The sequence below is a fragment of the Elephas maximus genome, chromosome 1 (assembly GCF_024166365.1).
Source record: "Elephas maximus indicus isolate mEleMax1 chromosome 1, mEleMax1 primary haplotype, whole genome shotgun sequence".
Lineage (NCBI taxonomy): Eukaryota > Metazoa > Chordata > Mammalia > Proboscidea > Elephantidae > Elephas > Elephas maximus.
This window is the reverse complement of record NC_064819.1, coordinates 85,216,846-85,280,312: the sequence shown is the minus strand read 5'-3', so window position 1 is coordinate 85,280,312 and position 63,467 is coordinate 85,216,846. Positions and strand designations below refer to the sequence as shown.

Genomic DNA, 63,467 nt, shown 5'->3' with positions numbered 1-63,467 from the left:
AATTCTTTTTCCATCTTTCTTATTCCCTGTCCACCTTTCTCATGCATATGAGGTGACTGAAAACAGCATGGCTTGCTTCAGGTGCACTTTAGTCTTCAAAGTGAATCTTTGCTTCTCAACACTTTAATGAGGTCTTTTGTAGCAGATTTACCCAAGGCACTATGTCACTTGATTTCTCGATCGCTACTTCCATAACACTATTTTCATTACTTTTGGTGTTCTTGTATGTATGAAACAACTTCTGCTATGAACATTCTTGTACATGTCTTTCAAGGGCAATAAGCTTGCATTTTCTTGAGTCTATATGCAGGTGTGGAGTTTCTGGGTTGTAGTTTATATGTATATTTTGTTTTAGGCAGTATTTCCAAATAGTGTACCAGCGTGGAAGTACCAGCTGATAGTCTCATCAGCAATATATGAAAGTTTCAGTTGTTCTATATTGTCAGCCACGCTTGATATCCTCAGTTCTTTTAACTTAAGCAATTTTGATAAAGTGGAGTATTATTTCAATGTGTTTTTAATGTGCATTTTCCTTACACTTAATGATGTCCAAGTGTTGCCCCCCACCACACCAGCAGCAGGAGTGGCTCTGAGGGGCACAGGTCAGATTCTGAACAAAGGAGCTGTAAAAGCCATGTTGATCAGGCAAGTCATTAGTAATTCACTCACATACAGAGGTTGACACTAAGATTCTAATGATGGACAGCGAAGCAACCAATGTCACCCAAGTAGAGGTCCATGCAGGGCAGTGTGGGGTGTGAGCTTATATATCTTTTCCTTATGTGCAAGAATTTGTGCTGGGGGACCAGGAAAAAACATATCTTATCTGTAAAGGAAGGGCTTGTTCTTGTTTTAGTTAATGGGTTCAAGTTGATGTTACCTGAAGTCAGGTATTTGCTGTGATTTTTCCTGGTCCAGGCCATAGCCCAGTTAGGTACTACAGTTCTTCCCCAGAGCCCTTTACATGTAGGACCCGTCTTGTATTTTTTGTGGCCCTCATACACTACCATTTAAAATTGTTTATTGGGCAGTTGAGTATACTCTTTTTCAAAGTACATGTTTAATTTTTGCTCTTGCTCTGAAAAAATATGAAGTTTGGAGTGGACTGATGCAATGAAATGTCCTAGGAGCAGAAACAGTGGTATTTGGTCTGGGATTCCTGGTATAGCAATATAAGATAATATATGTTTAAAGGCTTAAGAAATAGTGAAATTTGATCCACAGACAAAAGAAAGTCAGTACGGGAGAGTAAGAGGAATAAAGATTATGTCAGCACCACAAAAAATAAAAATGTACTTCAAAATGACAGCAATAAACTCACACCTATCAGTAACCACACTGAGCATAAATGGCTTAAATGCACCCCTAAAGAGATAGACAGTGACAGAATGGATTAAAAAAGTAGGACTTATCAATACACTGTCTAAAAGAGAAACACCTTAGAAACAAAGACATAACTATATGAAGGAAACAGCAACCAAAAAAGAGAAGGAGTGTCAATAGTAATCTCAGATAAAACAGACTTTAAAACATAATCTAGCACAAAAGCGAAAGAAGGAGACTGTATAATGGCTAAAGGGGCAATGCACCATGAGGACATAATCATAATAAGTATGCACCCAATGACAGGGCTCCAAAATACTTAAAACAAACTCTGACAGTGCTGAAAAGAGAACCTGACAGTTCCACAATAATAGTAGGGGATTTCAACACAGCACTCTCAATAAAGAACAGAACATCTAGAAAGAAACCCAACAAAGATACAGAAGATTTAAGGCCACAATCAACCAACTTGACCTCATAGACATATATAGAACACTCCACCCAAGAGCAGCAATGTACACATTGTTTTCCAATGCACATGGAAGGTTCTGCAGAATAGATCACATCTTAGGCCACAAAGCAACCCTCAAAAAAATCCCAAACATTGAGACTGTACAAAGCATCTTCTGTGATCACAATGCCATAAAAATGGAATTTAATAACAGAAAGAGCAAGGAAAAAAATAAAACTAAATACTTGGAAACCAAATAGCACCTTGCTTACAAACCACAGGGCAATAGAAGAAATCAAAGATGGACTAAAAAAAATTACTAGAATCAAATGGGAATGAAAACACATTATACCGAAACCTTTGGGATACAGCGAAGGCAGAGCTCATAGTTCATTTTATAGCAATAGATGCACACCTCAAAAAAGAAGAAATGGACAAAATCAAAACATTAGCTACACAACTCGAGCAAATAGAAAGAAAACAGCAAAAGAGCCTGCAGCCACCAGAAGAAACAAAATAATGAAGATCAGAGCAGAAATAAATGAAGTACAGAATAGAAAAATAATAGAAAGAATCAAGGAAATCAAGAGTTGGTTCTTCGATAGGATCAACAAAGTTGACAAACCATTGGCCAAACTGACAAAAGAAAAATAAGAGAGGACTCAAATAACCCAAACAAAAAATGAAATGGGGGACATTACAACAGACCCAAATGAAATTCAAGGAATCCTAACAGTACTATGAAAAACCATACTGCAACAAATTTGAAAACCTGGAGAAGTAGCCAAATTTCTAGAAACACACTACTTAAACAAAACAAACTGAGGTTAAAAATCTGAACAGACCCATAGCAAGAGAAGAGGCTGAAAAGGTAATGAAAAAAAAGACTCCCAACAGGATGAGTCCTTGAAGGCGCTGGCCCCTTGGTGCCACAGAGGCAGTGTTGCTGCTGCTGACCTCTCTGCAGGTATACTGTTACTACTGAAAGTTGGCCCACTTGCAATGCCAGGGAAACTCAGCTATTAGTATGTCCAAGTATAAGCTTTCTGTGATCAGACATGGGAAGGGTGCTTAGAATAAGGAGAAGTGCTTTTGTAGCTGGGTGAACCAGGAACTTAAAAACACAAGAATGGAGGAAGCTCAGAAGTGTGGGAAGCAACTCAAGGGGGTAAACTTTGAGTTTAACTTTGTATTCATGTCAATCCTGAATCAGTCCATCCACACTACCTGGCTGATCCTAGAGGAACTGGGGCAGGAGTGAGTTCCTGTGGAAAGTTCCTGGCTTCAGTACTGAGCCTGGACTGGTCTCAATAGGGAGAAAATGGCTTTTAATCATGGAGAAGAACAGGTGAGGCTCTGGAGAAAATGCTACAGTGAGACTCTGCCTCCCTTTGAGTAGTCCCTTCTGTCCTACAAGGAGATCTAAAATGACGGGAAGTATAAAGTGTGCGACTTGCCTGTGGATCAGCTGCCACCATCTGAAAGCCTAAAGGATGTTCTGGGGACTTTTTCCTATTGGAATGAAAGGATTGCTCCAGAAGTATTAAGTGGCAAAACCATTCTGATATCTGCTCATGGAAATAACAGTAGGGCACTCATGAAGCATCTGGAAGGTATCTCGGAAGAAGACATTCTCAACATCACTCTCCCTACTGGTGTCCCAATTCTCCTGGAATTGGGTGAAAACCTGCATGCCATTGGACCTCACCAGTTCCTAGGCAACCAGGAGGTGATGTAAGCAGCCATTAAGTAGAGGATCAAGTAAAAGTTAAGCGAGCTGAAAGATAGTCTTTCCCAAGTGTGGCCTCCGAATAGGTGCATAAGCATTGGCATGTAGTGTGTTGTGGGTGCTGATCACTCTTCCCATCTCTGTCTCTGTCTCTCTGTCTCTCATGAATTTGCATTTTCCAGAGCTAGGCTGTGAGGTAGAGTTTGTACGGGTTACTTATCTTTGTCTAGATAACGGCTTTAGGATACCTAAGTGCTTTTGTCCTAAGATTTATAAATTAGCAGTCCTGCAAGCCCTGTTTGAATTAGTTACCAACCTAGTAACAAGCAGGGCTTAATCAAGGTCATAAGTTTCTGAGATGGGAGAGTAATAAGTGGAGGTGAAGTTCAAGGTGTCTGTCATTCAAGAAATCATCATTATTAAGTCACTATTGCCAGGCACTATTCCCAGTCTGAGGTTATGGCTGTAAAAAAAGATAAAAATCCTTAAAGTTTGTATTGCTGTCCATTTAGTTATCTTAAGTAGTTCATTTCATCTTTATGTTTACTAAGACTTTCTGCATTGTGTGGGATTTGAAAGAGTGGATTTTGGCTCCAGCAAACTGTGGAATCTTGGAAGACCTCTTACAAACATGGCTAATTTTCAAGGAGGATCTTCATGATGTCTCTGTCTTGATAGAGATGTAGCTCAATAGGAATTTGTCCTTTCCTTAAGAGGGTTCAAAACCATACACACTTCTTTAAAATTTCCAAAAATTCTGTATTTTTTCCTTTTTAAAACACATTTTGTGTACTCACATGGAAAAAAACACATTATTTGATGGATTGCCTTGAAATGTCTCCCTGTTTCTACCCTCTGTGTCTCTTCACCACCCAAGGCAGCTGTTTCAGCACAAGGACAACAAGCATAAAGCAAGAAAATAGAGAAAACAGAGTTTGCTTGCTCAGGATTTCTCAGTCAGAAGCAAAATCTTGCCCCAACATTAATGTGAACAATAATCTGTGACTCCTTTTCCATTGTCACTGAAGAGCAAGAGAGAAAAATAAGGACTGAAAGAAGATAGAAAAAACAGCCTTGATTATTTCATTTGGAATTCCCTTAGTTATCTAAGTAGTGTTTGGAGCATGGAGCTGCAGGAAATTACCAAGCAGAAAAGCTTTTTCCTGTTTTACCCATTCCTCCCACTTTTTGCCTTTCTCCTTGTGTACCCACCCATCCAGTGTCTCCAAAAACTGAATCCTATTCTCAGACATGAACAACAAGGAGAGCGTACAATTTTGGGTAAGGGAGTGGAAAATATTGGATAAGATAAGATTAGGTATTTAAATACACAAGGGTCTTGCAAACAAAAAGTTAAGTAATATTTTGAAAGAATGGCTAAATTACATTATTTGAATTAGTTGGGAGAGAGACAGATCTAGAGCTCCGTGTTTCATTCCTCGGTTTTGCCAGTTGTGTCTAGTTTTGCAGAATAGCTGTTATAGGCTTTCTTGTATAGTGGTTGCATCCAAGGGCTCTGGGATTTTAATAGAACTGAGTATAGTGCAATAAAACCTGAGATAGCGGGTACCTGTGTAAGGTGGAAATCTGTCAGAGAAGGAAAATTCAAATATTGTCCACTAATAGGAGTGATAATAAAGGGGTAAGACTGTATACTGTCAAGGGTGGAGCACTTTCAAGACCTGGAGAAACACGGCAGTTCTGTCAAATTGTGACTCTCACAGATTGCACTGTACAGCCATCCAAGGGAGAACTAGGTGAAAAAAGTTACATTAATATCTATATTATCACTCATAAGAGTATTTATTGAATTTTTTAACTCCAATCAAGCTGTGAACATGCATATTTTTATGATCCTCTCATTTACTTACATATTGCTGAGGTCTGCCAGGAAGTGTTAATTGATATTTTGCATGTTTTATTTTTTTATCCTTAAATAATCTTACTGATAAAAGTTTGTTTGAAATAATAATAGTAATGATATATTGGTTAATTATAGCTTAAGAATAAGTGAAATGTATGACAGCAATGTTACAAGCAATGGAAGAATTTGAATACTCTGTTATATCTGTACTACTCATGAAGTGATACAGTGCTATTTGGAAAGAAAGAAAGAAACAAAGAAGAAGGGCACTAAATAGAAAGTAGTTACCAATATGGTAGATACTGATTAAACTATATTGATAATCACTTGAAATGCAAACGGTCTAAATATATGTATCTTAACCTGGATTTTCTAAAGAAGCAAAATCAGTGAAACGTATACATAAATATATAGAGAGAGATTTACTTCAAGGAAATGACTCATCCAACTGTGGGATCTGGCAAGTCCCAAATACATGGATCTGGGGGAAGGATGAAAATCTCTGCTGGCTCATGGTGTTGCAGGGGCTGGTGATTTCAAGTTCTACAGGTCAGGTGGCATGCTGGGGAACCCTTTTTAAAATTTTCTTTTGAAGTCCTGTCTATTTACATTCTGTTTTACTCTTATAATTGACCTATCCCTCCATCCTGAAGCTATTGTTTCATTCATGCCTTATGAATTCCTCTTCTGGACCATATTGAGGGCCCTGAGTTACCTGGATGTCTAGGGTATGGAGAAAAAGACCCTTGAAATGAAACACTGAGTGCATGGCTCTGGGAATTTCTTCTGAGCGTGGCTTTCCTCCATTAAATGTGGCCTTTAACATTCTGATTGAGGTAACAGCAAATATAATGAAGAGTCTTTGAAATAGTAAGAATGAATTTTAATAATTTGGTGCCTCAGGTTAAAAGGTATCTAGAGGAAATCAAAAGAAGTGACAACGGGGGCTTGATTTTTTGCCACCTATAATGTAAGACAGAGACTTTTAACCAGTCAAGTTTTTTTTAAAAAGATATAATTACAATGTCCTGTGGCCATTTATCTGACACATGTTTCCAATCCTCTGCCTTCACTTTCAAGTCCTATAGCCTAAAGAATCAGTATTTCCCGTTCTTTCCTCAGTGCCTCCTGACCGAAGCAGCTGCTGATTCCCCTTAACAGTAAACAACGCCAGGGCCAGCTTCCGGGATGGAGCGGCTCAGGAAGTAGGACTTTTATTTAGATAAAGTTGACTATTATCCACCAGGGGGGTGTAGGTCAGTGGTAGGGTGCATACTTTGCATAGATGAGGACGTGGGTTCCATCCCTGGCATCTCCACCCTTTTTCTCTGATTGAACATTATCTAAATCCAATCCTGAAGGAATACAGATTTAGTTCTAATATTTTCCATACCATTCCTGTACACATAGAGAGTAAAAGCACAACCCGGTGGATTGCCTTGAATGCTCTTCCATTGGTAGGCTGTGAGCCTCTACATCCACTTAGATGACTGTAACAACAGAACTAAGACATTCGGAAAGGGGAGAAAAGAAGAACTGGATCCCAACTCAATTTGAAACATCAGAAACAAAAGCCTGCACATTAACTGGTGGTTTACCTTGGCTCCTATTTGTACTCTTATTAAAGAGATAGAAAGACAGAAAAAGGGGTGAGGAAGGGCATCGCGGACAGTTTTCTTTAGTGCCTTGTGTTTTCTGGGCCAAAGGACTGAGCAGAAGCAGAGGAGCCCATATTATGCCCACCGATTTCTCTACGCGTGTTCTGTCTAAAAATGAGAAATTGGAGGGCTGTAGGTTCCGAGTCCTTTTCGGTGAACGAGCGACTTGGACTCTGGACAAGAGAACGAAGACTGTAAGGGAATTAGAAGCCTTCCTAATACTCAAGGATAAGAAATAACTAGGATCAACATATTCCCAATTGATATCCCATAATATCAATTTCCCTATATTTCCTTACTCATTCCATTTTCCTTCGTATTTTAATCTTTAAATAAAACATTTACTAGAAACTTCAGCTAACATCAAAAGGAGGTACACCCATGTGAAGAAACAGGGAAAGGTTTTTTTGTCAAAATTGAAAATAGATACAAGGAGTTTCCAGTTTAGGTCCTATTCGAGTTACAATGAACTGTCTTATCTTTTTTTTTTTTTTTTGTACACCTTATCATTAGTAATATGTCCTATGTACAGTGTTACTTATATTATCATTCTCATGCCAACCCTGCAAAATAAAGATCAAATTTATAAAAGGGTTGATAATAAAGGGCAATAATAATGAAAACAAAACAAAAGGTATTTGACTAATGTAAGAATTGCTTTGGGATACCATCATTAGTCAGGGACTACTACAAATAAAAGGTGAATGGGTCACAGATATGCTGGATGCTCCCTACTAGAGAATAGCTGCTTCCTCTGTTCCTTCACGGTCAGTTTGATCAGGTGTGCTTTGTATGACCACTAAACTTCCAGGAATTTCTGGTCCACTGCTTGTAACTTTCTAATGCTTTATTTGTTTCAAAACTGTCTCTATCTCTGTATGCATTCCTGTCGAATCAAAGCATCTTTAGGAAGACACAGAATTTAATGTTCACTCCTAGCATTCCCATGTGGGATGTCATTTCTTCTCTGATGTAAATACCCATAGCAAGTAGTCAGGAGAGAGACTGCCTGGCTTCCAAGTCTGATTGACCACAGGTTGGTTCTGTTCCAGGGGTCAATTATTTATTTGTTTTTGGGTGCATTTTACCAACAGAGGTAACGTAATCATTTCATGTGTTAGCTCTTTTTCCTGCTATCCACTTGTTTTCTCCAGGCACTTTAAGAAAGCAGTAGGAAAAATTGAAAGGCGAGTGTGGGGAGAGTAATACTGGCTTCATAAAATGAGTTAGCAAGTGTTCCCTCCTCTTCTATTTTCTGGAAATGATAGTGCATAAAAAAAAAATAGTCTTAACTCTTTAAATCTTTGTTGCAATATTCTAATTAATCTTTCTAGACCTGGTGATTCTTTTTTGGGGTGGAGGAGTTTTAAAATTACTAAATCAAATATCCTTAATATAAAACCAAAAACCAAACCCACTGCCATCGAGTGGATTCTGACTTATAGTGACCCTATAGGACAGAGTAGAACTGCCCCATAGAGTTTCCAAGGAGTGCCTGGCAGATTTGAACTGCTGAGTTTTTGGTTAGCAGCCATAGCATTTAACCACTACCTACCTACCAGGGTTTCCAATCCTTAATATAGTGCTGTTCAAAATACATATTCATATTGGGTGAATAGTGGCAGTTTGAGTTTTTTTTTTTTTTTTGAGCAATTGGTCCATTAAAATTAAGTTGTCAAATTTATGTTTAGAATTGTTTATAGTATTTCCTTATTATTCTTTTGTTGTCTGTAGAGCCTATAGTGATATCCTGTGTCTCATTACTGATCCTGATACTTTTTGTTTTCCTTTGTTTTGGTTGGTTTGTTTTTGTCAGTCTTGCTAGAGGTATGTTAATTTTATTCATCTTTTCAAAGAACTTACTTACTGTTTCATTGATTTTCTCCATTTTGTTTACTTTGAATTTAATTTCTTTCTGCTCTTATTTTTACTATTTCTTTCCTTCTGCTTGATTTGAGTTTATTTTGCTCTTCTCTCTCTTTCTTTATTTTTTTCTCTTCAAGTGAGAGCTTAGATAATCGATATGAGGCTTTTTTTCTTTTCTTCTGAATGCATTTAGTGCTATAAAATTCTTTCTCAGTACTGCTTTAGTGAGTCCCGCAAACTTTGACATGTTGTATTTTCATTTTTATATCCTTGACACTTCCTTTTTGACCTATAGATTATATAAAAGTGTGTGGCTTAGTTTCCGACTTGGAAAATTTTTTTAATGTTTCCATGACTGATTTTTAGTTTGATTCCATTGTGGTTAGAGAACCCACTCTGTATGATTCAATTCTTTTAAAATGTGCTGAGGTTTGTTCATTTGCCTAGACTATATACTCTATCTTGATACATGCTCCATGGGGACTTGAAAAGAATGTGTATTCTACTCTTGTTTGGTGAAGTGTTATATAAATGTTGATTAGGTCTTTTGGCTGCTGCAGTTTTTAGCCCTTGTGTATCTTTGCTGATTTTTTCTTTAGTTGCTTTTCAATTATTTAGAGACAGGTGTTGAAGTCTCCAACTATAATTGTGTATTTGTCTACATCCCTTTTCAATTCAATCAGTTTTTTCTTCACACATTTGGCAGCTCTGTTGTTTGGTGCATTTATGTTTATTGCTGCTATTCAGGTATTCCCAACTTATCTCGTGTTAGTGTTACAATGAAACACACAACTGTTTTTTTTCTTATCATTAGTAATATGTAATACAGTGTATAATTTGTTACTGTCATCACATCTGTAAGTTTGCATGTAATTTTTTCAAACTCCAAAGACAAATAAAGCTTGGATTTATAAAGATACTGATAATAAAAGGCAATAATAATGAAAACTAAAAAGAAGAAATGAGATATTCAACTTACAGCAGAACCATCTTAAGAAGGAGTCATAGACTGACTTGATTTGTAAACTTTCACTTAAAGCACAATAAAAATTATTAAAAAAAAAAAAAAAGGAGTCGTTAGAATGGAACCAGGCTGTAAGTTGGTGACTTCCTGTTCCTTTTGGTGGATCGATCCTTTGATAATTAAGCAATGTCTATCTCTGTCCCTGCTAATTTTTTGTTCTGAAGTTTCCATTATTTGATATAAATATAGCCACTTGTGTTTTCTTTTGATAGTTTGCATGATATATCTTTTTAAAAATTCTCTTTTATTTCTACCTAACTATATAGTTACATATATGAAATGAGTTCCTTGTAGACAACATATACAGGCATTCCACGGGCTACAAACTTCTGACTTCAAGAGAACTCCTTTTTCCCTTTTATGTTAGGTAAATTTGCTCTCACTTTGAAATGATTGAGTCAACGCTACTCCAACAAATTCTTCACCACAATCACATTTACATGCTGCATGTACAGCTTTTAAATCAATGAAAATGCTTCTGCCCTTTTCTTGCACTAAAGGAAGGCTAAATAAGAACCATATGCACTTGTTTTGACTTATCTACAAATTTTTCAAAAATTTTTTTATTGTGCTTTAAGTTTACAAATCAAGTCAGTCTCTCATAGAAAAATTTATATACACCATGCTGTATACTCCTAGTTTTTCTCCCCCTAATGAGACAGCACACTCCTTCTCTCCACCCTGTATTTCCATGACCATTCAGCCAGCTTTTGTCCCCCTCTGCCTTCTCTTCTCCCCTCCAGACAGGAGCTGCCCTCATGGTCTTATGTGTCTACTTGATCCAAGAAGCTCACTCCTCAGCAATATCATCTTCTATCTTATACTCCAGTCCAATCCCTGCCTGAAGAGTTGTTTTTGAGAACAGTTCCTGTGTTGGGCTAACAGAGCATCTGGGGACCATGACCTCTGGGGTCCTTCTAGTCTCAGCCAGACCATTAAGTCTGGTCTTTTTACTACAATTTGAGGTCTGTATTCCACTTCTCTCTTTCTCCTTCAGGGATTCTCTGTCGTGTTCCCTGTTACGGCAGCTATTGGTTGTAGCTGGACACCTTCTAGTTCTTCTGGTCTCAGACTGATGTTTATCTACAGATTTGAATTAAAGACTTAAACACACAGCTAGGAATGGCTACCATTTCTTTTTATGTTCTGGTTTTCTTCAGATTCGTGTGGAGAAAAGAGCAGGAAGAGAGGAGAGAAAAAGCAGAACTTCTAACAGAGGTAACTAGGGTAAAATGAAGGTCTTCTACATAAGAAAAATAATTAAGAGTAGAATAAAGATTGCCTGAACAAGGACTTGAATCCTGGACTCTCAGATTAAAAGTCTGATGCTCTACCAACTAAGCTATGCAGGCCTGTGTATGTAGCTTTTCTGAGTACTTCTTTTACATTTTTATATGGCAGTTGCAATGCACTAGCTGCTCTTCGGTAATCCTGTGGGGGTCTTCTTCTCTGTCGTACAGATTCTCTGTGAGTCGAAATCGACTTGATGACAACAGGTTTGATTTTTGGTTATATGTGACCAATTGGTTTCATATTTCAGTACTCAGATAGTTTTCTTTGAATTCTCTTTGTTGGCAAGAATATTTTGTTTGAAAGAGGTGCTGTCATCCGTCAGATCATTGCTCTTTCTCCTGTCTTTGCCTTGTATCTCTTTAGATTTTAACAACCAAAGCAGCTACCCTTAAACAAATCACTGCCAGTTTCTGATCATACTGCTAGACCTGAAGGACGTCATTACTTGCCAAATGTTGTGATTTTATCTCTTTGTTTCTTATTTCCCCAACTGCACGTATTTTTCTGGAAACAACACAAATGCTACTCTTCTTCTTATCCCTCTGCATTGTCTTGTACATCTTTCTTGCAGCCATGGGAAACAGGAGAAAAGAGTTGGAGAGAATTTGAAGACCTACGAGAATGTACCAAAATGATGGTGATGCAAAGATGACTGGGTTTAATCTTCTGCATCTCTGTGCTTGCTTTCTTAATGATGCACCTCATCTACCAATGTGAGCCACTCCTTCTTCTCAGTTTCTTTCTCTTCTTCCTCTTCCTTCTTCATGTCTTTATTCACCATTTGTGGCCACATTCAAAGGAAAAGGGTAATTATCTTGATGAATTAATGTACATTAGGACATACTGTCCAGAGTATGATCCAAGATAGTTCATTAGTCTTGGCATAAACCTGGAGAAAAAAATGTACAGGGAATCTGGGAACAAATGGGGAAGTTTTGGTGTGAAGGAAAGACTATCTCCTCTGGGGAGGAAAGACAGGGTGTTTCCTCTGCGAAAAGAGTATTGTTTATTTCTTTAGAAAAACTTGGCACTTCCAAGAAACCAAGGCTATATGAAAACTGAATTTATAATTACTAATAATTTTTTTTTTTAATCTTCAGCTGTTTGTCAATTTCTTTTCTCTCCTACCCTGTGACTATATAAGGCATAGTTGGGGGTGGGTCACACAAAATCCCTTGGATTCATTTGTGGATCAATACCAAGAGAACTCAGGGATGACATTTAAGCAAAATACCTGAGGGGTTAGCATTTCAATGAGAGAAGGACCCCTCCAAACTATTTTGGCTCTCTTCTCCCACTTGAAGTAGCTTGGAAGTCACCAAATTGCACATCAGACATCTGCACCACTCACCAAGGGAGGTTTGGGACCCAGTACCTGGTTCCAGCTTGGTGTCAGGTGAGTCTTCTACTTGTTGATAGAGGATCAAGTTGTTAAAACCTATGTTAGGAATGGATTAAAATAAAATATTTTCCTGGCTTTAAAAACAGACATTTCAGACAGGGAAAGCTCTTGTTTGAGCTTCCAGACCATTCTCCTTGGAGCATTGCCATCTTATCTTTGAAACAGGAAAGGTCTGAACATACTAACCTTTGGAGCTCCCTTTCCTCATGCTGTTATCTGCACCCCTTTATTGAAGTGTTTATTTCTTGGCTGGTATTTCTCCACCCAAAGCGTCATTATTATCAGTGACTTCGAGAAGAGTGTCCTGGAAGAAATATGTCAGTTCTGATCATTGCAAAGTTTATTAATGCTGTGTAATTGTTTTCAGTGGTTTCAGCTGCTACTTGATTTCTTTTGGAATGTTGTTAAATTTTCTTCCAATGTAAAGTTAAGCATTTGTAAACAAAAACCGAATGCTCCCTAGCAACACTTCCCTTGCAGATTTGGAATACTTCTTTAATGTATTGGTCCTGTGGCCCGATGGTTGAGGCCTCTGATTCTGGGTCCGGAGATTGAAAGCTGGAGCCCCTTCTTGGTGCCTTATTTGTGGTTTAGCAAGAAGTAGAAGCTTCTTCAAATGGCTTCTAATGGAGAGTGTTTGTTATAGGAAACATAAGAAACTGAGATGCATCTATCTATTCTTACCCTTCTCTGCCCTCTCTCTCCTCAGCCGCCTACATAGTCCTTTGGCTGCATCTTCCTCAGAAATCTTTGATGTGATGTGAAATGAACACGTTATATGACTGTATTTAAAGTGTTAAAGACAAGAAACTGGTATTCTGTAGGCGAATATAAAAAATGTAGAAGGGAAGGATTTTTAATCGGGCACTTGCCAATACTCATGTCATTTTAATTCAGCTAGGTGTGTGTGCAGTGTGGGATATTTTCTACAACATGGTGTTTGAAAACCTCCACTGAAATTGTTTTACGATCAACCAGAATAACTGCTCTGCTAAAACCAGGAGTGGCACAAGAAACTTTTAAGACCTTAAGGCTAATTTCCTCCCAAAGTGAACTATTGTGGCCAATGATAATGTCGGTCACGCACATTTGGATTATAGTTTCAGTGTTCGTGTTGAGTATGTCCTCGTTTCTTGAGCGCTGTGGTTTGGGTTGTCCAATGTCCTCTAATCACTCATCTGCCATTGCCTGCTCTGTCAATGACAGCAATAGAGGGCCATTTTAACTGATTGTGATTGAGTCATTTACGACTCCTAAAGTCCATATAGGACAGAAAGGCTGCCCCATGGGGTTTCCAAGGAGAGGCTGGTGGACTCGAACTGTCCACCTTTTGGTTAACAGGTGAACTCTTAACCACTGTGCCAAGTGAGGGCAAGAAAATCAGCTGGAAACTTTCCTCTAGTCTGACTGAGCAGATATGACTGCTTAAATGATTAAAAGAATTAAAGGGTTTTTGTAGGGCCGTTTCCTTTTCTCCTTTCTTTGCATCCTTGTTTTTCTACCTTGATTATCCATGATATACTAACTAAAACAGAATATTAATGGATTAGTTGTTGTGGCAAAAGTCTTCTTGCTTTGGGGCAAGGGCTGGTTCCTTTTTTTTCTCTTCCTTCTTGTCTTCCTTCTGCTAACGTCCAGCCCTGGGAGGTTCTAAGTCCCAAAAGTAGAAATGGAAGAACCCTAAAAGCAGCTACTTGGACCTTCGGCTTCCTTTTCCTGCGAGCAGAACAAACATGATAAAAAAAAAAATGAGAGGATGAGAGTTGCTAAACCATGAAGTGGAGGTGCCAGGAATTGAACCAGGGACATCGTGCATGCGAAGCACGCGCTCTACCACTGAGCTACACCCCCTGAAGCCTGACTAGCTTGGTGAAGGTTTTTCTTTTGATAAAAGCATACTGATATTTTTCCTGTGGAGTTCCTCCTTCCCACCCTTCCTCCCCGCCAAAAAAAAAAACAAACAAAACCTGAAGAGTTGCCTAGAAAAAGACCACAGGGTTAAATTCCACACTGTCTGGAATTAGTAATGTAGATACTGTCTAGCCACGATACAAGGAGAAGATTAACTAGATTGTCGTCTGAATAACCGTTTCTAGTTCTAGGATCTTTCCACTCCTGTAGTCCTCACCATATACTCTCCCCAGCAGACTCTTTAAATGAAAGTTACTTGCCTCCACCGGGAAAGTTCCAAGAAAATCACATCTCTCTAACTTATATCATACTGTTAATGACTCCAAATGGGTTGCTCCTTAGTTCACTGGCAGCCACAAGCTTTAGTGGAACTGGTTAATTGAACTTCACTTCTACTTGGGTCAGTGCCCTGCCACCATCCTTTCCAGCTGACTCTCATTGCTCCTGTCACTTCACATCTTCTGAGCTTGTCCTTAGTTCTGCTTCCACACCTCCATCTCTATCTCTCTTTTGGGGATCATGTCCACAAATGATTTTAAAGGTGGGGGAAACTTCAAAACTCCATCAGCTTTACATGAAGTGACTCTTTTTTCCAGACTGGAGGAATCTACAGGTCAAACGCAGAGTCAGGAAGTGCATAGCAGCCACCAAGGAATCCTGTCAAACTCCTTTCCCTCTGGGAACGCACTGACATAACAGTAAAACTTCCTACAGGTATAGATGTTTGAAAGAATAAAGTCAAAGAGCCCTTGAAATCACCAAATATGCCATCAGGGAATCAGAAAATACGAGGAGGTCCTGAATAATACTAAACAGATAGGGCTGCACTGGGGAGGGAAGAACCTAACTAAGGGCTGTTCTCTCACTGGGATGCTTTCAGCTTAGTGTGTATGGTGGATGATCTGTACGGTGAGTCAAAAACCTGTTTATACAAGATCCTCCATAGTGGGTCCATGTGATATGGAGGAATGTATTGCAGGTCTTTTATTGCAGGTAGGTCTCTATTTAAAGACTTAAAATACTGAACTTAAGTATCTACTGGTGCTAAAATTAAAAAATTCCTCCAGAAACCTGGACAATGCTCCAAAACTTCTGGGCATGTTATCATTAAACATCCATCTGTAAACCAACCTCATTAATCCCTCTAGAATGCCCCTTCTTGTTTTCCCAAGGACCTTGCTCACTCTGAAGTATCAAATGGCAGATGCCTAACATAGAAGTTTCTTTTTCCCAAAACCTGTATCTGTAGGATTTTGTGTGTTCCATGTGACTTGTTCTTCTGCACTACTGTACCAACTGTACACTTTTTCTTTCACCACAAGATCGTAAAGGGCATATAAGCAAGAAACGGCTTTGCGATAGGCCCAGCAGTTTCTCTAGACCTGACTGCCCATTTGCAAATCTCTCTCTCTTTCTCTCTCACTCACTCAATAAATAGTTGAGATCTTTAGTTTTATTGTTTTTAGCACTCGTGAAGACAGGGAAGGTCAGAAGCAAGTAGTTCCGATTCTCCTTGTCTTAGAGAAAGAGTGCTGGAAGATATTCACTGTCTGGTGACTTGGTGCAGGAGGGATACATCATTTTGACAGAAATTGAGGACCTTTCCAATCCTGGGAAAGGATCCAGGACTTTTAGACCTTTAGGACTCTCCCAGATGAGCTACGTCTGTCACACCTTTACTTTGACCATTGCTAATAATTTTCTCAGCTTTCTGTTTGGAAACCTTTCCTAGAGAAATGTCGTTCCCTATTTCCTTGCTCAGATGAATTTGGGAATGCACCTGCCACCCTGTAGGGTTATTAATCCTGAATATTACTGCCGGCAGAGAAGGAGATGGTGAATCAGAGGGTAAAGGGATGGAGGGAATCAATGGGTATGTGCTCAGCCTTCTGTCTTTTAATTGACACAGGACCAACCAAGGTCATTGACAGATTGTCCAAGGATGGCTTTACTTTTCTTCAATCCTTCTAAGTATATATATATATCGATGGCACTGGGTTGTTGTTGGGTTTTATATATATACATACGTATGGGTCCTACAAACTGGAACTCAAGTGAGCAGGATCTTTCCACTTTCTTTTATTCCTTCTAGTCTTCCTTGTTCTAATGCAACCAGATTGGGAGGTACAGTGGGATTTGAAACAGTGGAGTTTCTCCCTGGCCAACTATCAGATCTGTGAAAATCTCTTAGAAATACAGCTAATATTTCAAGGAGGATCTTCATGATTCTTCTGTCGTGAGAGAGGCGTGGCTCAATGGGAGTGTGTCCATTCCTTGAGAGGGTTCGAAACCATGCACACACATCTGCTTTTTACAATTCCTATATTTCCCTTCTCTTCTCCCTTTGAAAACACTTTTGCGTATTCATGTGGAAATAAACACATTATTCGATGAACCGCCTTTAAATGTTTCCCCTTTTCTACTCAGAAGCCAGAAGCCCACCACCACATTAATGTGCTCAATAATCCTCTGCTTCCCATTCCAGTGTCATCAAAGAGCAAGACAAAAAAAAAAAAAAAGAAGGACTGGACTGAAAGAGGAGAGAAAGAACGGGCTCCATCATTTCTTTTGGAATTTCCTTAGCTTTTTAAGCTGTGTCTAGAGCATAGGACAGCCTGAAGTTACCAAGCAGAGAAGCTTCTTCCTGTTTTACCTTCTATTCCTTGCACTCTTCCTCTACCAACCCATCCACAGTCTCCAAAAATTGTATCACATTTTTCAGACATGGACAGCAACAGACCTCATGTAATTTCGGGTGTATGAATAGATAATATTGAGCGCAATTTGTATTTAAAATCACACTAGTCTTCTACACAGTACTTTGAGGTATAACTGAGCTCTTGCTTGTAGCAGTCGGTATAGCTCAGCTAAGAGAGCGCTGTACTGAAGATTTGAAGGTCCCTAGTTCAATCCAAGGTTTCCGTAGTTCCGTTTGCCTATGCATAATTATTGTCATCCCTTTTTTAATACGACAATTGCATTCCAAGACCTTAGGACTATAGTACAACTAAGTGGAGCTAAATTTCAGCCAGCTTACCCCCCAGCAAGGGACATAGCTCAGTGGGAGAGGGCATTCTTTACATGTATGAAGGCCTGAGATCGATCCCTGGAACCTCCGCAGTTTTTGTCGGATCCAACACTATTTAAATGCATTTTTTAAGGAATGGGGTCCTACGGTAAAGTATTGTGATATTAACCAAAAGGCCACCGGTAGATTCTCGGAAATATTATGGGGCAGTTCTATCGTGTCCTATAATGTCACTATCAGTCGGAATCAACTCCATCGCAACCGTTTCCCCCCCCCCCCTTGGAGGAATACAGATTTAATTCTCCTAACATTTTCCATTCCATTCCTGCACACGTAGAAAGTAAAAGCATAACCCGGTGGATTGCCTTGAATGCTCTTCCATTCATAGGCAGTGAGCCTCTACATCCACCTAGGACACTGTGGCAAAGGAAGGAAGACGTTCACTAAGGGGAGAAGTGAAGAACCGGATCTCAAAGCAATTACTTGAATCACCAGAATCAAAAGCGTGCAAGTCAACAGGTGGTTCAAAAAAAAAAAAAAAAAATTTTTTTTTTTCACATTGGCTCTCATTTGTTCTATTATTAAGGAGACAGAAAAAGAGATGGGGGCGGGGGACGGGCAATTTTCTTTAGTGCCTCGTGTTTTCTGAGCCAAAGGACGGAGCAAAAACGGAGGAGCCCATCTTAATGCCCCCGGATTTCTCTACCCGTGCTCGGTCTAAAAACAAGAGAAGGACGGCTGTAGATCCGGAGTCTTCTTAGGTGAGCGAGTGGCTTGAACTCTGGGCAAGGTAACGAAGACTGTCAGGGAATTAGAAGCCTTCCTAATATGAAAGTAGGAGAGTCAACACATTCCCAAATGATATTCCATAGCATCAATTTTCCTGTATTTCCTCACTCACTCCATTTTCCCCGTTACTTTAAATCTTTAAATAAAACATTTATTGGAAACCTCAGTTGACATCAAAAGGAGGCAGACCCATGTGAAGCAGCAGCGAAAGGTTTTTCTATCAAAAAGGAAAATAGACACAGGTAGTTCCGACGTGAGTTCTACTTGAGTAACAAAGAACCGCACTTACTACAGGCCCTTGTTTTGTTTTCTGTATATCTTATAGTCAGTAATGTATCCTACAAAAAGGTTGCTTATGCTATCATTCTCATGCCAATCCCCGAAAAGAAAGAACAAATTTATAAAAATATTGATAATAAAAGGCAAAAATGATGAAAACTAAAAACAAACAAAAAAATGTATTCGACTTATATAAGAATCGACTTGGGGCACAGTCGTTAGCGGAGTACCACTGCAAGTAAAAGTGAACGGATCATAGCTACGCTGTATGCTTCATTTGTAAAGAACAGCCGCTGCCTCTGTTTCTTCATGGTCAATCTTATCACATCTGCTATGTATTACCAGTAAATTTCTAGGAATTTCCAGTCCACTGCTGGTACCTTTCTAATGCTTTATGGTTTCAGAAATGTCCATATATGTATTCCTGTTGAATCAAAGCGTCTTTAGGAAGGTACAGAATTTGATGTTTGTCCCCAGCACTCCTATCTGGGGTATCTGCCTGGCTTCCAAGTCTGATTGGCCACAGGTTGGTTGTGTTCCTGGGGTCAATTATTTATTTGTTTTAGAGAGCATGTTATCAACAGAGGAAATGTGGTCATTTCATCTGTTAGCTGTCTTTTTTCTTGTTATCTACTTGTTTTTTCCAGGCAATTTATTCAGAGGTGTGAGTGGGGAGAGTTATACTGGCTTCATAAAATGAATTAGGAAGTGTTCCTTCCTCTTCCATCTTCTGGAAAAGATTGTGCATAGTTTGTGTTAACTCTTTAAATGCTGGAATATTCCAATTAATCTTTCTGTACCTAGATATCCTTTTTTGGTTGATGGGATTTTTAAAATAACTAAATCAACTATCCTTTAGAGTTATAGTGTTATTCAAAATATGTACTCATATTGGGTGAGGAGTGGCAGTTTATGATGATTTTTGAAGAACTGGTTCATTTCAATTAAGTTGTCAAATTTATGTTTGTAGCATTGTTTATGGTATTTCCTTTGTTGTCTACAGAGTCTATAGTGATATCCCCTGTTTTGTTCCTGATGTTGATACTTTGTGTTTTCTTACTTTTTTTTTCTGAGTCTTGCTAGAGGTTTGTCAATTTTATTCATCTTTTCAAAGAACCAACTTATCGTTTCATTGATATTTTCTATTATTTTCAATAGAATTTATTTCTGCTCTTATTTTTAATATTTCCTTCCTTCTGCTTGATTTGAGTTTATTGTTGGATTAAAAAAAAATTTTTTAGGTTCTTCAAATGAGAGCTTAGATAACTGATGTGAGGGTTTTTTCTTTTCTTCTGTATGCATTTAGTGCTATAAAATTCTTTCTCAGTACTGCTTTAGTTGTTTCCCACAAATTTTGACATATTGTATTTTCATTTTTATATCCTTGAGACTTTCTCTTTGACCTACATATTATGCAGAAGTGTATTGTATAGTTTACAAGTTGGAAGATTTGTTTTATCTTTCTATGACCGATTTTTAGTTTGTTTCCATTGTTTAAGAGAACCCACTCTGTATGATTCAATTCTTTTAAATTTGTTGAGGCTTGTGTGATGGCCCAGACTATATGCTCTATCTTGGTACATATTCCATGGGGACTTGATAAGAATGTGTATTCTGTTCTTGTTTGGTGAAGTGTTACATAAATGTTGATTAAATCTGTTGGCTGGTGGATGTAGTTTTCTTATACCTTTGTTGATTTTCTGTTTAGTTGTTTTTCAATTATTTAGAGATAGGTGTTAAAGTCTCCAATTATGATTGTGGATTTGTCTACATCTCCTTTCAATTCAATCAGCTTTTTCTTAACATATTTTGCAGCTCTGTTGTTTGGTGCATACACATTTAAAATTGCTATTCAGGTAGTCCTGACTTACCTCGGATTTGTGTTACGATGAAACACACAACTTTTTTTTTTTTTTTTAAATCTTATCATTAGTAATATATAGTACAGTGTGTAATTTGTAAATGTCATGGTATCCGTAAGCTTGTATGTACTTTTTCCAACCTCCCAAGACAAATAAAGATTGAATTTGATACTGATAATAAAAGGTAATCATAATGAAAACTAAAAAGAGAAAATGAGATGTTTGACTGACAGCAGAACTGACTTAGAAAGAAGTGGTCAGAACAGAACCCTGTTGTAAGTTGGGGACTTCCTATTCCTTTTGGTGGATTGATCCTTTTACAGTTCAGTGATGTCTATTTCTGTCTATGTTAATTCTTTGTTCTGAAATTTACATTATTTGATATAAATATAGCCTCTCCTGTTTTCTTTTGATTAATGTTCGCATGATATATCTTTTAAAAATCCTCTTTAATTTCTACCTTACTACATGTATGAAATGAGTTCCTTGTAGACAACTTATATAAAGGCAGTTCCCGGGTTACAAATGCCTGACTTCAAGGCAACTCTTTATGCCCTTTAATGTTAGGCAAATTTGCCCTCACTTTGAAATGATTAAGCCAACCCTACTCCAACAAATTCTTCTTCACAATGACTTTTACCTGCTGCATGTACAGCTTTTAAATCACTGAAAATGCTTCCAGCCAAGGAAGGCTAAATAAGAACCATATGCACCTGTTTTTACTTCTCTACAAATTTGCATTAAAGACTTAAACACATAACTAGGAATTGTTACTATTTATTTTTCCATTCTGGTTTTCTCCAGATTCCTGTAGAGCAAAGTGGGAAAAGAGAGAGAGTGAAGAAACAGCTTCTAAGAGAAGTAACTAGGGTAAAATGAAGGGCTTCTATGTAAGGGAAATAATTAAGAATAGAATACAGGGCACCTGAACACAGACTTGAATCCTGAACTCTCAGATAAAAAAGCCTGATGTTCTGCCGACTGAGCTACCAAGGCCCATTCATGCTGTTTTACTGAGCACCTGTCTATATGGCAGTTGCAGTGAACGAACTGCTCTTTGGTAATCCTGTGGGGGCCTTCTTCTCTGTCCTACAGGTTCTCTCTGAGTAGAATTGACTTGATGGCAACGGGTTTTTTTTTTGGTTATATATGGCCAATTGGTTTCATATTTCATGTGTTTAGATAGTTTTCCTTGCATTCTCTTTGTTGGCAAGAATATTTTGTTTGAAAGAGGTGCTGTCGTCGGTTGGATCATTTCTCTTCCTTCCATATTTGTCTTGTATCTCTTTATATTTTAACAACCAGAGAGCCGGCCCCTAGAGAAAGCACTACCAGGCTTCTGACCATACAGCTAGACGTGGAGGACTTCATTACTTGCCAAATGTTGTGATTTTATCCCTTCGTTTCTTATTTCCCCACCTGCACCTATTTTTCTGGAAGCAACACGAATGCTACTCTTCTTCGTATCCCTCCGCATTGTCTTGTACATCTTTCTTGCAGCCTTGGGAAACAGGAGAAAAGAATTGGAGAGAATTTGAAGACCTATGAGAACATACCATAATGATGGGTATGTAAAAGAGCCTGGATTTAATCTTCTTAATTGTTATGCTTGCCTTTCTTAATGAAGCAACTTGTCTACCAAAGTGAGCCACTACTTCTCAGTTTCTTTCTCCTCTTCCTCTTCCTTCTTCATATTTTATTTACTGTTTGCTGCCACATCCAAAGGAAGAGAATAATTATCTTGATGAATTAATGTACATTAGGACATACCATCCAGAGTATGATCCAAGATTGTTCATTAGTCTTGACCTAAACCTGGAGAAAATACTGATAGTGAATCTGGGAAAAAATGGGGAAGTTCTGGCGTGAAGAAAAGACTAACATCTCTGGGGAGGAAAGACAGAATATTTCCTCTGGGAAAAGAATATTGTTTATTTCTTAAAAACAAAGCAAACAAATAAAAAACTGTGTACTTCAAGAAACCAAGGGTATGTGAAAACTCAGAGAATTTGTAATTGCTGTACTTTAGGAATTTGTAGATTTCTCTTCTACCCTATGAATGTAAAAAGCAGTGTTGTGGGTGGGTCACACAAAATCGCCTTATATTCATTTCTGGATCAATACAAAGAGAACTCACGAAAGGCTTTTAAGCGAAATATCTGAGGGGTTAACATTTCAATGAGAGAAGGGCCCCTCCAGGCTATTGTGGCTCTCTTCTCCCCATGTGAAGTACTGTGGAAGTCACCAAATCACACAACAGACTTCTGGACAACCCACCAAAGGAGGTTTGGGACCCACTATCTAGTTCCACCTCTGTAGCAAGTGATTATTCTGCTTGTTGATAGAGGATCAAATTGATAAAACTTATTTTATGAATGGATTAAAATATTTTCCTGGTGTTAAAAACAGGCATTTCTGATAGGAGGAGCTCTTATTTGAGCTTCTAGACCTTTCTCCTTGGAGCGATGCCATCTTATCTTTAAGATGGGAAAGGTCAGAACATACCAGCATTTGGAGCTTCTTCTCCTCATGCTGTCATCTGCACCCCTTTATTGAAGAATTTACTTCTTGGCTCTTATTTCTCCACCCAAAAGCATCATTATTATCAGTGACTTAGTGGAGAGCATCCTCGAGGAAATACATCACTTCTGATCATTGCACAGTTTATTACTTCTATGTAATTGTTTTCAGTGGTTTCAGCTGCTATTGATTCCTTTTTGAATGTTGTTTTCTTCCAATTTCAAAGTTAACATTTGAAAACAGAAATGAACGCTCCCTAGCAAACCTTTCTCTTCAAATTTGAACTACTTCTTTAATGTATTGGTCCCGTGGCTGAATGGATAAGGCCTCTGATTCTGGGTCAGAAGATTGAAGGTTGGAGCCCCTTCTTGGTGCCTTATTTCTGGTTTGGCAAGAAGTAGAAGCTTCTTGAATTGGCTTCAATGGAGAGTTTATTTTAGGAAACATGAGCAATTGAGAGGCATCTATTTATTCTTACTCTTCTCTGCACCCTCTCTTGTCAACCCTGTACATATTCCTTTGACTGAATCTCCCACAGAAATATTTGGTGTGATATGAAATGACCACGTTACGTGACTTTATTTAAATTTCTAAAGACAATTAACTGGAATTCTGTAGGCAAATGTAAGAAATGTAGAATGGAAGGAATTTTAATCAGGTACTTGCCAATGCTCATGATATTTTAATTCAGCTAGGTGTGTGTGCACTGTGGAATGTTTTCTACAAACTGGTGTTTGAAAACTTTTAATAAAAGTCGTTTTATGATCAACCAGAATAACCGCTGTGCTAAAACCTGGAGTCACACAAAAGACTTTTAAGACCTGAAAGCTAATCTCCTCTCAAACTGAACTCTAAAGGCCAACGATAGTGTCAGTTGCTCGAATTTGAAAATTACAGTTTCAGTGTTCCTGTTGAGTGTCTCCACGCTTCTTTTTTTTTTTTTAATTAATTTTTATTAAGCTTCAAGTGAACATTTACCATTCCAATCAGTCTGTCACATGTAGGTTTACATACATCTTACTCCCTTCTCCCGCTTGCTCTCCCCCTATTGAGTCAGCCCTTTCAGTCTCTCGTTTCGTGCCAATTTTGCCATCTTCCCTCTCTCTCTATCTTCCCATCCCCCCTCCAGTCAAGAGTTGCCAACACACTCTCCAGTGTCCACCTGATTTAATTAGCTCACTCTTCATCAGCATCTCTCTCCCCCGCACCGACCAGTCCTTTTCATGCCTGATGAGTTGTCTTCGGGGATGGTTCCTGTCCTGTGCCATCAGAAGTACTGGGGAGCATTGTCTCTGGGATTCCTCTAGTCGCATTCATATCATTAGGTATGGTCTTTTTATGAGAATTTGGGGTCTGTATCCCATTGGCCTCCTGCTCCCTCAGGAGTTGTCTGTTGTGCTCCCCAGCAGGGCAGATATCGATTGTGGCCGGGCACCAACTAGTTCTTCTGGTCTCAGGATAATGTAGGTCTCTGGTTCATGTGGCCCTTTCTGTCTCTTGGGCTCTTAGTTGTCGTGTGGCCTTGGTGTTCTTCCTTTGCCTTTGCTCCAGGTGGGTTGAGACCAATTGATGCATCTTAGATGGCCGCTTGTTGACGTTTAGGACCCCAGGCGCCACAATTCAAAGTGGGATGCAGAATGTTTTCATACTAGAATTATTTTGCCCCTTGACTTAGAAGTTTCCTCAAACCATGTTCCCCAGACCCCAGCCCCTGCTCCGCTGACCTTTGAAGCTTTCATTTTATCCCGGAAACCTCTTTGCTTTTAGTCCAGTCCAATTAGGCTGACCTTCCTTGTATTGTGTGTTGTCTTTCCCTTCACCCAAAGCAGTTCTTATCTACTGATTGATCAATAAAAAACCCTCTCCTTCCCTCCCTCCCTCCCCCATTTGTAACCACAAAAGTATGTGTTCTTCTCCGTTTTTTCTATTTCTCAAGATCTTATAATAGTGGTCTTATACAATATTTGTCCTTTTGCCTCTGACTCATTTCGCTCAGCATAATGTCTTCCAGATTCCTCCATGTTATGAAATGTTTCAGAGATTCGTCACTGTTCTTTATCGATGCGTAGTATTCCATTGTGTGAATATACCACAATTTATTTACCCATTCGTCCATTGATGGACATCTTGGTTGCTTCCAGCTTTTTGCTATTGTAAACAGAGCTGCAATAAACATGGGTGTGCATATGTCTGTTTGTGTGAAGGCTCTTGTATCTCTAGGGTATATTCCGAGGAGTGGGATTTCTGGGTTGTATGGTAGTTCTATTTCTAACTGTTTAAGATAACGCCAGATGGATTTCCAAAGTGGTTGTACCATTTTACAATCCCACCAGCAGTGTATAAGAGTTCCAATCTCTCCGCAGCCTCTCCAACATTTATTATTTTGTGTTTTTTGGATTAATGCCAGTCTAGTTGGTGTGAGATGGAATCTCATCGTAGTTTTAATTTGCATTTCTCTAATGGCTAATGATCGGGAGCATTTTCTCATGTATCTGTTGGCTACCTGAATATCTTCTTTAGTGAAATGTGTGTTCATATCCTTTGCCCACTTCTTGATTGGGTTGCTTGTCTTTTTGTGGTTGAGTTTTGACAGAATCATGTAGATTTTAGAGATCAGGCGCTGGTCTGAGATGTCATAGCTGAAAATTCTTTCCCAGTCTGTAGGTGGTCTTTTTACTCTTTTGGTGAAGTCTTTAGATGAGCATAGGTGTTTGATTTTTAGGAGCTCCCAGTTATCTGGTTTCTCTTCATCATTTTTGGTAATGTTTTGTATTCTGTTTATGCCCTGTATTAGGGCTCCTAGGGTTGTCCCTATTTTTTCTTCCATGATCTTTATCGTTTTAGTCTTTATGTTTAGGTCTTTGATCCACTTGGAGTTAGTTTTTGTGCATGGTGTGAGGTATGGGTCCTGTTTCATTTTTTTGCAAATGGATATCCAGTTATGCCAGCACCATTTGTTACAAAGACTATCATTTCCCCAATTGACTGACACTGGTCCTTTGTCAAATATCAGCTGCTCATACATGGATGGATTTATATCTGGGTTCTCAATTCTGTTCCATTGGTCTATGTGCCTGTTGTACCAGTACCAGGCTGTTTTGACTACTGTAGCTGTATAATAGGTTCTGAAATCAGGTAGAGTGAGGCCTCCCACTTTCTTCTTCTTTTTCAGTAATGCTTTGCTTATCCGGGGGTTCTTTCCCTTCCATATGAAATTGGTGATTTGTTTCTCTATCCCCTTAAAATATGACATTGGTATTTGGATTGGAAGTGTGTTATATGTACAGATGGCTTTTGGTAAAATAGACATTTTTACTATGTTAAGTCTTCCTATCCATGAGCAGGGTATGTTCTTCCACTTAAGTATGTCCTTTTGAATTTCTTGTAGCAGAGTTTTATAGTTTTCTTTGTATAGGTCTTTTACATCCTTGGTAAGATTTATTCCTAAGTATTTTATCTTCTTGGGGGCTACTGTGAATGGTATTGATTTGGTTATTTCCTCTTCGGTGTTCTTTTTGTTGATGTAGAGGAATCCAAGTGATTTTTGTATGTTTATTTTATAATCTGAGACTCTGCCAAACTCTTCTATTAGTTTCAGTAATTTTCTGGAGGATTCCTTAGGGTTTTCTATGTATACGATCATGTCATCTGCAAATAGTGATAGCTTTACTTCCTCCTTGCCAATCTGGATGCCCTTTATTTCTTTGTCTAGCCTAATTGCCCTGGCTAGGACTTCAAGTACGATGTTGAATAAGAGTAGTGATAAAGGGCATCCTTGTCTGGTTCCCGTTCTCAAGGGAAATGCTTTCAGGTTCTCTCCATTTAGAGTGATGTTGGCTGTTGGCTTTGCGTAGATGCCCTTTATTATGTTGAGGAATTTTCCTTCAATTCCTATTTTGGTAAGAGTTTTTATCATACATGGGTGTTGAACTTTGTCAAATGCCTTTTCTGCATCTATTGATAAGATCATGTGGTTTTTATCTTTTGTTTTATTTATGTGATGGATTACATTAATGGTTTTTCTGATATTAAACCAGCCTTGCATACCTGGTATAAATCCCACTTGATCAGGGTGAATTATTTTTTTGATGTGTTGTTGGATTCTATTGGCTAGAATTTTGTTGAGGATTTTTGCATCTATGTTCATGAGGGATATAGGTTTAAAATTTTCTTTTTTTGTAATGTCTTTACCTAGTTTTGGTATCAGGGAGATGGTAGCTTCATAGAATGAGTTGGGTAGTATTCCGTCTTGTTCTATGCTTTGAAATACCTTCAGTAGTAGTGGTGTTAAGTCTTCTCTGAAGGTTTGGTAGAACCCTGCAGTGAAGCCGTCTGGGCCAGGACTTTTTTTGTTGGAAGTTTTTTGATTACCGTTTCAATCTCTTTTTTTTGTTATGGGTCTATTTAGTTGTTCTACTTCTGAATGTGTTAGTTTAGGTAGGTAGTATTTTTCCAAGAATTTATCCATTTCTTCTAGGTTTTCAAATTTGTTAGAGTACAATTTGACGTAGTAATCTGAAATGATTCTTTTAATTTCATTTGGCTCTGTTGTGATGTGGTCCTTCTCGTTTCTTATTCGGGTTATTTGTTTCCTTTCCTGTTTTTCTTTAGTCAGTCTGGCCAATGGTTTATCAATTTTGTTAATTTTTTCAAAAAACCAGCTTTTGGCTTTGTTAATTTTTTCAATTGTTTTTCTGTTCTCTAATTCATTTAGTTCAGCTCTAATTTTTATTATTTGTTTTCTTCTGGTGCCTGATGGGTTCTTTTGTTGCTCACTTTCTATTTGTTCAAGTTGTAGAGACAGTTCTCTGATTTTGGCTCTTTCTTCTTTTTGTATGTGTGCATTTATCGATATAAATTGGCCTCTGAGCACTGCTTTTGCTGTGTCCCAGAGGTTTTGATAGGAAGTATTTTCATTCTCGTTGCTTTCTAAGAATTTCCTTATTCCCTCCTTGATGTCTTCTATAACCCAGTCTTTTTTCAGGAGGGTATTGTTCTTTTTCCAAGTATTTGATTTCTTTTCCCTAGTTTTTCTGTTACTAATTTCTACTTGTATGGCCTTGTGGTCTGAGAAGATGCTTTGTAATATTTCGATGTTTTGGATTCTGCAAAGGTTTGTTTTATGACCTAATATGTGGTCTATTCTAGAGAATGTTCCATGTGCACTAGAAAAAAAAGTATACTTTGCAGCAGTTGGGTGGAGAGTTCTGTATAAGTCAATGAGGTCAAGTTGGTTGATTGTTGTAATTAGATCTTCCATGTCTCTATTGAGCTTCTTACTGGATGTCCTGTCCTTCTCCGCAAGTGGTGTGTTGAAGTCCCCTACTATAAATGTGGAGGTGTCTATCTCGCTTTTCAATTCCGTTAAAATTTGATTTATGTATCTTGCAGCCCTGTCATTGGGTGTATAAATATTTAATATGGTTATATCTTCCTGATCAATTGTCCCTTTTATCATTATATAGTGTCCTTCTTTATCCTTTGTGGCAGATTTAAGTCTAAAGTCTATTTTGTCAGAAATTAATATTGCTACTCCTCTTCTTTTTTTGCTTATTATTTGCTTGATATATTTTTTTCCATCCTTTGAGTTTTAGTTTGTTTGTGTCTCTAAGTCTAAGGTGTGTCTCTTGTAGGCAGCATATAGATGGATCGTGCTTCTTTATCCAGTCCGTGACTCTCTGTCTCTTTATTGGTGCATTTAGTCCATTTACATTCAGCGTAATTATAGATAAATAAGTTTTTAGTGCTGTCATTTTGATGTCTTTTCGTGTGTGTTGTTGGCCTTTTCATTTTTCCACATACTTTTTTGTGCTGAGACGTTTTTCTTAGTAGATTGTGAGATCCTCATTTTCATAATGTTTAACTTTGTGTTTGTTGAGTCGTTACGTTTTTCTAGAGTTATGGAATTGATATTCCTTTTTGTGGTTACCTTATTATTTACCCCTATTTTTCTAAGTGAAAACCTAACTTGTATCGTTCTATATCGCCTTATATCACTCTCCATCTGGCAGTTCAGTGCCTCTTATATTTAGTCCCTCTTTTTGATTATTGTGATCGTTTGTCTATTGATTTCCATGATTTCCTGTTATGTGTATTATTTTGTTTATTTATTTATTTTTTAGAATTAATCTTACTTTGTTTGTTTTTGTGCTTTCCCTATTTGAGTTGCGTTGATATCAGGACTTTCCGTTTTGTGACCTTGTATTGTGCTGGTACCTGATATTATTGGTCATCAGGCCAAACAATCTCCTTAAGCATTTCTTGCAGTCTTGGTTTAGTTTTTGCAAATTCTCTAAACTTGTGTTTATCTGTAAATATCTTAATTTCTCCTTCATATTTCAGAGAGAGTTTTGCTGGATATATGATCCTTGGTTGGCAGTTTTTCTCGTTCAGTGCTCTGTATACGTCGTCCCATTCCCTTCTTGCTTGCATGGTTTCTGCTGAGTAGTCTGAACTTATTCTTATTGATTCTCCCTTGAAGGAAACCTTTCTTTTCTCCCTGGCTGCTTTTAAAATTTTCTGTTTGTGTTTGGTTTTGGCAAGTTTGATGATAATATGTCTTGGTGTTTTTCTTTTTGGATCAATCTTAAATGGGGTTCGATGAGCATCTTGGATAGATATTCTTTCGTCTTTCATGATGTCAGGGAAGTTTTGTGTCAGGAGTTCTTCAACTATTTTCTCTGTGTTTTCTGTCCCCCTCCCTGTTCTGGGACTCCAATCACTCGCAAGTTATCCTTCTTGATAGAGTCCCACATGATTCTTAGGGTTTCTTCATTTTTTTTAATTCTTTTATCTGATTTTTTTTCAGCTATGTTGGAGTTGATTCCCTGGTCCTCCAGAAGTCCCAGTCTACATTCTAATTGCTCGAGTCTGCTCCTCTGACTTTCTATTGCGTTGTCTAATTCTGTAATTTTATTGTTAATCTTTTGGATTTCTACATGCTGTCTCTCTATGGATTCTTGCAACTTATTAATTTTTCCACTATGTTCTTGAATAACCTTTTTGAGTTCTTCAACTGTTTTATCAGTGTGTTCCTTGGCTTTTTCTGCAGTTATCCTAATTTCATTTGTGATATCTTTAAGCATTCTGTAAATTAGTTTTTTATATCCTGTATCTGATAATTCCAGGATTGTATCTTCATTTGGGAAAGATTTTGATTCTTTTGTTTGGGGGGTTGGAGAAGCTGTCATGGTCTGTTTCTTCATGTGGTTTGATATGGACTGCCGTCTCTGAGCCATCACTGGGAAACTAGATTTTCCAGGTGATCAGCTGGTACGCTGGCTCTTAGTTCTGAAAACGATCGTTGTCTGCCCGTATTTGTTCGTTCTCTGTCTCTAAGTCTGTGTTTGTTGTTCAGAATTCGTAGATTGTTACATATGTGATCGATTCACTTGTTTTTCCGAGTCTTTGTTGCAAGAGGGATCCGCGGTAGCGTCCACCTAGTCCGCCATCTTGGCCCCGCCTCTCTCCACGTTTCTTGATCGCTGTAGTTTGGGTTGTCCAAGGTCCTGTAATCAAACATCCACCATGGAGTGCTTTGTCAAGGATAGTAATAGAGGGCCTTTTTAACCCACTGCAATTGAGTTAATTCCAACTCATAACATCCCTACAGGACAGAGTAGAACTGTGCTCTAGGGTTTCCAAGAGCTGCTGGTGGGCTCGAACTGTTGATCTTGTGGTTAGCAGCTGAGATCTTAACTACTGTGCCACTAGGAGAAGAAAACAAACTGCGAGATTTTCTCTGGTTTGACTGAGCAGGTATGACTGCTTAGATGATTAAAAAAATTATTAAGTTTTTGTAGGGCCATTTAGTGTTCTCCTTTCTCTTTGTCCTTGTTTTTCTACCCTGATCTTCCATGATATGCTAACTAAAACCCGATATTAATGGACTGGTTGTTGTGGCGAAAGCCTTCCTGTTTTGGGTAAGGGCTGGTTCCTTTTCTTTCTCTTCCTTCTGCTGACGCCTTGCCCTGGCAGATACTAAGCTACAACAAGTAGAAATGGAAGGACATTAAATGCAATCTGTTGGACCATCAGCTTCCTTTTCCTGTGAACAGAGAAAAGATGATAAAAGAGATGAGAGGATAAGGATTGCTCAGAGGTGAAATGGAGGTGCCAGTGTTTGAACCAGAGACTTTGTGCATGTGAAGCAAGCACTGTACAACTGAGCTACACCACCTGATGGGTGACTGGCTTGGTCATAACTCTTCTTTTCATAAAAGCATACTGATTTTTTTTGTGGGGTTCCTTCCCCTGTGCACCCCAAAAACAAAAAATCTAGAAAGAGACCAGAGGGTTAAATTCCAATCTTTCTGAAATCACTAATGTGGATACTGTCTAGCGGCTTCACGAGAAGTTTATAGACTGAATAACCGTTTCTGTTCTAGGATCTCCCCACTCCGGTAGTCAGCTCCAAGATTCAGTAGCCAGCAGACACTTTAAGTCAAAGTTACTTGCCTCCATCAGGAATGTCCCCAGAAGATCACAGGTCTCCAACTTGTATTACACCAATAATGACTCTGAATGGCGTGCTCCTTAGACCACTGGCAGACACCAGCTTTGGTTGAAGTGGCTAATTGAACTTCACTTCTAGTTGGATCAGTGAGTACCCTGTCAGCATCCTTTCCCAGCTGACTCTCGTTGCTCCTGTCACATCTCACCTTCTGATCTTCTCCCCTGAATTCTAGTTTCACAACTCCATCTTTATCCCTCTCTTTATTAGGATCATTCCCACAAAGGATTTTAGAGGTGGGAGAATCTTCAAAACTCCATCAGCTTTAAATGAACTGATGTTTTTTTCCAGACTGGAGGAATCTACAGGTCAAAAGCAGTCAGTATGGCAGAGCAACAACTGAGCAAAGCTGTCAAACTCCCTTCCCCCTGAGAACCCACAGATAGTAATGGTAAAGCTTACTATGGATATCGGTGTTTGAAAGAACAAAGTCAAAAGAGCCCTGGAAATCATCGAAATGTGCCATTGGTGAACTGGAAAATAGGAGGAAGTCCTGGAAAATACAAAGCATAAAAGTTTGGGTTGGCAAGGAAAGAGCCAAAGTTAGATCTGTTCTCTCACTGGGATGTTTTCAGCTTAGTTGTGTATAGCTCATGATCTCTACTTTGAGTCCAAGGCCTCTTTATCCAAGATTCTCCGTATGATATTGATGAAAGTATTCCAGGCAGGTCTTTATTTAGAGACTTAAAATACTGAAATACTGGTAATAAAATTTAAACAACTCCCCAAGGCCTGGACTGTGCTCCAAGGCTACTGGGCATTTATTTTATCATTAAATATTCCCCATGTAAACCAACCTCATTAATCCCTCCAGAATGCCCCTTCTTGTTTTCCCAAGGACCTTGCTCACTTTGAAGTAAAAAATGGTAGATGTCTAACCTACAAGTTTCTTTTTCTCAAGACCTGTATCTCTAGGATTTTGTGTATTCCATGTGATTTCTTCTTCTGAACTACTGTACCAACTGTACGTTCTTTTATCACAAAATTGTAAACAGTATGTAAGCAAAAAAAAAAAAAGACTTTGCAATAATCGCAACAATTTCTCTAGAACTGACAGCAGTTTGCAAACGTCTCTCACTCACTCAATAAATAGTTGAACTCTTTAGTCTTATTGTTTGTCACACTGGGGAAGGCAGAGGAGGTCGGAGGCATGCAGTTCTGACTGTCCTAGTCTCAGACCTTTGGAAAATTTACTTGAGAAAGTGAGTGTTGGAGGGTATTTATTGTTGGGTGACTTGGTGCAGGAAGGAGACATCATGCTGAAGTAAATCAAGGACCTTTCCAACCCTGGGAAAGGATCTGGTACTTTTAGAGCTTTAGTCTAACACTCTTCCAACTGAGCCGTGTATGTCACAGCTTTACTTTCACCATAGCTAATGATTTTCTCAGCTTTCTGTTTGGAAAGCATTCCTTGAGAGATTCCCTTCCCTATTTCCTAGCTCAGAGGATTTTGGGAATGATGTGCCTTCACGTATAGTGACTGATCACAAGTATTACTGCCAGCTGAGGCCAAGGTGGGGAGTCAGGCCGGGAATGGGTAGAAGGAATCAATGGGTAAGTCCTCAGCCATCTGTCTTTTAATTGACACAGGCCCAACTGAGAACACAAAAGGATCTGTTCCCAAAGATGGTTAACAGATTGTCTGAGGACCTCTTTACTTTTCTCTCAATTCTTCTATTTTTTCTTTTTCTCAGTTAACCGCAAAATAGAGCACGAGTGAGCCTATTCCTTTAGGTCTCGCTTGTTCTGATGCAACCAGATTGGGAGGTACAGTGGGATTTGAAACAGTGGAGCTTCTCTTTGGTCCACAATCAGATCTGCAAAGACTCCTTAGAAATGGGGGTAGTATTTCAAGGTGGATCTTCATGACCTTTCTATGGTGAGAGAGGTGTGGCTACATGGGAGTGTGTCCTTTCCTTGAGGAGGCTGGGAACCATACAACTCATTTGCTTTTTATAGTTCCCAACATTTCTGTTCTTTTCTCCTTTTGAGAACACGTTTTGCAGATTCATATGGAAATAAACACATTATTCGATGCATTGCCTTTAAGTGTTTCCCCACTTGTACTCCAAAGCAAGAAGGCCACCACCACATCAACATGCTCAATAATCCTCTGTTCTCCTTTCCAGTGTCATTGAAAAACAAGACCGAAAACGAAGGACTGAAGGAGGAGAAAAAGAACAGACTCTTGCATTTCATTTGGAATTCCATTAGTTTTCTGAGCAGCATTTGGAGCATGGAGCAGGCAGAGTTTACCAAGTAGAGAAGCTCTTCCCGTTTTACTTATGTCTCTACTTCCTCACGCTCTTCCTCCTCTACCAACCCATCAAAGGTTCCCAGTAATTGGTTTGCATTTTTCAGATGTGGGTGGGAACAGAGACCATAAAATTTTGGGTGAATGAGTATGTAAAATTGAATGAGATTCAGTATTTAAAAACACACGAGCCCTGTAAGTAAAAAGGATAAACAGTACTTTGAAAGGATAACTAAAATCTTTCCTTAAACAGCTGAGATAGCTCAGTTGGGAGAGTGTTAGCCTGTTAAATCTACAATACCTTGTTCAATCCTGGGTTTGGCAGTTTTGTTTACCTTTGCGTTATTATTACCATGCCTTTTCTCATATAACAATTGCATCTCAAGGCTTTGGGATTGTAATAGAACTAACCGTAGTATATCCATCCACAGAGAACTTCTATATTGTTATTACACTTTTTACTGATTTTAGCAAATTCAATCGGGTTGTGTACATACATATTTTTGTCATCCTCTCCTTTATTTACACATTACTATGGTCTCCCATGAAGTGTTGCATATTTTATTCAAAATTAAAAGGAAAAACACCAGGAGCCCTGGTGGCACAATGGTTACCAGCTAGGCTGCTAACCTGAAGGTCTGTGGTTCAACCTATCCAGCTGCTCTGCAGGGAGAGGACCTGGAGATCTGTTCCTGTAAATATTGCAGCCTAGAAAACCCTATGGGATGGCTCTACTCTGGAAGTTGTAGGGTAGGAAATTCTAATATAGTACATGATGTTGTGCTTATAAAGTGCTTGGCTACTAACAGAAAGATCAGTGGTTTGAACCCAGCAGCTGCTCCCAGGGAGAAAGAGGTGTCAATCAGGTTCCATAAAGATTACAGCCATGGAGATTTTATAAGGGCAATTGTATCCTGCCTTATAGGGGAAACCCTATGAGACAGTTCTACCCTGTCCTATAGAGTCACTATGAGTCGGTATCGATTTAAGGGAAATGCATTTTGGTTACACTTACGATTCTTTCCTGCTTTCACGTTATGTATGGGAAGGTGGGGGAGAAGGGATGTTTTTAATCGCACTAAATGTTTAAAAGTCCTGTAGAAAAAGAATCACTGTACGTTTACATATGTGGGCCTGGTGTATGCGAGAAAAATTTTGTGATAAAAAAACCTGGGTTTGCATCTTGAGTCCACTCCATTATTAAATTGCTGGAATAAGAAAACATGTTGAACATCATTGAACCTTTAAACAATTTTAAGAACATCTTGAATTTTCTTCCTGATAAAACATCCCTACAGCCTTACACCTCTGTTTGAAATTTCTAAATCTCAAATTATTTCTGTTTGAGGAAAGAACAAAAATAAACATTTCTATATGAAAAATTCTGCTGAACATTTAAGAGGGAACCTAGAATTCTGAACAATGAGAGCAAACAGCAGTGAAGTCATCAAGGCTCATGTATGAACATTCCCTCTTTCCCACTCTAACATCAACCTGTTTCTTGACATTCTCTACCAGTTTTTTTTTTTTTTGTCTTTTTGATTTTTTTTTTCTTATTTTCACAATGTTTTGGTTTCACGGTGTCTGTTTTCCACTGGAAACTCCTGGACACTGTCAGGAGAAAATAACCTACAGTGCTCCAAACTCAGAACTGCATCAAGTTGCAAAAGGAAAATCGGTAAAAAAAGAGAAGCAACATTAGGATAGGGACGTTGACTGTATAGAAATTGGGGACCAGATACTTTGTCCTTTAGGTCATACAGCTCATCTCAACTCAGACGATGGCATTTTATTTCTTTAAGAAACACTTGATTGGACAGAGTATCATAGAGTGTTCTATCGCCTAAATAGGCAAGGATTCCTTTACATTCTATTGAGGTGGGAGACATGGGGCAACTACCGAATTGTGATTAGCCCCCATTCAATATCTTAAAAATGAGGCCAATGACTACTGTGTAAAAATGGATGCTGTAAAGATTGAAGGAGATCATGCATATGACTACATTTCCATGTCCATGTGAGATATGAAACATAAATGTTGGTAGGTCCTACTCCATCCTCTCTGCCTAGTGGTTCTCCCAGGATGACACCTATTCAGGTACCATCTTCTCTATCCAGTGCTGTCTAACAGAAATATAATGCAAGCCATAAATGAGAGACACTTATGCCATTTTCAATTTTCCAGGAGCCACATTAAACAAGTAAAAATAAGTATGTGAATTTAATTGTAACAATATACTTTATTAAACTGATGTATCCAAAACCTTAACAAGCAATCGATTAAAAATTAATGACTTCTGGTTTCTAGTCTGGCATGTAAAGAACTTGGAAATCATCTCTCCCATCCTCAAGACAAGAAAAAAGTTGCAAAATTAACAGCTCTTTATAGATACATCAGAGAATTGAGATCACAGGGCAAACCAACAACTTGAAAATGAGAAATAAACAGACTGATTGATACATAGAATCACTGCTTATTATGTGTAGCAATGACCACTGCAGCTGGCATCAGAGCTGATTTGAGTTATTTATTGCTGGAGACTGAGAGTAGATTCGCTTAAGAGGGAAAAACATCCAGGGGCCCAGCTTTAAGGGGCGCCTCACACTTTTGTGAGTTTTACCTTGAGGAGGAGCACCACATACTCACTAACGTTCACAGAAAAACCCCGTGGTTCTTTTTGCAAAGGGAGAGGGAAAAGTAACCATTTTAAAATAGTGCTCTGTGCTTCGCAACGCTCTGCCCTCAAGGGAAACTACTTTATCGGAGCCCAAGTGATAAAGATCGTGCGGCTCGTTGGTCTAGGGGTATGATTCTCGCTTAGGGTGCGAGAGGTCCCGGGTTCAAATCCCGGACGAGCCCGTTTTGGAAACTCTGGTATCGTAGTAGTTAAGTGCTACAGCTGCTAACCAAGAGGTCGGCAGTTCGAATCCTCCAGGCGCTCCTTGGAGACTCTATCGGGCAGTTCTACTGTGTCCTATAGGGTCGCTATGAGTCGGAATCGCCTCGACCGCAGTGGGTTTCTTTACGGCTTTTTATTTTTAGCTAACAAGGATTTTATCAGATCCTAACCCGTGTTTTTTTAACCCGTGTGGAAGAAGAGATATACCCAATCGCAGCCCACTCTAGCTTTTCACTTGCAGGAAGGGAAATACCCAGCTAAGCCCCTCTATCCTTGAGGTGAGGGAGACTTTTGTCAATGAAAAGGCTAAAAAAGTACTTTGAAGGCATATCTAAAAATCATGCCTCAGAGCAGCAGAAATAGCTCAGTTGAGAAAGCCTTAGCCTGAAGATCTAAGGGTCCTTGGGATCCCGGGTTTCGGCAGTTTTGTTTTCATTTGCATGATTATTATCATCCTTTCCTTCATGTAAGAGTTGTCTCACGAGAGTTTAGGATTGTAATAGAGGTAAAAAAAAAAAAAAAAACTGTAGTTAATCTTAAAAAAGTGCTTCCTGGGTGAGCGTGCCGCTCAGTGGTAGAGCGCATGCTCTGCATGTTTGAGCCTCTGGGTTCGATCCTTGACATCTCCAGAATCTTTCTCAGATGTAACAGAATTTAAACTTCTTTTGAGGTATGAAGCCTTGGGATAGTAAAAAATCAAATCAAACCCAGTGCCGTCGAGTCGATTCCGACTCGTAGTCGAATCCTATAGCGAGCCTATAGGACAGAGTAGAACTACCGCATAGAGCTTCCAAGGAGCACCTGGTGAGTTCGAACTGCTGATCTGTTGGATAGCAACCATTGCACTTAGCCGCTACACCACCACGGTTCCCTGGGATAATACAGCAGTTAGGAACTGAGCTACTAAGCAAAAAGCCACCAGCAGGCTCTTGGAAACATGGGGTAGTTTCGTCGTGTCCTATTAGTGCCACCATGAGTCGGAATCCACTCGACTGCAACTTTTTTTTTCTTTCGAAGGCATACAGATTTAGTTCTAATATTTTCCATACCATTCGTGCACACATAGAAATTAAAAACATAACCCTGTGGATTGCCTTGAACGATCGTCCATTCATATGCTGTGAGCCTCTACATCGTCTAAGGACACTGTGACAACGGAAGGAAGAATTTCGGAAAGGGGAGAAATGAAGGAACGGTTCCCAGCGGAATCAGTTGAAACACCCGAAATAAAAGCGTGCGCATTAACAGGTGGTTCACCTCGGCTCCCATTTGTACTATTATTAAAGAGACTGAAAGACAGAAAAGGAGATGAGGGAAGGGTCCTGCGGACAGTTTTCTTTAGTGCATTGTGTTTTCTGGGCCAAAGGACGGAGCAAAAGCAGAGAAGCCTACCTTAATGCCAATCGATTTCTCTACCGGTGCTCAGTCTAAAAATGAGAGATGGACGGCTGTAGATCCAGAGTCTTTTTAGACGAGCGAGTGGCTTGGAGGTTGGGTAATGTAACGAAGACCGTCAGGAAATTAGAAGCTTTTCTAACACGAAAGTAGAAGAAATAATCAATCATCACATCTCCAATTGATATTCCATAATATCAATTTTCTTGTATTTCTCACGCACTCTATTTTCCTCCTTATTTTCAGTCTTTAAGTAAAACATTTACTGGAAACCTCAGTTAACATCAAAAAGAGGCGGGCCCATGTGAAGAAGCAAGGGAAGTTTTTTTTTTTTTTTTATTGAGCTTCAAGTGAACGTTTACAAATCAAGTCAGTCTGTCACATATAAGCTTGTATACACCTTACTTCATACTCCCACTTGCTCTCCCCCTAATGAGTCAGCCCTTCCACTCCCTCCTTTCGTGACAATTTTGCCAGCTTCCAACCCTCTCTACCCTCCCATCCCCCCTCCAGACAGGAGATGCCAAGGGAAGTTTTTTTTTTTCTGTCAAATGGAAAATGGATCCAGGTAGTTCACGACAAGGGCGGTATTTGAGTTGCAACGAACCGCACTTACCACCGCCTTTTTTTTTTTTTTTTTTACATTTTGTTGTTAGTAATATGTCCTACATACAATGTTAAAAAAAGAAAAGATTCTTTTTTTAATCTTTTCTTTTTTACTTATGTTATATTCTCATGCAAACCCCGGAAAATAAAGAACAAATTTAGAAAAATATAGATAATAAAAGGCAAAAATAATGAAAAAAAAAGATATTCGACTCACATATGAATTGACTTCGGACTCCGTCCTTAGTGGGGGACTACTACAAATAAAAGGTGAGTAGATCACGAGTATGCTGAATGCTTTCTTTGCAAAGAACAGCCACTGCCTCTGTTCCTTCAGGGTCAATCTTATCACATCTTATTTGTGTGACCAGCAAACTTCTACGAATTTCCGGTCTACTGCTGGTAACTTTCTAATGGTTTATGGTTTCAAAATTGTCTCTATCTCTGTATGTATTCCTGTTGAGTCAAAGCATCTTTAGGAAGACACAGAATTAGACTCTTGCTCCCAGCACTCCCATCTTTGATATCCTTCTCAATTTTCTTTTCTAAGAAAATATCCATAGGAGGTACTCAGGAGAGAGACAGCCTGGCTTCCAAGTCTGATTGGCCTCGGGTTGTTCTTGTGCCTGGGGTGGGTTACTTATTTGCTTCAGGATGGATTTTATCAGCAGAGGTAATGCAGTCATTTGATGTGTTAGCTCTTTTTTTCCCCTTAACCACTTGCTCTCTCCAAGCAGTTTAAGAAAACACTAGGAAAAATTGAGAGCTGCATGTGGGAAGAGTAATATTGGCTTCATAAAATGAATTAGGAAGTATTCCCTTCTCTTCTATTTTCTGGAAATGATTGTGCATAGTTTTTGTTAAATCTTTAAATATTTGTTGGAGTATTCTAATGAATCTTTCTGATCCTGGTGATTCTTTTTCTGGTTGGAGGAGTTTTAAAATTACTAAATCAAATATCCTTAATACGGTGCTATTCAAAATACATATTCACACTGGGTAAGTAGTGGCAGTTTGAGTTTTTTTGAGGAACTGGTCCATTTCCACTAAGTTGTGAAATTTATGTGTGTAGCATTGTTTATAGTATTGGCTTATTATTCTTTTGTGTAGAGCCTATAGTGATACCCTGGTTTCATTCCTCATTCTGATACTTTGTGTTTTCCTCCTTTTTTTTTTTTTTCTTGGTTAGTTTGCTTTTGTTAGTCTTGCTAGAGGTTTCTTAATTTTATTCATCTTTTCAAAGAGCCAACTTACTATTTCATTGTTTTTCTCCATTTGTTTATTTTCAGTTTAATTTATTTCTGTTCTTATTTTTACTGTTTCCTTCCTTCTGCTTGATTTGAGTTATTTTGCTCTTCTCTCTCTGTCTCTGTAAAGATTACAGCCGTGGAGACGCTATAGGGGAAATTGTGCCCTGTCTTATCGGGGAATCCCTATGAGGCAGCTCTGCCCTCAAGGGAAACTATTTTATCAGAGCCTAACCAACAAGGATTTTATCAGATCATAACCCGTGCGGAAGAAGAGATATATCCAATCATAGCCCAATCTAGCCTTTCACATGCAGGAAAGGAAATACCCAGCTACGCCCCCTCTAGCCTTGGAGGTGGGAAGAGTTTTGTAAATGAAATGGGTAAATAATACTTTGAAGGTGTATCTAAAAATCATGCCCCAAATCGGCAGAAATAGCTCAGTTGAGAGAACCTTAGCCTGAAGATCTAAAGGTCCCTTGCACTCCCGGGCTTTAGAAGATTTGTTTTCATGTACATAATTATTATTCTTTTTTTAATGTAAGAATTGTATTCCAAGGCTTTAGGATTTGTAATAGAGCTAAGTGTAGATAACTTTTAAAAAAAGTCTCCCAGAGTGCGGGATGTAGCTCAGTGGTAGAGCACATGCTTTGCATATATGAGGTCCAAGGTTCGATCCCTGGCATCTGTGGAGTTTTTCTCTGGCCCAACACTGTTAAACCCATTGTTTAAGGTATGGAGCCGTGGGATAGTGGAGTAGTTAACTCGGCTACTAAGCAGAAGGCCGGTTCTTGGAAACACTATGATGGCAATTCTGTCGTGTCCTATAGTGTTACCATGAGTCGGAATCCACTCGACCGCTACCTCTTTTTTTTTTTTTTTTTTAAGGCACACAGATTTAGTTCTCCTAGTATTTTCCATGCCATTCTGAATACATAGAAAGCAAAAACAACCCCGTGGCTTGCCTCGAATGCTCGTCGATTCATAGGCTGTGAACCTCTACATCCCCTAAGGTGACTGTGACAAAGGAAAGAAGAGGTTCAGAAAGGGGAGAAACGAGGAACCGGATTCTAACGGAATCGCTTGAATCATCCGAATCAAAAGCGCGCACATTAACAGGTGGTTCTTGGCTTCCATTCGTACTGCTATTAAAGAGACAGAAAGAAAAAGGGGTGGGGGAAGGTCCCCGCGGACAAGCGGAAACAGAGAAGCTCATCATATGTCCACCGATTTCTCTACCAGTGCTCGGTCAAAACAGAGGAATGCACAGCTGCAGATTCCGAGTCTTTTTAGAAAAGCGAGTGACTTAGATGCTGCACAAGGGAACGAAGATTGTAAGGAAATTAGAAGACTTCCTAAAACGAAAGTAGAAGAAATAGGTCAAATCAACATATTCCCAATTGATATTCCATAATATCAGTTTTCCTATATTTCCTCAATCCATTTTCCTCCTTATTTTAAGTCTTTAATTAAAACATTTACTGGAAACCTCGGTTAATATCAAAAGGAGATAGGCACATGTGAAGAAGTAGGGAAAGGTTTTTCTGTTGTTAAAGGGGAAAAACATCACGAAGTTTAGTAAAGCAAAAAGAAAGTTTTATTCAGCATATATTCAAAAAGACAAAAGTTGAGAAGCGGACCAACATGCTGCCTGAGCTAATGTCTGCCCAATTTCAAGGAAATATTGCATAGTAAGCAAGAATGGGAAAACGGACAAGGATGCTGCTGCAGCTATGTCTGTCCAGAGTCCAAGGAAGGTTTCAGAGTCATCAGTACATATTAACATTACAAATGGCCCAAACCATTGAAAGCTTCACCTTTTCACAGATTGGCTAGAAACTGTTATCCTACATTTTGAATTGCCTTTCTTAATGATCATTTGTACAGGTTTCAGTAACAGCAGTCAGGAGGGCCTTCACTGGTCCAACAAATTTCTATTCACTAATAGAAAAAGATGAGTGGAAGTGTTTTGTGTTCTTGCTTATGTGAAAGTTTCCCTAAAAGATATTTTCCAAGATTATTCTATCTATTGTCTTTATCTCAGGGCCCAATTGATGTGTCCTTGTGAGTCCTTGTGAGCTCCTGGGAGCCCAGCTCCAGCTGGGTCACACTCTCTATTTGCAAGGACAGGGAATAATGATTCCAATATTATTTCCTAAATCATTCCCTTCTTTTGATTGGAGATTGGAGATAACACATCAATGATCAATACCTGAACTTAGTCGAGCTCCTAGATGGAAACCATGGCAGGTTCTTTAAACTCACGATGCTGGTTTTCCACCAAATACCATCTGGTTCTTCACCAGGATCCTAAGAGCGATGTTCTCATCAATCACATTGCCAAAGTGAGCAAACTCAGTGTATATCAACATTTTAGTCTGAGGCCTTCTTTTGCCTTTTAGGCGTGTAAGGCAATAGATGATAAGTTTTATTATGTCTAATACTATCAAGATGTAGAATGAGAATATTACTTGTAGTAGGGCAAATAATTCTGGTGTTTGTAAGGGTGTTATAGTATGTAACCAAGTAGCTTGCTATCCAATTCCTTTAGTATATCTTGTTCTTCTCCTGTGTTATTTATCTAAATGCAACAAGAGGTATTTGTTATAGCACATATTACACTTTCTTGGATCAATAAATAAAAATCTAAGGCTATTTTGTTACCTCATGTCACCTTGGCTTAATGAGGGCAGAGATCATTGTTGTGTTTCCATCCCACGAGCAAATTTGTCTGTTATTTGTCCCATAGCGATTGATAAGTTTCTTGAAGATTTCTCCAGTTTAAATATACCACAAGTAGGAATTAAATTTACCAACCATACCCTGAGTGTTGGGCCAATGGGCTTTCTTCTGACTCTCATTTTACAAAGGATGACAAATTAACATTACCTTTCTAGTATTTACTATGAATATCTAAAGATAATCCTAAAGATCCCAAAGTGTATTGCCCACACATTCACCAGGAATCTAATAAGAGATTGCCCATGTAAATTCTCAATTAGTTAGAAACGAATCATCTAAATTAGTATAGTTGCATCTACCACACAAAAACATGTATCCATAAAGGGCACTCAAAGTTTGTCTAGAGAAAACAGAAGGTATAGAAAAATTTAAATGTGACAAACAAGTTTCTATTAAAGAATATATTGTTAGCAAGATAATACAGGATGGAGTTCTCCTATTGGAGGTCTCCAGTTAATCTGTCTAAAACATACTAAGTGCTTTCCCTGAGGGCAAGCTGCCTCTCCTTGGTTTACCCATTAACAGTCATGGGTCACTTAGAAGCAGGAGTGGAATCTAAGACAAAATGGAGTCTGAGCCATGAGGTTGATGTCCTCTGAGAACCTGATTTCTTTAAGTTACATAATTTTCTGTACAACAAGAGGGTAAGAGTTTGATTACAAGCATTAGACAGGTATTTCATACAACATTGCCTTGAAGACTGATTAAATCGATTACTGATTTACCCTAAACATAACTCTATTTACTGATCTTTGGAGTCAGTTTCTCAAAACAGACTGAATTCTTCAAAAAAAAAAAAAAAAAAGCACAAAGCCCAGAGCAAAATGGTCTTACTAGTTTATCTGGACAATTATTTGACTGAAAGTGGCTTCAGGAATCAGTTTTTTTCTCAAGGCTCGAGGTTCAGAAGGACACCCAAAGGCGATGGCCTACGTAGATTACCCCAACCTCTATGAAAGCCAGAAATCTGGATTCCAGGAGAATTATATACAGTCTTTCATGGTTCTCTCCTTTGGTTCATGATGTTGTTATAGAATCTTTGATCAAAAATATTCAATAAATGGTAATTGGGCACCATCTGGTTTTTAAGATCCCAGGCACCATACAGCAAATCAGGAGGTAGAATAGAAACACTAACACTAGGCCAATTGTCTGAAATGATCAGTGAAACCATGACCCTAAGATCTTTGATCCACAGAAACAAACCTCATGAGGTGTTCATTTATGCACAAGCAGCATCAGTAACTAGTTTCCTTGTGCCTCTGTAGCAACCACATTCTGCAAAACCTATGATTGTGGTGTAATATACATACAGCAACATTTATCTATTAAGGCACAAACTATTCCTTGAGAGAACTAATAAAAAATTTAATGCTATTCTAATTTGTGACATCATAGCTCAAATTTCAGACACTTTTCTGGTTATGATAGCTAACAACTTTGTTAAGTTTACCAACAGGAACTTCTAATTCAAGAGTTAAAATAACTAAACCCTTTAGTTAGATAATTTAGGAGAAAAGAGGAAAATGGTTTCTTAGATGCAGAAAGTAGGACCGTAAAGTATTATTTCCAGAAAGAAAGACCTTAAAACATCAGAAATATTCTCACATAAAACCCATAGTATCGTTTTGTTTATTCAGTGTTATGTAGTTAACTTCTCTTGCAAGTGATTCTGGATCGACCACAGTCTGCAAAACCATCAGCTTATTAGAGTTCTGGAAATCTTGATTGAGTCTAGTTACAGTCTTTTTTACGAGCTCAATATAATCTGTCGTTTTTGTTGAAATATTCTGGTCAAATGCTTTCAGAAAGTCAGCAAAGTGAAAACTTATCTGCAGATGACAAAACTTAATATGGCCATGATTAATTTATAAACATAACTCTTAATAGTGAAAACCTTGATGGAAATTAATTACAAGCATAGTGTAAAGGCCAAAGCAGTTAAAAAAAAAACTTCAGAGAAAAAATTTCTCTAAATATAGCCATTAACTGTATTTTTAAGGAACTTCAGATGTAACATATAATAATCTTGAGACATAAAACCATATAGTCAGGTTATACTGAGAATATATCAAGATTATCAGGTCTTTAAATACCTGAATAGTAATAAAAAAATAACTTCATAGGTAAATGATTTGAATTCTCCAGTAAAACTATAGGCTGTGATGATGCTACGTTTAAAAAATAAAGTTTGAACAAAGTTAGAAATTAAGAAATAATAATAAAATTATGACATAATATTATGCATTTGTTGTCTAATATTAGGCAAAAATACAAAAGGAAATACTTACATATAAATTTTAACCCAAAGACAAAGAATCAGCAGTTCTCTTGATTTTAACAACACGTTCTATGTAATTTGTAACATGTTAAATAAACCTTTTTAGCACTTTTACCTTATAAAAATTTTGTGGCTTTCCATGAAGTTTCAGACTGGTCAGGAGTTTATCATAAGTGAAACAATAAAGCTATTTAGCCAAAGATCTCAAAATAAAAACCTTAGCTCTTTTTTTTTTTTTCTTGAAGCCACGTAGCTTGTTCTCTGACTCAGGAATCTTATTCTAATGAGAGACAGAAGCTTTGTTTTAGAGGCAGATTACACTAATGAACTGTTTAACTCAGAAATCAATGAAAATTTTATTTTAACAGCGAGAAGACTAACTCTTTGTTTTATATGCTTTAAAAGCTCCTAAAAACTCAACAATTAAACCATTAAACTTCAGCCAGACAGATAAAACTTTTGACCATATCAAATAAATTTCTTTTTAATAAACTTCTTAAAAGTTGTCCTTGTTGTATATCTCTGATAGTACATCCCTTTAAATGGCAAAAATGAACTTAAGCATTAGCTGACCCAAATACACGCACACACACACACACACACACACACACATATATATATATATATACATCCTTTCTCTTGTGGTATAAAAAGCAAAAGTATATAAGCTTAAATTATGACAAGTATCTATTAACTTAATTCAACATCACTAAGTTACCTAAAAGGTCTTAGAAATTTTTTTTTTAATTTTTAAAAATAATTTTTTTTGTGCTTTAAGTGAAAGTTTACAAATTAAGTCAGTCTCTCAGACAAAAACCCATATACACCTTCCTACACACTCCCAACTACTCTCCCCTTAATGAGACAGCCCATTCTCTCCCTCCACGCTCTCTTTTCATGTCCATTTCGCCAGCTTCTAACCCCCTCCACCCTCTCATCTCCCCTCCAGGCAGGAGATGCCAACATAATCTCAAGTGTCCACCTGATCCAAGAAGCTCACTCCTCACCAGCATCCCTCTCCAACCCATTTTTCCAGTCCAATCCATATCTGAAGAGTTGGCTTCAGGAATGGTTCCTGTCCTGGGCCAACAGAAGTTCTGGGAGCCATGACCACTGGGGTCCTTCTAGTCTCAGTCAGACCATTAAGTCTGGTCTTATGAGAATTTGGGGTCTGCATCCCACTGCTCTCCTGCTCTCTCAGGGGCTCTCTGTTGTGTTCCCTGTCAGGGCAGTCATCGGTTGTAGCCAGGCACCATGTCTCAGGATGATGTAGTCTCTGGTTTATGTGGCCCTTTCTGTCTCTTGGGCTCATAATCGCCTTGTGTCCTTGGTGTTCTTCATTCTCCTTTGATCCAGGTGGGTTGAGACAAATGATGCATCTTAGATGGCTGCTTGCTAGCGTTTAAGACCCTAGACGCCACTCTTCAAAGTGGGATACAGAATGTTTTCTTAATAGATTTTATTATGCCAATTGACTTAGATCTCCCCTGAAACCATGGTCCCCGGACCCCTGCCCCTGCTACACTGGCCTTCGAAGCATTCAGTTTATTCAAGAAACTTCTTTGCTTTTGGTTTAGTCCAGTTGTGCTGACAATTGTGTGCTATCTTTCCCTTCACTTAAAGTAGTTCTTATCTACTATCCAATTAGTGAATGCCCCTCTCCCACCATCCCTCCCTCCCCACTCTTGTAACCACAAAAGAATGTTTTCTTCTCAGTTTAAACTATTTCTCAAGTTCTTATAATAGTGGTCTTACACAATATTTGTCCTTTTGCAACTGACTAATTTCACTCAGCTTAATGCCTTCCAGGTTCCTCCACGTTATGAATTGTTTCACAGATTCCTCACTGTTCTTTATCGATGTGTAGTATTCCATTGTGTGAATATACCATTATTTATCCATTCATCCATTGATGGGCACCTTGGTTACTTCCATCTTTTTGCTATTGTAAATAGTGCTGCAATAAACATGGGTGTGCATATATCTGTTTCTGTAAAGGCTCTTATTTCTCTAGGATATATTCCAAGGAGTGGGATTGTTGGATGGTATGGTAGTTCTATTTCTAGCTTTTTAAGAAAGTGCCAAATCAATTTCCAAAGTGGTTGTACCATTTTACATTTCCCCCAGCAGTGTACAAGTGTTCCAGTCTCTCTGCAGCCTCTCCAACATGTATTATTTTGTGTTTTTTGGATTAATGCCAGCCTTTTTTTGTTGGAGTAAAAAAAAAATTTTTTTGTTGTTGTTCTTTTGTTGGAGTGAGATGAAATCTCATTGTAGTTTTGATCTGCATTTCTCTAATGGCTAATGATCGTGACTATTTCCTCATATATCTGTTAGCTATCTTAGAAATTATTTTAAGCCTGTATACCATAAAACATAACTAACTGAAATAAAGTTTCTTTAAATATTCCAAGTTTTCATTTGACTTTTACTAAATCTTTTTTTTTTTTCATATTTTCCCAATCTAATTTTATCAATTGGCTTTGGAAATCACAAAGTCTCTGCTCAACTGAGTAATTCATTGATATGGATATAACCTTAAGTCTCTGGCTACTGTTGGGAACATTTTCCCAGGCCATTTCAGTTGTGTCTCATTGTGATTTCTGTTTAACTTTGGTGGCTGAAGGCTGGGGGTGGAGGAGGGAGTCATCTCAATTCATTTACCTATGTTTAAGTCCACCTATACATGTTGAAAGGCAAAAGTAACTGATTTGTTTCCCTTTTGCTCTTCTGGAACTGTTACTTTTACTTTAAGACAAAACTATCCTTTTTCTTTAACTAAAACACATTTTGTATAACACCTAGTTTACATTACTTAGAAAGATTTTGCTTCTAAGTCTGACATATAGAACATAAAGATCTTGGAGTACTTTTCAAATAGACCAATTTATATCAAAGTTTCTCTAAGTAGCTTCTAAAAGCCTGAATCATAAGATGGACACAAGATGCAGGTTTTCTGAACAAGGAAAGAACTGAGGTTCTAAGACAGCCTTAAAAAAAACCCAATAATTCTTAGCCATAATCTCTAATCCGATACAAGACAGAAACTTAGACACAGCACTCTAGAGCAGAAGCATGCTCTTAGAACAAAAAGAGACAGAAAAATTACATGAACTCACTGAACAATATCACAGAAAACAAAGATATGGGGATCCTAGTTTCTAAAAGTTTATGTAGCAATTTTTGGTAAGATCGACTCAATTCAACAGAAAAAACAGGTTCTACATAAAACCTATTAACTTGCCAGAGCTTCAGATGGAGGAATATTAGACCTTTTGACAAAATCTGAGCATCAAGCATAAGTTCTCTAAAGAGGAAAAAAAGGACGACACAAATGCAAGGTCATTTTCCCAAAATGGTCAGTGAAGTTCCAAATTACTTCTGGTATACTCAGTTTATGGCATTTTTCAGTATGAACCCCAAACCAGTGTTTCGGTAGCTGAGGGGAAAATCCAAGCACATTTATGAAAGATGTTAAGCTCTATGGTCCAAGCTTTTGGTTTCCTTTTTTTGATCTTAGTTCATTCTGCTGGCTAAAGACCTTTTCTCTTATTTTAGACCTTAAATATTCTACTTCTTCCAAATGGAAAGTACTTTAAAGCTACTGATGATTTTAATTTTAACATTGTGATTTTTCATTGAGAAACGATCTCATAAAAAAGGTACTTTTCCCTCCAAATTTCATAACACAGGTCAGGTGCTGCCACCTCCTCCTGAGAATTTGGCAAAACAGGTCAGGAGCTGCCACCTCTCCCTACAGATTTGGCAAAACAGAGCACTATCTTCCAGGTTTTCTGAGTCACAAAAAGGCCCCAATTTTGTGGCTTACGGTGATCCAGAGCTCTTTGAAAATAGAACTAGCTCTTTAATGTTTCAAATGCCCGAATCTGGACCTAAACTGCAGTTTACCTAAAGAGTTACCAAATATCACTCTTTGCCAAATGATCAAGCAAAAATCTAAGAAAGATTCTCCTTAATCAACCAACCAGTTTTCCAAACAAATATGCTGAACAAAGCTTAAGAAAACATGAGGAAGGGAACAAAAAGGGATAAGAAAAGGCTCATTTTCTGAGAGCACTCATCCTATTGGTGTGAAGGGAAGTGGAATGGGAACCCGTGGGTCTAGAAAATAGGACCTCTCTTTTTGTTGGCTTCTTCTCCACAGTTCAGGCCTCCTGGAGTTCGACTGGATTTGTAGCTCCAGAAATCCTTGATGACTATGCCATTAACTGTTGTGGGGGAAAAAAACAGCACAAAGTTTAGTAAAGGAAAAAGAAAGCTTTATTCGGCATATATTCAAAAAGACAAAAGTTGAGAAGCGGACGTGCATGCTGCCAGAGCTAATGTCAGCCATGTCCAAGGAAATACTACAGAGTAAGCAAGAATGGGAAAACAGACAAGCTCGTTTCACAGCCATGGCTGCTAGAGTCCAAGGAACATTGAAGAATAAACAAGAATGGGAAAATGGACAAGCACATTTCACAGCCGCATCTACCCAAGTCCAGAGAATATTACAGAATAAACAAGAATGGAAAAACAGATAAGCATGCTGCCACAGACCAAGGAAGGTTACAGAGTCATCAGTATATATTAACATTACAAATGGCCAAAACCATTGAAAGCTTCACTTTTTCACAGATTGGCTAGAAACTGTCATCCTACATTTTGAATTGTATTTCTTGACAATCGTTGGTACAGATTTCAGTAATGACAGTCTTCATTGGGCCAACAAGTTTCTATTCACTATATGTTAATAGAAAAAGATAAGAGTGGAAAGTCTTTTGTGTTCTGGCTTTTGTGAAGGTCCCTAAAAGATATTTTCCAAGATTATTCTATTGTCTTTATCTCAGGGCCCAACTGATGTGTCCTTGTGAGTCCTTGTGAGCTCTTGTGAGCCCAACTCCAGCTGGGTCACATTCTCTACCCTCAAGGAGAGGGAATAATGATTCCAATATTACTTCCTAAATCACTGTCAAAATGGAAAATAGATCCAGGTCATTTATGATTTAGGTCTTATTTGAGTTACAATGAACCGTGCTTACCATCCACTCTTTTTTTAATATCTTATTGTTAGTAATATGTCATACATACAGTGTTACTTATGTTATCATTCTCATGCCAACCCCACAAAATAAAGACCAAATTCATAAAAATATCGACAATAAATGGCAAGAGTATGGGAACTAAAAAAAAAAAAAAAAGGAAGATATTCAAATTACTTAAGAATTGACTTGGGACACCATCGTTAGTGGGGGACTAGTGAGACAGATATGGTTAACTGTGCTGGCAGCTGAAAAAACTAGTTGGGAAAACAGGAATGCACTTTGTCAACATGAGATAAGATTGAAGAAAAAAAAAAAAAAAAGATTGAAACAACCCATGAATCACTATCTCCTTCTTAGTGTTTTTCCAGTCTCCTCCTCCTTTACAGGCTCCACATGTGCAGAAGGACAAAGTGTGATCGCTCTTTAAACTTCCTTAGCCCTCCAAAGATGGTGATGTAGTGCTGAAGATCAAGTGCACTTGCGCTATATCCTATATGTGATGCCATGGGCTGCCAAGAAGACTCCATCTTGAATATCAGCAGGTTCCATCTTAGATTCCAGATGTGTGCGCAACCTAATTAGCATACTCTGGCATTCTGAGTTGTTCCCGTCCCTTGAAAGATGCTCACTAAATATTCCTTACTCTATTGTCTCTACCAGACCCATATAAGCCCTAGCCTTGCTTCTCTTTTCGAGTCAGTCTTTGGAGAGGCTTAGATCCCAGCTGACTACTTTTGCTTCACTCAAGCAAAATAAAGCTTGCTGAAGATAAAGTTTGTCTTTTGTGTGTATTCTTACTCGGGAAAAGACAAGGACCCTTTGTGTCAGATTGGCAATTGGTAACACAGCTACAAATAAAGGGTGAATGGATCACAGGTGGTGGCATAGTGGTTAAGAGCTGTGGCTTCGAACCAAAAGGTTGGCAGTTTGAACCCATCAGGAGCTCCTTGGAACCCTATAGGGCAGTTCTACTCTGTCCTACAGGGCCCCTGTGAGTCAGAATTGAATCCACGGCAGGGAATTTGTTTTTGTTTTTTTGATCACAGGTATGCTGTATGATTCCTTTACAAGAAAATATGCTCCCTGTATTCCTACATGGTCAATCTGATCACATCTGCTTTGTATGACCAGGAAACTCCTAGGGATTTCTGGTCAACCAATTGCACCTTTTGAAAATGTCTAATGCTTCGTGGTTTCAAAACTATCTCTAACACTGTTCGTATGTCCTTGAATTAAAGGTCTTTGGGAAGACAGGATTAGATGTTTGTTCCCAGCCCTCCAGTCATACCCTTTATCAAGCTGGGATGCCTTTACTTCTCGATTTTCTTTTCCAACACAAATATCCATAGCAGGTACTCAGGGGAGAGACTGTTTGGCTTACTGTCAACTGCTCACTGGAGAAAATTCTGGTGGCTTAGTGGTTAAGAGCTAGGGCCGCTAACCAAATGGTCAGCAGTTCGAATCCAGCAGGCACTTCTTGGTAGCTCTATGTGGCAGTTCTCCTTTGCCCTGCTATGAGTTGGAACCAAGTTGAGGGCAACAGGTTTGGTTTTCCGGTTTTATTCTCTAATTATTCTTTCTGTTATTTGCCTTGATTTGTAAGCAAAATGCAGTAATTTTTGATAAACTCAAGGCAAAATCTTCAGGCAGATCCCCCTTCTACATTCAACATTGCTTCCTACCATCACCAATGGAATTTCTTTAGGTTCTCTCAGAAGTCCCCAAGATTGGGGCTTCTGTGCTGCAAACAAAAACAATCTCATGCGTGCCCTCCAAAGTGTGCAGTTTGTCTGTCCTGCGATGGCAAAACCATCTCTGAACTCTTATAGCCAGAGTTGTGGATGAAATGGGGTGGAGTTTTCTGCAGAATAAACGATCCCAACCCATTTTCCTTAGAGAGAGCCTTCTTAATACTTGTGAACTTAAAGGAAGCACAAGAGAGATGGAGAGCTCAGAAATGATCTGTCTTCTTGATGGACCAGAATCCTTTGCATCCACAGAGATCCGGGTACAAGCCCTCTTCCACCCACTTCTCTTCTTTTTTCTTATCTGTGCAACAGCCATCTATGTTCTTTCCCAGCATCTGCAGCCTCTCTTCATCAGTGAACATAGCATTTTACCCCTCCTACCCATCTTTTCCTTCCCACTTTCTTTGTGTCCACTGCCCCTCTTCCTGGGTGAAGTTTCCCCAGATTCCTTATTCCCTATTCAAATTTCTAGGCCACTGGTTCCAAACATATGTGATGGTAAGAATTACCTGGGGACAATTCTAAAGTATAGAAATTTACGACCCCAATTATTTCAATGCTATCAGGAATGGGGAAGTGGACCTAGGAATCCATATTTTTATAAGGTTCTCAGGTCATTATTCCCAAGCTTTGGTGCCACTGAAATACACCCTATAGCATGTATGACCCTTATGTCTTTGCGTTTATTATATTACCTTTTAATATCTTTCTGTCCCTGACTTCACAGTTCTGGGGGCTAGTAGTCCAAATTCAGGGTGTCAAAAAAACTCATTACCATCAAGTTGATTCTGACTCATAGTTGACTCATAATGATCCTATAGGACAAAGTAGAGCGGCTGCATAGGGTTTCCGAGGCTGTAATCCTTACAGAGGGAACTCTGGTGGCACAGTGGCTGCTTGTTGGAACTCACCAGGAGCTCAGCTAAAGAAAGACGTGGCAGTTTGCTTCCATAGATACTTACAGCCTTGGAAACCCTGTGGGGGCAGTTCTACTCAGTCCTATAGGGCCACTGTGAGTCAGAATCCACTTGATCCCAACAGGGGGTTCAATCTTTATGGAAGCAGACTGCCACATCTTTCTCTCCACAGTGGCTGGCAGGTTCCAACCACTGACATACTGGTTAGCAGCTGAGCACTTAACCACTGTAACAGCAGGGCTATGTTTTTATGGAGGCTCTAGGGGAAGATTCTTTTTTGTTTCTTCCAGGTTCTGGTAAATCCAGGTGTCCCTTGATTTACACATGCAGTATAACTCCCTGGCCATCTTTCCTCTGTCTGTGTCTCTATCTTGTCCCCTCTTTTATAAGGATACCACCCAGATGGGATTAGGACCCACACTAATCCAATATGATATCACGTCAAGTTAGCTGATAACACATTCAAGAAGCTATTTCCAAACAAGATCACAATCACAGATATTGGGAGTTAGGGCTTCAAGATATCTTCCTGAGTGGGACATAAATGAGTCCATAACACCTCTGTATGGATATACCATAGATTATTCAAATAGTTCCCAATTAATGGACATGTGGCTTATTTTTAGACTTTTTCCATTATACAATTTTAAAAGATTAGCTACTATCATATTTCATTTTGTATTTTTACCCTTGTGTATTTGGAATTAATTGCTAATAAAAGGCTTGCTGAATGGGAAAATAAATGCAAATAACATTTTGCTAGCTACAGCTGTGTAAGTTTGGAATCTGTGCATATCACATAATAGAAGCTCAATGAAGGTATGTTGGAGAAAAAGAATTGGCATAATTTAATGCAAACCCTTCCATAAAAAGTTACTTAGGGCCCATCACTTTTCTTTTGGGAGTGAGAATTCTGCAGCCACCGCTGCTTTTGATCAGTACAATCAGAACTAAGAGCACAGTAAGTGAGGTAGAATATTTAGGGGTAGGGAGGATAGAGAGGAGATTGGTTTTCCACGGAGAGGGAAAAAAAGCAAGGCGCCACTAGGACTCAAACCCAGGATCTATTATTTACAAGACTTAACCGACTAAGCCATTAAAAAAAAAAAAAAAAAAAAAGCCATTGCGCTTTGACAAATGCGAGGCTTAGTACTGTTTTTGTCCTGTCTGATTAGATGAAATATTCTTGCTACAAAATCTATACAACCGAGACCACCTTACCGTGAGAATGTGGACAAACAACAAGAAGACGTTCTACTCACTCACATGTGCTGTAGAATTAATAAAGCAGTAAAAGTTTCGAACCACTTGAGTGTCAGCGCCAAAAATTCAGTTAGTCCAAGGATAAAAAAAAGAAAAAAATTCTTTTTTTTAATCTTTTTTTTTTTAACCCTCAGCAAATGTCGAGGCAGCCCAATCGTTCCAAACGCGATATACGTTTCTAAAAACAAACTTCGCTGTTACGCAGCTCTTCTTTAATAACTTAGATTCGTGGTTCGGACGCCCTAATGAGGGTCTCTAACAAAGGAATTTCACTCAGTCTCTGACAAGTGATCGTCACGTGGACTCACAGCAAGCAGTGATTTGGAGGAGAAGAAACCGGAGGGAAGAGACGGCTGGGGCGGGGGGGGGCGGGGGCGGGGAGTTGAATTCAGCTACTGAGTCTCCCTCAAAAGCCTAGCTCCCTTAAAATTCCACAATGCCAAAATCGAGAGCTGTAATGACTCTAATCAGAAAGCCAGAGGTGCAGAGCCTCTTGGGAGAAGGGACAGGCGATGGCTGCAATGGGTTCCTGGATCCAGGTACAATCCTCCTAAAGTGAAGAGTCTCACGGCTCCAACGAAACCCCGTTGTGTCTTCTACTCATCTAAGGCTGGTTTCAAGCGCAGCAGGTCATACACTCGCAGAGAACGTAACTTCTTCTGGTCTCTAACCAGGCCCTTGCACACTGCGGTGACCCACACCCCCGCCCCCTGTTGTATCCCCAACCCCCTGGACGCTCAGAGGGCAGGTTTGGGTAGCTGTGAACATGACCACAGCTCTGTTCCCGGGAGAGGTCCGGCGTGGGATTTTAGAAGAGTCCTGGAATTCGAGGTGAGGCTACAGCGTTCCAGGCCCCTAGGACACGCGGCGACTGAAACGCCTGAGGGGTGAGGAGGCGAGGCCGGCAGGGGAGGGAAGATCCAGGGACCTCGCCCAGATCACATTGGTGAGGTGAGAGCTGGCGGGATGCTTCCTCTCAGGGCTTGGGGAAGACCCCAGGGCACGCGTCAATTGCAAACTGACGCCGGCTCTGAGACCTGGGAAATAAGACCGTCCACACCTGCAGCAAAAACTGGGAGATCTGTTTCAACAACAAGGAAACTCTCACAAACGCATACATTTACACACAACACACACACTCACACACAACCAAGACTCTATTTCCAGGTGGGTGAGGCGGAAGCTTCTCTATTCTCTGGTTGTGGACGTAAAGAATAACTTCCCGCTGCCCACCCGCGACCCCCAGACGCAGGTGACGAGAGGCTTCACCTCCCTCTGGTCACGGTCCTGGCGCCGTTTGAGCCCTGCGATTTTTAATAATTTTATAAAGATGAATTTTTTTTTCTCTCCTGAAATATAAGGGATTTTTTTGGCCTGTCTTTGCACTTTATAATATCCAGGTATCATAAAGAGACAGCAAAGGAAGTGAACTCAGGTCTCCAGTGTCCCTGCTTAATGAACTGAAGGCCAAACTAGCTGCACCTGTAAAAAGTGTAAAAGTCTCATCCTTGACCCTCCCTCAACCTTCCCAGTCCCCCATTTCCTCCTTCTACAGCAAAAATAGTCTCTTGAGGATATCATTTCCTACAGTTTTTATAAAAATAAGGAAATAGCAAACCAATGTAGGGCATTTTCACTTTTTCACTTCAGATATGTTGTAGTGATTTCCAAATCAATACAGAAAGAGCTTCTTCTTTCTTTGCTTGACAGCATAGAATTTGTTTTTTGGATATGACATAATATATATCTTGCCCATAGGAACATGCTGCAATAGGTAACATTCTGTATCTGACATGCCAAGTGGGTATGAGTACTTTCTATGCACGGAATTGCTGAAGCTGTCTATGTGATATGCCATGTAATTCTGATGGGTCTTGCTCAATATACATTCCCACCAGAATGCCACAATGGCCTGATTTCCCACACTATTGCAACCACTTTTTATTAACACGTTAACGACAATAACAAGAATAGCAAACCTTTGCATCCTATTGGATTGATTCATGGTGACCTCATGTGTTACCGAGTAGAACTGCCCCACAGGGCTTTTTTGTTTTTTTCCTTTATTCATGGAGTTAGAATATCAGGCCTTTCTTCTGCAATGCCACCATGTGGGTCCATATCACTATTAGGTTAGTAGTTGAGTGCAAACCATTTTTTCCACCAAGAGACCTTTATGTTGACATAAAACAAACAAACAGAAACTTCCAAACCAGTTGTGCTAGAGTAGATTCCTTGGGTAAATGACACTTTCAGGTATTAACACGGAGTAAACAAGCCATTGTTAGGTCACCTGGATCTTATTAGGTCCAATGGAGCCAATTGGAAAATAAATAGCTGTTTAAGTTCCACTTGTAATTGATGTAGCAAAATGCAAGTTCAGATAAATGATGTTGGGCTAACTGGGTAGCCATCTAGGAAAATAAAAGTTTTACTCCATATGTCACCTATGATACTCAAATAAATTTGAAATACATATAAAATTTAAAGGAAAAAATAAAACCAAATATAATTACTGGAAAGTTTACATAGCTTTGGGTAGAAAACCAATTTTTACACAAAGCTTTGAAACAATAAAAGCTTGACACATTTCAGCCCGTTAAAAAGTTTCTGCCTGAATACACCTCCATTTTCTTAAAAAAACACAATGAGACAAATATAAACAACAACAACCAAAAACCCAAACAAGAAAGGTATAAGAAGACTGAAAAAAAAAAAAAAGAGAGAGAAAAGAATTGTGGAGACAATATTTGTAATTTCCCTACCTCATAATAGGGAAATATTAGTTTCTTTAATATGTAATGTGCAATAGAGTAGGTTTGGAACGTGTGAAATGTGTAAAAAAAAAATAGATTCCTATTGGCTTATTTGTCCCTGAGTGGAGCAAACTGTTAATTGGCTGGGCTGTTAACCTGAAGAATGGAAGTTGGAGTCCACCCATAGGCACCTTAGAAGAAAAAGCTTGGCAATCTAGTTCTGAAATATCAGCCATCAAAATCCCTGTGGAATACTCGCTTCCAAACACCATGTCCAATGATGCTGCTATACACAACATTGGAAAGTGAGTCGAGCTGTTCATTTGACTTAGCATTAGGTAATGAAATGAATCTGGCATTGAAAAGGACTTAAATTTTTACCAATGGGCTTAGACTTTGAAAAGGATTGCTATGGAATATGATTCCATTTTCAAATTAAGCAAGAAAGCCAGAGGGGAAGGACCACCCTGGGTTCTCCTGGGTAAGGGAAGAGAGCCACATTGCCCCAGAGGCTTCCAGTAGAGGAGGAAGAAGGAGAAACTGAAACCCAGCCTATTGGCCTTGCTTGTTTTATTTTGTGGGAGCTTTTTCAGAGGCTCTGACTGTCTAATTAAAACCTTACCAATTGGTAGAACTTCATATTCACTGGTGTTTTAAACCAGAGACTTCCAATCCAGCTATTTCAAACACAAAGCCTATGAAAAGAATGCTAGGGGAAAAAAAAAAAAAAAAGCAAGCAAGAAAGAAAAAGAAAACCCTACTGATACACGTGAAGTCTCCATGAACCACAGTTGACTCCACGGAAACTGCATATTGGCTTGCTTATGGAAATAATATTCCTTGCAGGTAGCCCCAGACTAATATAGTTGCCTAGATAAGCAGAATCCAGTGGAGGTGGAATGAGGAGGGGAGGTGGTGGAAGGGAAGATTTTCACTGCGTATAAAGTCTTACGTTTTTGTAATTTGGATATATAAGAATTATATTTGTTTCAATACAAACATTTTAAAAACCATAAAGATTTACCCCTTGGACACGAACCACTGTTCTTAGATAAAAACAATAGTCAGAAATGACAACAGTCTCATTTGCTTTAAAAGACTGTAATTAATTTTAACCTACTATTAGGGAGATAAATGCCTTGCTGATGTTCTCCAAGGGCACCCTAGTTGAGAGCTCGGCTGCCAACCAAAAGTTCACAGCCCCCAGCGGTTCCTTGGAAACTGTATGGGGCAGTTTCTCCCTGCACTATATAGGCTCCTTATGAGTCAGAAGGGACTGGATCTCAGTGAGTTAGGTTTTATGGTAATTCCGCTCTCTGATGGATCCAATTTACAATAAAGTTGGCACCAGTGGGATTTAAACCCACATCCCTGCAAAGACTGGAGCCTTAATCCAAGGCCTTAGACAGCTCGGCTACGCTACTGTGCACCCTGGAATGTTTCAAATTATTGTGTTTACCAAGATACAAGATTGTTTTTCACCACGTTATCCTTTTCCTAGAACATTTCTACAGGGTACTCGTCCAGAACACCGATAAATAACTAAAATTTATTGGAAATATATTATGTGCCAGGTACTGTCCTTACATTTGCTGTCATTCAGTCCTCTAAACTGCCCCAAGGCTAGGTGCAGTTACTATGATCTCCATTTACCTGATGGAGAATATGAGGCACAGAGATGATAACTACCCTGCTGAATGTCGACCAGCTGTAAGTGATGCTTAAAGTGCTAGTGGAAAACTTTACTCTGTTGCATATTTATTTAGTCAGGGGTAAAATCCTGAAATGATTTTAATCAAGGCTGTGTGACAAACTGAGAGCAAAAGCAAACTTACATATGACGTAGCACCAATTCTTTCTGGCGCATGGAGGCGTATAAAAAAACCGCAAAAGGTGTTGTCATCTAGTAGACCTTAGAAGACGGGGTAGGACCACCCAAACTGTTCCCAAGGAGGAGTTGATGGACTCGAACTGCCGGCCTTTTGATTACCAACCCGTCTCAATCACTGTGCAACCAGGACTCCACTGTTGGATTATGGTATGTGACAGTCTAATATTTCAGTAATTTCACTGATGCCTGAAATATTTACAATTGAGAAATTTACTAAAAGGTATGTAAGCGAGTGACTTCTTAGTGCAATAGGCAGTGCTTCAGTGTCATAATCTGAAGGTCTTGAGTTTGAGCCTCAGAGAGTGCACGAAGTATCTTATTTGTTTATTTATTTATTTTTTGTCTGTTCTAAACTCTCTTGAAAAAGAAGTGTAGTAGTAGGGAAAATTGTAACACTGATCAAGTTTTTGAGTATGAAATGCAGATTCCAGAAGAAACTCCCAGTAATCCTGAGTGATGTGATTATAGGTAGAGAGCAGGATCTGTAATTTTTAACACTCTGCCAAGGAATCCTTAAAAAATCTTTACCAATTTCTTTTGGTAGCAAGACAGTTTTTCAATACACTGACTACAGTACAACCTAATACCAAACTCTGGATTAGTTGCCTATTGCTATTGTAGCAAATTACCACAAATTTAATGGCTTCAAAACACACAAATTTATTATTTTCAGTTCTGGAGGTCAGAAGCCTGAAATGGGTCCTAGGGAACTAAACTCAAAATATTGGCAGAGTTGCACTGTTTCTGGAGACTACTATGGAGATTTCATTCCTTGTGCTTCCTAGCATCTGAGAACACCCACATTCTTTGGCTCATGGCTACATCACACTGATCTCTTTTTCTGTTGTCTCATTTCCTTTTCTGACTCTGGGCCACCTGTCTGCCTCTTATAAGGATCTTGTGATTACATTGGGTCCACCCAGAAAATGTAGAAAATTTTTTGCCTCAAAAGATCCTTAACTTAATGAAGTCTGCAAAATACCTTTTGCCATGTAAGGTAATATATTCACAGTTTTTGAACATTAGGACATGGATAGTTTTAGGAGGAAATAAGTACACCCACTGCAGTCTTCCCTCTGGTCTACAAAGATTCACAACTGTCCCACATGTAAAAACATTCACTTCATCTCAGCATCCCCCCAAACCTCAACCCATTACAGTACCAGCTCCAGGAAAAAAATTCTCATCTAAATCTCATCATCTCAAAAGTCCTGAATCTTCTATTATCTATACCCTCTATATGTATATCCAAATTAGGTGTGAGTGAGGCTCTGGGTATAATCCATCCTGAGATACAATTCCTGGTTATCTGTGAAATTCAACAAACAAATTATGTGTTCTCCAAAACGTAATGGTGAGGCAGGCATAGGATAAAAATTCTACACATTTCAATTAAAGAAGGGAAGAAATTAAAAGACAAAAAGGAGTCACTGGTCTCAAGAACTGTCTAAATCCAGCCAGGTAAATAACGTTAGTTATCAAGGCCTGGAGTTAATGCTCTGTGGTTTTATGGCTGCGCCATCAGGGTCATCCTCAGAGTCATTCTTCCATTTACATGAAAAATGAAGAGCACATGCTTTTTTACCAACTTCTGCAGTCTGAAATTGATCAAACATGCAATCAAGATGCCTTGATAATTACTGGTGATTCAATTGTGGAAGTTGGAAACAAAGAAGAAGAAGTAGTTGTAAAATATGGCCTTGGTGGCAGAAATAGTGCTGCAGATTCCACGACAGAATTTTGCAAGACCAACGAATTCTTCATTGTACATACCTTTTTTCAACAACATAAATGGTTACTATACCCATGGAACTCACCAAATGGAATACATAGGAATCAAATTAAATAAATCTGTGGAAAGAAATGATGGAGAAGCTGAATATCAACACTCAGAACAAGGCCAGAGGCAGACAGAGGAACAATCCGTGAATTTATTACATGCAAAATCAAGGTGAAGATGAAGAAAATTAAAACAAGTCCAAGACACCAAAGTGTGACCGTAAGCATATCCCATCCACATTTAGAAACCATCTCAAGAATAGATTTGACACACTGAATACTAATTACCGAAGACCAGAAATGTTATGAGATCATACATGAAGAAAGCAAAAAGTCATTAAAAAATAGGAAAGAAAGGAAAAACAAAAATGGATGCCAGAAGAGACTCTGAAACTTGCCCTTGAATTTTGACTAGCCAAAGTGAATGGGAGAAATGATGAAGGAAAAGAACTGAAGATTTCAAAGGGCAGCTCAAGAAAACAAAGTAAAGTATTATAATGAAATGTGCAAAGTCCTGGGATTAGAAAACCAAAAGGGAAGCACACACGTGGCCTTTCTCAAGCTGAAAGAACTGAAGAAAAAATTCAAAACCCACATTGTAATACTGAAGGGTTCATGGGCAAAATATTGAATGATGTAGGAAGCATCAAAAGAAGATGGAAGGAATACATAGAGTAACTATACCAAAGAAAATTGTACAAAGTTCAAGCATTTCAGGAGGTAGCATATGATCAAGAACCAGTGATACTGAAGGAAGAAGTCCAAGTTGCTGTAAAGGCATTGGCAAAAAACAAGTATCCAGAATTGACGGAATACCAATTGAGATGTTTCAACAAACAACGTAAGGAAATTTTGTCTTGAGGACAGTCCTCCAAGACTCTGAGAACAGCCATGAAGATTCCCGAGAATTACACTTTTTTCTGGTGTTATAACTCAGTGTTAAAGTAAGTCCTTAACATGCACAAAGTCCTGGGTTCAATCCTCTGTACCTCCACTTTTCTTTCCTAACAAAGCACACTCATAGATCTTCTTAGTCTCAGAAATTTACTTCTTTCTTAATCTGACTTGTTTTGGCCTTGAAGTTTCTTTCTTAACTGACTTGTTGGGTCATTGGTGCTCACTTAAAGTTATTTGTTGCCATTCTTATTCACACTTTCTCTCTAAGCACTGTCATTACTTACTGGTACATGGGCCACCACCTGTAAGTCCTAAGGACTAAGCAGACTGTTCAAGAAGATTTGGGGAAAAGTTGAGCATCAAAAGAGGCTAGAGAATCTGAAAGAAGAAATACCTGCTCCAACGCTTGGGAAAAACCATTGTTCCTTCTTTGAGATGGACAACACCAACCAAACCAAGCCCACTGCCATCGAGTCAATTCTGACTCATAGTGATCCTATAGGGCAGAGTGGAACTGCCCCATAGAGTTTCCAAGGAGCACCTGGCAGATTCGAACCAGCAACCTTTTGGTTAGCAGCTGTAGCACTTAACCACTACGCCGCCAGGGTTTCCACAGACAACACAGAATTCTCAAATAATGTTAGGTGAAGAAGAATTCATTCCTGCCAAAGAAGAGAGCCATTTTCTTATCTCATTTTGTTTTCTGGTATGTTCTAAAAAAGTTGAGAAGTAGATGTTCAACCCAGATTTTGGCTGGGGATGCAAAGACTCACCGCCCTGTCTTTCCTACCTCTCATTCACTGCTATGGATATGGAGCAGAAAGAAGTCATCAAAGCACATAGCAACTTCTTTGTCTACCTGACCTGAACTCAGTGTCTGGGTGTAGTTGGCAGAGTCCCATCTTTGAAGAGGCTGTGAAAGAGAGAAGTGGAGTACAAATCTTAAACGCTCAAGAGTCAAAAGAGGACAGAACAGTTACAGTAATCCGAAGACCTTGAGTAAGGTCTACACTGTTTCAGGACAGTTGCCACATCTTTGTGGAATGATTCTAGTTTCCCTGTAAATATTTTCCATTTTTGAGCTAAGAATAAAAATAACCTTGATGAATCAATGTGAATTTGATCATGCAATCTAGAATATGAACTGAAAGGTTTTTTTGTGCTTTGACCTAAACCCGGAGAAAATCCTGTAGGGAGACCTTCTAGAGGAAGGCTTGAAGGTGAGAAAAGGCTATTTTGTTTATAGGAAAGTGGGGATCAGTTATGACGAGTAAGTGAGAATCCAAGAGACTGGAGATCTTTATAATGCATCATCCCCTTTTCTCTTCTTTCCAAAAGCTTCAACTATCCACCCTCTACAGTTCTGTCACAGGCCATCTCTAAGCCAATTTTGAGGTCACTTAGTTGACTTGCAAAGGACTCATGCCCTTTTTCTCTGAAATATACGTGGATCAAGTGGATTCTGAGTTATAACCCTACATTGGGCTTCCAAAAATGATGGATTTGAACTGCTGACCTTTTGGTTAGCAGCCAAATTCTTAACCTCTGACACTAGGGTGCAGGCATATTTAAAAAAAAAAAAAGTTGCCTTTGAATCAGTTCCGACTTATAGGGATCCTATAGGATAGAGTCATAGTGGTTAAGTGCTACAGCTGCTAACCAAGAGGTCGGCAGTTCGAATCTACCAGGTGCTCCTTGGAAACTCTACGGAGCAGTTCTACTCTGTCCTATAGGGTTGCTACGAGTCGGAATTGACTCGACAGCAGTGGGTTTGTTTTTTTTGGGTATAGGATAGAGTAGAACTGCCCCATAAAGTTTCAATGGATCGACTAATTGATTCAAACTGCTGACCTTTTTTTTTTTTGGTTAGCAGCCTGAATGCTTAATCATTGCACCACCAGGGCTAGGACTGAAGAAAAGGCGGCTGACTATGTGGTTACTACTGATAGTACAGAGTCTCTGACTTTCTATGGTTACAGTCCCCTTCTTTAGACTCCTTTTCAGCTAAAAGCACTATATGAAGTATAGAGGAGACAGATAGAATTCTTTAGGAAAAAGTTCATTTTCAGGAGGTTTCATCTAAGTGTAGAAATACGTGGAACAAACAAACAGGAATTTTAATTTTTTACTCTTTGCATTTCAAGCAAAATCTAGCGAATTTCCCTAGTTGCAGTGGTGAGTAATCTCAAAGCTGCTGGCTCATCACAGTATTACTCTCAACACTGCTCCTACCAC

General features: G+C 38.9%; 3 non-coding genes and 1 pseudogene across 3 annotated transcripts; 2 read left to right on the top strand and 2 right to left on the bottom strand.

Annotated features, from left to right (window-relative positions):
* Positions 1 to 2,801: 2,801 nt before the first annotated feature.
* LOC126077793 (bisphosphoglycerate mutase-like) lies at positions 2,802 to 3,562 on the top strand (annotated as a pseudogene).
* Positions 3,563 to 11,194: 7,632 nt separating this feature from the next.
* Positions 11,195 to 11,267, bottom strand: TRNAK-UUU (transfer RNA lysine (anticodon UUU)). The gene has a single exon. It is a non-coding gene; the product is annotated as a tRNA-Lys (tRNA).
* Positions 11,268 to 14,389: 3,122 nt separating this feature from the next.
* On the bottom strand, positions 14,390 to 14,461 carry TRNAA-CGC (transfer RNA alanine (anticodon CGC)). Its single transcript has one exon. It is a non-coding gene; the product is annotated as a tRNA-Ala (tRNA).
* A 22,092-nt stretch (positions 14,462 to 36,553) lies between these two features.
* Positions 36,554 to 36,625, top strand: TRNAP-AGG (transfer RNA proline (anticodon AGG)). Its single transcript has one exon. It is a non-coding gene; the product is annotated as a tRNA-Pro (tRNA).
* The last annotated feature ends 26,842 nt before the right edge of the window (positions 36,626 to 63,467 follow it).